The sequence below is a fragment of the Phascolarctos cinereus genome, unplaced genomic scaffold, assembly GCF_003287225.1.
Source record: "Phascolarctos cinereus isolate Bilbo 61053 unplaced genomic scaffold, phaCin_HiC Scaffold_9;HRSCAF=440, whole genome shotgun sequence".
In the NCBI taxonomy this organism is placed as follows: Eukaryota; Metazoa; Chordata; class Mammalia; order Diprotodontia; family Phascolarctidae; genus Phascolarctos; species Phascolarctos cinereus.
This window is the reverse complement of record NW_027556402.1, coordinates 223,354,667-223,426,755: the sequence shown is the minus strand read 5'-3', so window position 1 is coordinate 223,426,755 and position 72,089 is coordinate 223,354,667. Positions and strand designations below refer to the sequence as shown.

The following is a 72,089-nucleotide window of genomic DNA, read 5'->3' as shown; positions in this document are numbered from 1 at the left end:
GGCAGAGGAGCACAGATGTGAGGGCAGATGCCATTTCAGAGGCCATCTCATTCCAATGCTCTCATTTCTCAGAGTGGAAGACTGAACCCCAGTGAGGTGAAGTGACTTTTCTAAAGCACACATGTCGTGACAGGGATAGCATTTGAACAAGCTTCCTCCAACTCCAAATCCAACTCTCTTCTCACTCCAACCTATGGACATCACCTGGTTTCTCCCTAATGTATATAATGAGTGGTGGTGACTTTGCAGAAAGTGTCGATGACCTCAGCGAGGTTATAAAACAGGCAGAAATCAAAGATCTAGTTTCCACAGTTACCTCCAACATCATCATGGCATAGAGGACATTACTTTCTCCTCCTGGATAAGGCTGTGTCTTCCTCTGCCCAATACTCTCAGGGATATATGGTTGCAGGGAGACCTAAGGACGGAGCAGCTGAAAGAAAATTTAAGGTGTACTTTCTTATTTATACACCCGGTAATAATGTTCCCAAGAACAACAAAAAAGTCTGCTATTGGAAAGCATCCTCCTCAGTGTATCTCCAAATATCAACCCATCTTTACAAACATAAACTTCCCTAAATATATATTCATAAAGTTCCCAATTTCTGGCAAAGATCAGATAATTCCTGTCTTTTAAATGAAATCCAACAGCCAAGAAGCATTGCCCATGGCTGCCATCTAACAGTAGCCATTGGGGGCTTCTTATCCAGCACAGCATATTCTCCTGTAATTTCTTTGAGGCTCCTTTCTAAGAAGATAAGACATCTTAGGCACCTTGGGAATGAATGCTGCTACTATTTAACTTTATGCATTAAAAGTTTTAAATTGGGTTGGCCTGTGGCCAGTTGTTAAACAGCAGACTTCTGTCCTTGGCTTACATTCCAAAAGGGAATTGGCAGCAAGCTATTTGGGGCCAAATTTCTGTCAGCCATAGAGTTGGCCGATGAAAAGAATATCTTCCCAAAACACAATTTGGCTTTACCTGAGAAAACAATGGGACTTTGGATGTCATCCAGTCACAGGATGATAAGAACAAGAGAAGTGACTTCTGAGGTCATCTAGTCTTCATTCTACAGATGAGGAAACTGAGGCCCAGGGTTGGAGAGGCTGGCTGAATGCCATATAGGCAGTAAGTGGAAGGACCAGAATTTGAAGCCAAGTCTTTCAATGCCCAACCCAATACTGATTCCATTGTATAAACTCATATGTTTAGAGATGAAGCTAATTCTCTTCAGCTTTTTTGGGCCTCAGACTCCACATCTATAAGATAAGTGTGTCGGACTAAATGATCTTTGAGGTCCTCCGAGTCCTAAATACTATGTTGATAATAAGGGTTGATATTTGCAAAGCATTTGAGTTTATAAAGCAGTTTAGATATATTATCTCATTTGGTCTTTAAACCAACCGGGGGGGGGAGTTCAATGCTATAGACATAGCTATCATCCATAATTTACCTATGAGGGAACAGAGAATTATAAAGCTTCATGGATTGCCCATGAGAACACAACTATTGATTGTTGCAAGCAGGAGTTGAATGCAATTCAATTCAGTAACTGTTTTTTTTTTTAAGTGTCTACTATGTTTGAAAAAAAAATAAACGGTCTGGAGTAATGAATATAGCCTTGGATCTTTGGCAGTTAGGAAGTCAACATTAAAATACACACATATTGCTGTGTTATATACATGCATATATACATGTCATATGTACATATATGAGTTACACGTGTATATATAAATATGTATATATGTGTATGTGTGCATACACACATATATACGATTTAAATGATACATATATACACACATATATAGGATATATATAGAATAGATAGAAGATACACATATTTAGGATATATATGTATATATATATGAACATATGAGATATATAATTATCATGTATGTGCATACAGGATATATATGTGTCTGTTCATAGGAAATATATATACATACACACACACACACACATATATATATGAGATACAGACAGATATATAGACAGATTGATGGATAGATAGGAGATATATATGTATATAGGATATGTTTGTGTGTGTCTGTGTGTGTGTGCGCATGTGTGCGTGTTTGTGTGTGTATATCTCCTACTCTGTGCCAGAACTGCTGCGAGGAAGATTTCAATTTATGTCCTGCCTTTGCTATCTACTAGGCATGTGATTATGTACAAGTCACATGAACTTTAAGGCCATTATCTACTAGGTAATAGATAAGCTACAAATTGCCCTAATGGTCCACTGATGAATCTCAGCTCTACAGTTGCACACATCTGTGACATCCTGACCTGTGATATGTCGAGTACTATGCTAGACACCGGGAATACAGAGACAAGAGGCTCAAGAAGCCTACATTGTTCCAAGAAAACAGAGTAGGCAAATGGATGAATGATTGCAAGATATTTTGAAGAGGGAGAGGGTATAGACATCAAAGGGGATCTGGATAACTTTCCTATAGGAGTCAAAATCTGAACGACTCCTTGAAAGAAGCTAATAATTCTAAGAAGGAGAGGGGAAAGGAAGCCTTTTTTGACTCCATGTCCAGTAACTGCATGTGGCTTCCAAGCCTGGTCAGACACAAACCTATAGTAGAATTGGCAGAATATTGATTCTAGGTTTAGAAAATCTGCATGTAAGTCCTACCTTGCATCCTAACTACCTGTGTAATATTGTGGCTCAGTTTCCTCATCCTTAAAAGGAAGTGGTTGGATTAGCGGGCTTTTGACAACCCTTCCAGATTGAGATCTATGATCCTTTGATTCAATCCACTGATTTAAAACCATTTTACTATTTTCTTAAAAGAGAATCCAAATTTTAAGATAGCATCAAGAACAATGGCTGTGTGTGCATGTGTGCGTGTGCATGTGTTTGCACATGTACATGTGCATGTGTTTTCTGGGAGAGGAGTGATAGAATTGATAGAGATTTCAACTTGGAATCAAAACTATGTGGGTTCAACTCCCACCCCAGACGCTTTCAAGCTGTTTGAACCAAGTAAGCTGCTTAGCTGTCCTGGGCCTTGGTTTCCTCAGCTATAAAATGAGGGCACTGGACTAGATGGACACCGAGTGGTCTCTTCCAGCTTGAAAATCAACAATCCTGGTAAATGACAGAAGTATGAGAGGCCTATTACTGACACCTGAAGCAATCCATCTTGAGTCACAACTCACCTAACAGCAATAGCTCACATTTGTGTCATGAGTCCAGGTTCACTTTGACAGTGCTTTTCTAACAACCCAGTGGGCTACTTGGGCCAGTGTCATTATCCCCATTTTACAAATGGAGAAACCAAGGCTCAGAAAGTCTAAGGGACTTCCTCAAAAGAGCAGAGTATTAGTGTCAGAGATTAGGTCTTCTGGCTTCCACTCCAAAGCTGTAGAGTATTTCTGTGCATGTGACATAAAATGCCATTGTATTAGCGTTTGTCAATTCTTCCCTCCCCTTCCTTTTCCTTCAAATACATGGCTGCATTTTCCCCTTCTCTATTTCCAAATCCTCTCATTTATCAACAAGAGGGACAACTGGAGAATGACTTACAGCAATGACAGGCTGAAAAGAGAAATGGATCATCACAGAGTTATGCTAGTTAGAATCTTTCTTGGGATTCTAACGGCTGGTGGCTATAGAATAATTACAAAGAAAATGAAAAAAGAAAAGAGTACAGAGATGGTGAGCTTCCTATATTAATCTTGGCAATGTTTTCTCAAAGGAAGTGACTATCTTCTTCAGCATGGCACAGTTGATTGTCACAAGTACAAAGAAAACACACATTTTGCTTGAAGAGACAAAAAGCAAATGTCAGTAGCTTAGAGCAAATGTGGTACTGCAGGAAATTGCTGAAGCCCTTTCCTTCTTTTCTGTCTTTTTACACTTCAATCTCCTCCATGTTGTCAATGGCCCAGCCACAATGGCCCCCTAACTATTCCTTGCACAGGATAGCACTGGCTTTCCTGTGGGCCTGGAATGCTCTCCTTCCTTACCTCTGCCACAAAAAATCCCTCTCCTCAAGACAGACCTCAATTGCTAACTTATTTTTTCCAGGAAGGGGTCTATTCCAGTCCCCCAAGCTACTAGAGACTCCCTTCTAGGGTTACCTTCTATGCCATATATACGTATGCATGTATATGTGTATGTATGTGTGCATATACACACACATACATATATGCATGTACATCTTTGTGTATATATGTATGCATAAATGTACATATGTATGTGTATATGCATATTTATATGTATACACACATATGTATACATACATACATACACACACACACACACACACACACACATACACACACTTATTTATATGTTGCCTCTCCCGATTCTTTGTGACTCCCCTTTGGAGGGTTTTCTTGGCAAAGCATCTCATGTCTTTGAACTCTAGTCTTCCTGACTCCGGGCCTGGCACTCTATCCACAGTGCCACCTAGCTGTCCAAATGTTAATTGAATGGAAATGAATCACATGCTAGGGCAATGGATAGAGCACTGGACTCAGAATCAGGAAGACTCATCTTCCTAAGTTCAAATCTGGCCTCAGATATATTACCAAGCTGTCTGACTTGGTGCATGCCATTTAATTCTATTTGCCTCAGTTCCTCACCTATAAAATGAGCTGGAGAAAGAAACGGCAAACTACTCCAGTATCTTTGCCAAGAAAATCCCAGATGAAGTCAGGAAGAGTCAGACACAGACACAACTGGAATGACTGGACAACAACAACAACATGTATGCTACTATAAAAGAGTAAGAATGCATTAACTAATGAGAATCCTTTCTGACTTTTTAGGTCCCAAACCCTTTGTCTGGCTGATATTTCTCCATAACTCCTTCACCAACATCATTTTGTTTCATGGACCATGGTTTATTTAAGATTCACCTTAGTTATAAAACTCCAAGCTTTCTGTATACTGGGAGGGGCACGGTGGAGGAGAGGTGTGTGTCAGGAAACGTTGACATAATAGCATCATATTTTGTTTTCCTATTATGCATCATTATTTTCTTCAATTTTAAATGGACTGATTTTGTCTGATGTTTGCAACACTGTCATGTTTAATTGCTGTATGGATCCTGGCAAATTAAATGTGGCAGGTACAAAGCTGAAACACTACCAAGCATCAGAAGACTTTTGTTGTGATTTTATTCCTTTTATGATCTCATTGTAATGGAAGGCAATTAATCCTTCAGTTACTGGGCTATAAAATAGAAGGATGGGGGCTTCAACATATAAATCTAGACTATAATGCCTTAGCTATATATCTTATTTAACATATGGATATTCTTAGTTTTACATAGTTGGACCACAATTAAATCCTGTCTGTAAAAATAAAGTGCTTTGGCTATAGCATGGCAAAGTTAGTTTCCTTTTTCAAAGACTTCTAAAAATCTTTTTTAGGCTAATTTAGTATTTGTCGAGAAGGGAAAATTTTAAATGTTAAAACATTTGTAAAACTACTCATAGTTCAGGCATAATCATCAAGCCTTGCTCCATCTGTTAGCTTAGGAAAAGAGTAAATTTGAGCCAAGGTTTTGCCATTTTCTACATGTGTGACCTTGGTAATTTTATCCTTCAAATCCTAATTTATTTTTTTCTGTAAAATGGTGATATAGATACTTTAAAAGTTAATTTCCAAATTGACAAAGTAATATTTGTGAAAATGTCTTATAACTGTAAAACAAATAAAAATAAAGTTCTTATTACTGTAAAGCTGTAAAAATAAATGGAGTTGGGAATATTTTAAAAATATAATATTGTTTTTCATTTTTAGCCCATAATGCTAATATACTAGCAAAGAGCTCTGATCAAGTTCAAAAGAAGGTCTTTCTAGTGATCAGCTCAAGAAAGCACAAAGGGAAAGCCAAGAAACATTTGCAACCACTGACAGAGGTTACCAATGGGTCTGCTAATTAGTAGCCAGCCAATGAAGAAAAATAAATTAATTGGCTTGTTCCAGATTATATAGCAAATCATGATAAATTGGAAAAATGAGCTTAGGTTTCAAGGCTTGTGCTAGAGCTAATAGAAAAATGAATTCTTGCTTTTCCCCCCTGGAACATGAGAATAAATGGCTGATATAGGAAAATAGAGGTTGACAGCAAGATTTGATTCATCCTTTGGGCGGGAAATGAAACCATATTTCCTCTGGGTTCAGATGTCAATCATTGTAAAAATATTCTTGTAAATAAATGGAGTCTTGTTATCTCATCTATCTCTTTATCTGTTTCTCAAGAAGACTTGTCACAAATATGGTTGAGAACAGCAACCTTTATACAAGGCAATGTCTGAGGAGGGCAAGATGGTCTGTCAAAAGCAGATTTTTAGCAGAAACGATTTAGGTTCCAAATAGCTGGGAAAATCAAGTTTCTGCACAGCCCTTTGGAAAGAAATTGGACTTGAATTTGGATTTGGGCAGAATCTAAAATAGAACAAGCTGCCAACTGTCAGGGGGCATTTGGGATACTTAAATCTTAACTAGTCATATGATTCTCTATTTTTATTCAGTGGAATAGCCATTGTCCCGGGCCCCTAAATCACTGTGGATGGGCTAGAGAGCCCACTCAGGTGGTATAGAGGTGCTCAAGAATAGATGTTTATGCATGCTAATGTCAGGAAAAAAAAAGAGCAATATGGGCTTATGCTTAGGGGTGATAAGAAATTAAGTAATTTGCCCAGGCCTTTTGAGGGAGTCCAAGGTTGACAGAACAAATCCTTTTATTAAGGAGATCTGTTCTGTAAAGTTTGGCTTCAGTCAAAGGGCTGCACTTGAAGACCTAGAGGGCCACATGTGACCTTGAGGCCACAGCTTCTCCACTCATGCAAATCAATAATGATTTATAGCACTGGAGTGATATCCAAGGGAAAGATGAATTTTTATGTGGATGGCTATGAATGATGAAGCTGGAAATGGGAAATTAACTGGGGAATTCCATCAGATACGACATTTACACAATAGTTCGTTCATTCAACAACACATAGACAACCTCTTTGTTCCTGGCTTTGTCTTTTTTTTTTTTTTTATTTTGTTTGCTTAAGTAAAAAAACTGCTTATCCATATTTTTGAAAATATAGCACATTTTCCCCTTTTTTATTTGATATCTCTGACTGATTGTGGTATTATTGGATCCTTCTTGAATGTTTGAAGGGACACTTCCATATTATCTAATAAGGGGCAGTAACTTGTGATATCAGGAGTTGGCCAACAGATAATTTGCCACCTTGACTCAGGTGGTGAGTAGTTCTTGGTAGCGAAGGCCAACAAACAGTTTGAACTGAATGATCAGCGCCACCTATGATATCCTCTTCTACTCCTCTGAAACAATCCTTTGGATGCTTGGCTTCTGGTTATGTGTATACACACCTCTTGTGAATTCCAAAAGCATATAGAGCATAGCTAGGTCTACAGAGATTTGTTGCAAATACTCTCAGAGTATCTCCATCTAGACTCACGAATCCAGTACTTCACATAAAATGCCAATAGGGCAACAAGGAGCTCAGACATAGCCTGAGCTATTAATTGAGGAAGGAAGTTGCTTTTGTTTCATTGGGAGAGAAGATCCTTGGTCTTTCTGGGATGCAGCCAACAAGTGTTGGTGATTAGCAGTTATTAACAAGACCTGTGGTATCCTACAGGTTAGAGCACACATACTCTAAAAATGTACATCAAACGTCTTTGTGACACCCCAGTCAAAAGAAGGATTCCCCTGAAGGATGGACCAAGAGCCTAGAGCAATAGGCCAAAGAAGAATTCACTACAGAAGAAGACATACAAGTGACAGTAAATAAGAGCTTGTTTCACGAAACTTCTCTACAAAAGCCAGCAATCTTTTACGTTGGTGACATAACTATGTGTCCTCTTAATTCCTTTGCACTGATATCATTGGTATCGGCTGCCATCCTAGATAAATCCTTCCTAAAGATTTCTGAGAAGAGCTAGTCATCAGTGTTTGTAAAACTCCAACGAAACTGAAATGATATTAACAAAACTTTTATAGAGTGAGTTATTAAATGAGCTTCCCCATTTTACAAATGAGGAAAATGAGACTTACAGTAGTGGTTAAGGAACATGTCCACTGAGCTTGTATGTGGCAGAGCCAAGAATGAAGGCCAAGCTTTCTAGCATCAGACAGAACATTTCCTATAGCTTTCTGGTGAGTAAAGTTCTATCTCCTATCCCCACAAACAACAAACAAAATACAAACAAAAGATCTAAAATGCTGTATAGCTGTAGCTAAGTGTTTTAATGTTACTTAATTTTATATCCTTTAAGTTATAGTATTCTAATTCAATCCTCTTCAGAAATGCATAGAATTAGTGCAAAGGGCCCTAACTAATGTTGATTTCCAAGTTGTTGGACAGAATGTGAGCTGTCTCAACAATGACTAGTTAACAAAAAAACACCTATTTGAGCCCAATGATGTCATCATGCAGAGGACCTCAAATATGAAAGTGAGAGCAGCCAGTTGGCTCCTGGGTTGTTAGAATAACTTACCTGGAGGGTTCTGTGTTATTACATGCTGTTCTTTATCTTTGCTTCCACTTCCTCAGTCCCTGTCATAGGCTGGGGGCCCTCCCCCACCCCAACACTGGGCATACTATTCAACGATGGGAAGTAAGCTTAGTAAGCATAGTCAGATATGTAACTCAGGTGAACCTGAGACAAATGTTATGTCTTCATAAATCAACTCCCTTATTGAGATCAGTCTCCATTATTTGTAATGGCTCTAAAACACATTTGCAGACTGAAGAGCACAGACTCCTCTCAGGGCCTTTGGTGTCTGGTATCCAGTTGCAGACATGTATGCAGAGACAATGTTCCTTTGGGAAGTTGGAGGGATATTTTTAGCCTTGAACATTTATTTCACTATGGTTATCTTCAACAATATTCTATAAAGGCTCAGGATGTCTGGGTGAGATAGAGATACATGTAAAATATGTATCTTTGCTGAACATGCATCTGACTTGGATTAATGATGGGAGAAGACAGTGTCTTCAGCCCCCAAATCCAACTTAACTTTCCAGACATCTTTCAAAGCTCCTGTCCATTCTTCTTCTCAACATATTTTTCTCAGTAACTGTCCTCTTTTGTTCTCTGAGAGTCTTGGGGGTCCTCTATTAAGCATTTATGACTGCTTCACAATTACACATTTTTAGCTTGAAAGAACCTCAGATGCCATCAAATGCAACTCTCTAATTTTACAAATTGGGAAAATGAGGTCAAAAAAGGTATTTATGAAGAGCCTACTATCTGCCGGGTACTATGCTGGACAATGGGAATAAATGAAAGGCAAATGCAATTCTTGTCCTCAAAGCACTCCAAATCCAATGGGTGGAGGGGGAAGGACACCTACAAATATTTACAAACTACTTATAGAGATAAATATAGATCTAAAATATAAATTGGAGATATTCGTAGAGGGAAGGCACCAGCATCAAGGAAGATCACTTAATTACTAATCATTTAGGTTGGAATTTGAATCCAGGTGAGCTGAAACAAAACCTGGCACCCTTTTCATTGTATCATACTTTCCATGATCCATTTTGGTTTTGGACAATAACCCACAATAATCATTAGAAGCCATCATCAAGGGATTGGAGAATGAATTTTTAACAGTCAATTTGCTGCCATGACCTTTTTGCATGCTTTCAGTGGTCTCATGAGGACTGGAATATTCCTTTTACAATTATTTCTTGTTTTCGTGGTCATTGCTTCTTTTCTTCATCTGAACAGTCACAGTCTAGGGCTGGGCCCAAATTATGTTTTCACCTGTATCCTTGAAATGGCATGTATACAAACAGTATAGTCTTAAATAAAACAAATCTAACAAGGCTGGTGCAGATACCATTAATGTGCTCTTTACTTTATTTCCTTCTTGAAGTGGCCTACAGCAGCCTAACAAAAATGCTCAGGAATCCCTTAACATAGCTATTATGCAATAGCATTGCTCCCAAACATCTTATCCATTTCTCATTCTTCACTTTATTCCTCTAAAGCTCTCTCTACAATGGCAGGAGCATATTGGCTAATTTGAGATAACTAATAAGAAAGCTCAGAATTATCTATTGGACATAAGGAGAATAAGTGTGGAATAAAAGATTTGAAATCCCCAGGACTCATGTCTGTGGCAGTTCCCTTTCTACCACTACAGTGAACACCTGACTGTTTTTCATATTAATACCAGGCTAAATGTCTCTACTTTAGGAATGAGGTACAGTTAGTGAAAATGCAAGGAGCTGGGAGATGGAATGTCTTGTTAGAGGAACAGTTACATTGGATTCAGGAGAGTAAGGTGTAAGGAGGATAGAAATGTAGAAAGGGGCCAGGTAATAAAGAGCTTCAACAGTCAAACACAGGATTTTCTATTTATCCTTTAGATAACAGAGACTCACTGGAGTGGGATGCTGTCACAGATCTGGCCCTGAGAGTATGTGGTCAATGCATCCTTCTTTACAGAAGTAACTCTTTAACCCAAACAAGTGAATTTCAGGGCAGAAATGTCCAAGATGGTGTGTATATTTGAGGTGTGCATGGACCTCATAAATCACAGGTCAAAGAAACTATCTACAATTTTTTTTTTAATTTATGACCTGGTCTAGGACAACAGTGATCCACAGAGTGATTCTTTTTCTTGAGCTCTATTTATAGCAATTAAGGACTGACCAGTGCATTGTGTGGTTACCTGATTACTAGGGTCACACAAATAGCACATGTAAGAGAAAGGACTTGAATCTATGTTTTCTTGGCTCTGACCCCAGCTCGACATGCTGCCTCTTAATGGGAAGCTGGGTAAGATTAATTTAAGTTTAATGTCTATAAGTTCAAAGTCCCACAAAAGCACAAAAGTGAGAGATGGAATGTTGGATATGGGCACCATCTATTAGGCCAGCTTGTTTGCATCACGGAGTGAATGAGAGTTAGGCACCATTTTCCTATAGAGGTAGGCTAATGCTATACTAGAAAGGACCACCTTGGACAAATTGCCCCGCCTACTTGGGCCACATTTTCCTCAAGTATAAAATACATGGTAAGGATGTCACTTCGATAAATTCTAATGTATTTTCCATCTCTAAATTCTACGATGATGAAAGGGATGAGTCAAATTCCTGAAGTCCTCATCAGTATCACAAACACCCCTGGAGCCACTTGGCTCCAAAGTAGACTATATTCCAGGAATCTCCCAGGATATCTGTCTATTGAATATGAGCTATTAAAACTTACAATAAACAATGGAGTACACCTGTTCTCCTTGAATTAATGTAACTCTACTCCAAATGGGAAGGGGAAAGAGTTATTTCATAATCTGGGATAGAGCCATCCCTTTGGAGATCAAACTCAGACTAAACCCTGAGGAATTCGGCATCCAAAACTCCAGTCCAAGTAAGTTGGTAAGGATTGCCAACTTGTCACCAGTGTTGACAGTCATTCCCATGCCTAAATTAGAATTTGAGCCAAAGATCCAGAAAGCAGATCTGAGAGGAGCTGTGTTTTTTGACGAGCACAAATTGCCACTGACATCAAGAAAGAAAAACTCAGGGTATTGCCTTCTTCAGAATGCTACCAACAGGGACTCACTGGCTGTCGAGTCATAGATGTTGCCACATATATTTCAACTAAATCAGGAGCATGCATTCATAATCTACTGTGGACAGGTAGCACATTTGTTTTCCAGAGTCTAGAAACCTCTAAAAGGATCACCAGGACTCATCAATTTTGTATGATGACTTGTCAACAACAGATGCAAAATTGATGCTACCCTTCATTATAATTCTCTGAATCAGAACCTTGCAGGTGATAGGAATCAGTCTATGTCTGGAAAATGTTCACAGCAAATCAAGGATAGCAGCATGGCATAGTGCAAAGAATGCCAGGTTTGGAGTCAGGGGCACAGATCTGCCACTATTTTACTTGAATGAACTTTTTTATTGTTTAGTCATTTCAGTCATGTCTGACTCTTTCTGACCCCATTTGGGGATTTCTTAGCAGAGATACTGGAGTAGTTTGTCCTTTCCTTCCCCAGCTCCTTTTACAGGTGAGGAACTGAGGTAAACAGTGTTAAATGACTTCCCAGGGACACACAGCTAATGAGTGTCTGAGGTCGGATTTTAATGCAGGTCTTCCTGACTCCAGGCCCCACACTTTATCCACTGTGCCACCGAGCTGCCCTGAGTGAACTTAGGTAAGTCATTTAATAGCTATGCAGCAAATGTCCTTCTTCTACGCATTCCCTTTCTGGGGAACCACCTACATTCCAAGAGGGTAGCAAAGAAGGAAGAGAAATATGATTTGTTACTTCTTGGATGAACTGGAAATCATCTATTCTAAACACTCTCAGACAGTCAGATAATATCACTCTGATGGCAGAAAGTGAAGAAGAATTAAGAAGCCTCTTGAAGGGAGTAAAAAAAAAACAACAATGTAAAATATGGCTTGAAGTTATACATCAAAAAAAACAAGACAAAACTAAAATCTTGGCAACTGGTCCCATCACTTCTTGGCAAACAGAAGGAGAAGAAATGGAGGCAGTATCACATTTTATATTCTTGGGCTCTAAGATCATTGCAGATGGTGATTGCAGCCATGAAATTAAAAGGTACTACCTCCTTTGAAGGGAAGCTACAGCAAGTCTGGACAGTATACTAAAAAGGAGAGACATCATACTGCTAACAAAGGTCTGTCTAGTCAAAGATATGGTTTTTCCCGTAGCAATTGGCTATGAGAGATGGACAATAAGGAAAGCAGAGCACCACAGAAATGATGCTTTTAAATTGTCTTGCTGGAGAAGACTTTTGAGGGTCCCTTGGACAGTAAGGAGACCAAATCAGTCAATACTTCAAGAAATTAATTCAAGATATTCATTGGAAAGTCAAATACTGAAGCTGAGGCTTAAACACTTCAGCCACATAATGAGAAGATGAGATTCACTGGAAAAGACCCTGATGTCAGGAAAGATTGAAGGCAAAAGGAAAAAGGAACAAAGGATGAGATGGATAGATACTGTCATGGAAACAAAGAACACGAACTTGGAAAGACTTTGGGAGATAGTGGAGGATAGAAGGGGCTAGCATTCTATAGTCCTTGTGGTCATGAAGAATTATATATGACAGAATGACTGAATAACAACAAAACTTTCTGGGAGATGAAGTACTATCAGTCCTTACTGACTCCCTTCCCAATGTTTCTTAAAGTCACTTATACTATACCATATTATGTGTTGGGTTTTTTTCCACCATCAACAACCCTGCACATTGATACAGGACTTAATGTTGCACCTTTAAGACCCAAAGGCCTTGACAGATGTCCTTTTGCTGCACCTTTAGGCATTTCTGGCCTTTCTGTCCTCCTAGAACTCTTATGTACTATCTTTCTAAATAAACAAATGAGCTCTTTGAGAATAAGGATTGCATTATCTATTTGCATTCTCAACTCTTAGCATGATGTTTGGAATAGGGTAAGTACTTAACAAATGCTTTTAATTCATTCATATGGTGTCACATAATTCATTATTTCATTTGATCTTCACAATAGCCTTGTAAAGTAGTTACTGATATTCTTCTCATATAGACAAAGAAACTGAGTCTCAGGCCAATGACTTGGCCATTGTTCCACAGTTCCAAGAACCAGAGGAAGGACTGGAATTTTGGTAAGCCCTGACTCCATGTTTACTGTTCTTTCCACCACCATAAAATGCCTCTCCATGCTTTAGTTTCCTCTCCTACACAAGGGAGGGGATGGATATGTAACTTTGGATAAGTAACTCAATGCCTTGGGGCCTCAGTTTCCTCATATATGAAAAGAAAAGGTTTCCCCTATCATCTCTGAAGGCTCTTCTTGCTGTCATTCTATGATCCTTTTTCTTCCCTCAAAAGACCCTCTCAAGGCTAACAGGCTAATAGTCTGAATAATTCTAGGTGAGAAATAGTGGAGATGTCCATCGTAGCATTCATAAAGAAATAAAGGGTTTGAGCACTTCCCTAAAAAAGGCCAAATGACTACTCATCATGTACATTCTAAATGGGCTTTTATTTCAGGTATGCATTGCCCCAGATTTACCTCCAAGCTTCTTTCCAACTGTAAATTTCTGTGCTTGTGAAATTTGGTGAAAATGTGTCATGTATCCATTGAAAACTGATATTGCCACAACCTTGGTAATAGCCCCTTGTCTATCATTTGAGGCAAACAAACTATGGAGATGAAACCTGAGGGAGAGAAAGATTGCTGGGCTAACTCATTTGTCTCCTTCCTGGATGAGGGGAAATTATGGGGAAAATAACACTGTAAAAATAATGATTGAGTAGCTTGGGCGATTGATACAGCTTACTTGGAAGATGGATTTCAAAGGGTTTTAAGGAATCAAATTCAATTCAGTTATAAAATTTGCACGAATGGGAATTCCTAAGCAAACCATTTCAATGCATAAGGACATTGGCTGCTAGGTCTTGGGAAGGCCACAGTCAACAGGTTTGTATTAGGCACTGAGGTCAGGCATGTGTAATTGGTGTGTGATGGAGGATCCAGGCTGTGCTACAGATACAATGAAAAACTTTTGCAAAAATCATCTTATTCCCCCTGATTTAAGTTGATCTTCAATCTATCTGCTTAAATTTCAATGATAATATATGAATTTTTATGATCCTGTCACTGCCAGGGAACAATTAAGGGTAGCACTAGCTATATTCTACTTGAGAAGTGCTTGCAATAGCACTAGCTATATTCTACTTGAGAAGTGCTTGCAATTCTATGTAAAAATAATGAGCCTGAGCAATGATATATGTCATTAGGTATATGCATTCATATTTGCTTATACACATATATAGAAATATGTATATTTAAATTTATAGCTATATACATATATATGTGTACATACACACAAATACTTTTTTTCTCCACAGTGAAATATCTTAAAAATATGATCAATTCATCATATTAACTGGGCCTATATTTGTATTGTCAACGTAAAGCACACACATACCTTCCATCTTTTTTCAACCAGTGCTCTAACTGTGAAATTGGGCCAATCTGAGCTATTTTATTTAATCTCACATCATACAAAAATCACACAGTTGCTTTCATTTATTTTCATAGTGGTCTGCCTTGTCTTAGCAAATTTGCAGAAATGAAATTATCTTGGAGGACCTGAATATTTTCTAAAGAGGAAAAAGATCAACATTGGACAAAAGAGAGTCTTCCTACTGACTCTTCCATGTTTGATTTCTTTTAATATCACAGCCTATTTTTTTTGTCACTTTCCTCTTGTCCCCAGTGAACCATCTCTATAAACAAAGAAAAAGATAAGCAAAACAGATTAAACCACAGCACTGGTGGTATAAGTAACATTCCTTCCATTGTTTGTATAACCAGTGGGGTAGAATGCTTCCTTAGGTTCTCATAAAAGACTACCCCACCTGAATCCCACCCTTAGACCTATTATATCACTGATATTGGGATCTTTTAATTCAGATTGGCAGATAATCTGCAATTTACATACTCATAGAGTTTTCCACATCATGGAAAACATCACAAAGATAATAATGGTTCTAAGGATAATACTAAAAAAGGCAAATTCTGGCATAATAGGACCCCTATTTAACTTCTTGAATCAGGGATGATATTGCCTATTTCCTCATTTGTAAAATAAGGCAATTGGATGAGAGGTCTATATCTATTATCTGTGTCTATATCTATGTTCCAAAGAGTTCATCTGACAACCAAATTAGTCCTGGGTGAGTAGCTATGAGTGCTGCAGATGGAAGGGGACATAAGAATGTGGCAGCAGGATTTATCTGAAGATCAACTGATTTCCTCCCTTATTAGTGACAGTCTGTTTGCTAACAAATAGTCCTGACCATTAAACCCTTTGGATAGCTTGAAGATATTCTCTAGACACTAATATAAAATCAAACTCTACTTAGGACTAAGAAAGGATTAGAATAAAATGCCCCTAGCAAAATTATACTTAAGAAGGAAAAGGCAAACTACTCCAAACTACTCCAGTATCTTTGCCAAAACAACTCCAAATGGGATCACGAAGAGTTAAACATTACTGAAACAAATGAACAATACCAACAGCAAAATTATGTGACAGCTTGTAATTCATAGTTTAGGAATAGCCTCACCAGGTATCTCTTCTTTCTTTTCCTTACTTCCTTCTGGTCCTTGAAGAAGATACCTAATTTTTCTATAACTATCTTCTGAGACACTAGCTCACATATTTACGAAGAAAAGACACAAATATTTGCAAGTACAAAATATGATAATGTGAATAACATTTCCTCTACTTACATATCGTGAAAAAGTAGAGAGCACCAACAGATTCTGCAGTCAGAAAAAAAGACTGGGCTTAGTGAGAGTGACCCAATTCACAAGACTGTCTAAGGTGGAGAAGTTCTCAGTAGGTATTTACTTTGTTATTTCCACTGAAGGTGAGCTTGATTGTGGTCTCTTGGGAACTTACTCTCCTGAGCTTTTCTTGGAAGAGATATTTTCTGTCTCTTTTTTGCTAGATTTTTCTTTTTCTGATAATAGGAGGGCTCAGAGATTCTCTTAATCTCTCTGTTGAAGCTGTAATTTTGGTGAATTCCAGAAACAGTGGTGCAGTGGAATTCTGGAAAAGATATCTTTATTGCTTTCTGCTAACTTTTTGAAGGTGTTTTGTTTACTCTCTCTTGTAAGCTTCAGCTTTCACTTCTTTCCTTAATTTTCTTTTCTGTGCTTGAGTACTGCTGATGAACTTTAGTTCTGGTCCCTCTTATAGGCATCCATATTCTCTTTCTTTCTCTCTCTCTCTTTCTCTCTCTCTGTACACACACACACACACACACACACATACATATACACATATATACATATATGCATAATTTTAAATAAATGAAAATAACATTATGTTCACTATATTAACTCCTGTTACCAGTGGGGAGGGGAAATAGAAAATAAAACAACTAGTAAAAAATACAGGTATAAAGAATATTACAGGAATTATTTATAAAAATCAAGATTTTTTTTATTATAAAATAAGAAAAAACATCAGTACAACAAAGCTTTAACTCCCTATTATTTAACACTGAGTCTAGGATAAATGATAAATAGAATATATGAGCAGCAAAAAACTATTTTCTTCCATTTAGAGTTATAGCACTTAGAGCTGGAGGGGACATCAGAGATCATAGAATCAAACCTCACTTTTTATAGAAGAGGAAGTCAAAGTACAGAGGGGTAAAGGGATTTGTCTATGGTAAAAGAGGTTTTTATGCTGGGCTAATTCCCATTTGGATGAACAATGATTCACATATCTGGCTTTATTTCCGTCTTTCTGTTTTATAAAGTTACAGTACTACTGTCAAAAAAAAAAAAGAAGAAGAATTTTTTAGGTGCAAATTGCTAGGTATAATTGGCCCAGTAGCATTTATGACAAAGATAAAATATTCTATGTTCATAATACACAAAAACAAAAACAAGCATTTATAAAGTGCTTCTAATTACACATACATATAATATGAAAGAGATAGTTCACACACATGAATATGTATGCCCACAATGCAACATATACATATATGCATATATTTATGTGGGTGTACAGTCATATAAATCTGCATATGTTTAAATGCACAATATGTATTTGTGTAAATTTAAGTAAATGCATGTGTATAAATCAAATGAGCACAATATTCATGCACAGGTATATATTTATATATGCGCACATACCACACATGTGTATGTTCACTATGTCACAATACACATATCACTACATATGTATATTATGTAAAGCCACATATGTATGCATATCCATGTTTGCATGCCTATGTTTATATTGTACCCATGCATATATTTAAACTAAATATATTTAAATTATTGAATAAGATATACAAACTCTAGTTTGTTTAAAGTATTTAGTATAATACTAAAGCTGTTAAAATTTAATACTCTACTAAGATTTTTTGCTGTATGTATATGTTAACACAAACATTTGTACATATTCAGATATATACATGCATACACATACATATGGACACACACACACACACACACACACACACACACATATATATATATATATATATATGCTGTTTATGTTTATACATTCACGTCAATACATGCATGCATATACATAGATAATACCTGTCATAGCTACACGGACAGTGCTGATGAGGTTCTTAAATATGTGTGTATGTCCATGTGTATACATTCATTCACACATATACACATGCACGCACACATATGTGCCCACACACATTTTGGAACCTCATCAGCATTGTTTTTCCTGTTTTGCAACAAGGGAAGTGAGACTAAGACAGTTGCCAAAGGTTCTTGAACTACTGAATGGGTGTTGCCTCAGACAAACTAAGACTTCAGAAAGATCTTAGCTTAAAAAGGCGAAGGTTTTCCACTGCATCCTGGGCCACTGTCAGTCATCCTGACCTAGGTCTTGCCACTGGGCTCCAATGACTCTAGAGGACAGAGTGAGGCTGATGACTTTGCACAACTCTGCCTCACTTAGATCCAATTCACTTGCAAGTCAAGACACCACCCTCCCAATGTCACTGGTCCTCTTCAAGAATGAAGGATGAACAATAACAACTAAGCTCCTGCAGTCAGTCCTGGGGGAAGCAAGCCTTCTTGATATGCAGGACTAGGGGCCTTCCAGCATCAAAATGAATTATTGACAAATAGCTACTGAGAAGCAGGTATGCCCCAAACTCTGGAAACAGCAGTATCTCTAGACCCCCTCAGCCATAGTTCAGGGAAGCAACCCTTACATAGATGAGACCCGACAACTTTCTCTGTAGGTGCTGTGGTCCCTGAGTCCTCAATAGCCACACCTACTGAAGATGTAAAAAATGCAGCCATTCACACTAAAATCCTTGGAACTGTCATAGCTGCATCAGAAACCAATACAGTTCTATAAATGGCAACATTAATGAAGATGCATTAGTCACCAGCTGCTTTGCTATGCTCCCTAAGGACCATCTGACTTGAAGCTGAAACCCCCTTGTGTGTTTTCTCCCTTCATTCAAATAAGGGCTTCTTGAGTTTAAAGACTGTCTTTGCTTTTTTTTGTTTCTCTACCACACTTAACACAGAGCTTTGTGAGTAATAAGTGCTTAATAACTGCTCATTCATTCATTCATTCATTCATTCATTCATCATTCATTCATTCTCTCCTGACTTTGAGGTCAGCATTCTACCTCCTATGCCTCAATCCCTCCCATACTCTTGTACCATTTAACAAATCCCCCCGTGGCAGAAGATGACTTGCTAACATCTGATCATATTCTTAGATTTTTCATTAACATTCAAGGGAGACATGAATGTGTGCATCAAGGGAAAAAGACAAAGTAACCAGAAATCTCAGTAAATTCCACTGCTTAACAATATGAGGAAAGGCAGAAGAGAGGCTTTTTTCCTTATGTAAAATTTGTTTCATTTAGAAAGAAAATCAATTATTACTTAGAACCAAAGAATCAGAGAATCTTAGAGTTGAAAGGGATTGGAAACCCATATGGGTGATATGACTTGCTCAAGGTTATTCAGGTCATTATTGGCTAAGCTGAGACTTAAATCATAATAGCTTCAGATCAAATAGTGCATCCTCACCAAAGTCTTCAAAGTGTTTCATGTCAACTGGCATGCATCTTATTGACTAAGTGTAGTTGAGCACATTGAGATATTCATTAATTCTTTCAGATCATTAGGGAACATTTATACTTCCCTATTTTGCTGCACTAAGTGGCTCCCCAGAGATGAAAGAAGTTAATTATGTGCTAACATCCCTTAAACAGGACAAGAGTCAATGAATAAATAAGAAATGTATAACTTTAAGAACAGAGGTGTCAGAAAAAGAGCTACCTACCAATTTGTTATTCTTATGTCTAGGTAAGTTACACCTATATCTTAGACATAAGATGAACATATATACATGTATATGGTTTGAATATGTATGGCTATATACCTAAACACATATACATATGCACATACACATGCATATGTAATACACACACCAAATATACATATATAGCCCATATTTCACCATGTATATTATATATACACACATATACTATGCATATACGCTATGCTATATAAAGCTATATTAAACATACCATATATTCAATTAAATAAATACTTTTTAAATTTATATTTGAGTCAGTGCTGTGCTAAGTTCTAGTAATAAAAAAGATAAAAATGAGTTCCTTCTCAAGAAATCTACATCTTGGGGCAGCTAGGTGGCACAGTGGATAGAGCACCAGCCGTGGATTCAGGAGGACATAAGTCCAAATCCGGCCTTAGACATATAACACTTACTAGCTGTGTGACCCTGGGCAAGTTACTTAACCCCATTGCCTAGCCAAAAAAAAAGAGAAATCTACATCTTACTGCTAGTAACACAACATGTAAAATAAAGACTTTTTTTTTGGGGGGGTAGGTGTTTCTGGATTTATGATTTCATTAGTTTAACAAGCTTCCATTTACCAGTGGAGAATGGTGACTTCTGCGTTCTAAGATTAGAGGACAGTGTAGGGCACTTATAAATTAAGTGATTTTCCCAGGGCCATGTGGTCAAAAATTTATCAGAGGCAGGATTTAAAATGAAGCCTTCCTGACTCTGAGGTCATTTCCCTATCCATTCTGCCCCAACTGCATCTCTTACAGATAAAAGGAAATTGAGGAAGGGGAGCACTAATAATTGTGAGAATTAGGGACAGTTTCATAATGGAAATGACTCCTAAGTTACGCCAGGAAGGAAAACTAAGATTCTCAAAGGAGAAGAGAGAGAAGATTCCAGGTAGAGGGATATCATTTATGTAAATACAGGAGATGGATGAGAAAGTGTCAAATTCAAGGGATATGAGGTTATCCAGCTTAGGTATATCTATATATTTACATCTAGGACATAGAATTCCTGAAGGGGAGTGATATGAAATGACTAGAAAGACTACTAGAAGAAATATGGAGTTAAATATGATGGATGACTGATTCAATATATTACATTTTGTCCTTTAGACACTGGAGCCCAGCTACTTATTTTGAAGGTAGGGAGTGACATGACCCAACATACACATTTAAACCAATGATTCTCATAACTCCAAGTCCAGTGAGCTTTCTACATTGCCATCACTAGAGACCCAGACTCTTGCCACTGAAAAAAATAATTTGACAGATGTTTTTGATAAGAGATTAGAGAGAGAGCAGACTAGAAGCAGGGTGACTAATTAGAAAAATATTGCAGTTATCTAGACTGTGGGTGATGAGGGAATAAAGACTAACAACTGACATTTATATAGTATTTTCAATTTTGCAAAACACTTAATAAACATTGTTCCATTTGGCCCAAACATACAACAGCATTTTAAGGCACGTTCTATAGGTAGTCTCATTTCAAAGATTATGAAACCAAAGTTCAGAAAGGTTAACTGTTTTTCCCATGATCAAATGAAATAATACTTGCAAAGCACTTAAGACAGGGCCTGATAAGAGGAGGCACTTAATAAATGTTTATTGCCTTCCTCCCCTCCTGCCATGATCACATGTTATTAAGTATTGGAGGAAGGGTTTGAACCCATGTTTCCTTTGACTCCAAGTTCACTGCTGTGCCTACACTGCCAATTATATCTGTGAACTGCAGTGACAGATTTATGCTGAGAAAAGGGAAGTAATGTCAGAAAGGTTATAAAGTCAGAACTGATCAGGTCTGGCAGCTCATTAATGATGAGAGTTGGGTGAGGGAGAAGAAAGAGTAAAGGGTGACTCTGAGTGTGTGGGATCCTGGGGCACCCCTACAGAAATAGGGAAGACTAGTTAAAGGAAATGTATAGAGAAAGAAGATAAGATCCCATTCCCTAGGCTAAACTTGAAAAGCTGATGCTGATGGGGTCTCAAGGAGATATACAAGTGGCGCTTAACTATTCAGGGCTAGAGTTCAGGACAGAGATGAGCTGGATGTAGAGAATTCAAAGTTACCTCCATAGAGGGATAACTGAACCCATGAGAGTAGATGAAATCAATGGAGTGAGTTTTACAAGAGAAAAGAGGGGACAGGGATTGGATGATCCAGCAATGGTAACAGAGAAAAAGCAGTATTCTAGTCAACTGACAAGCAATTAATTAAACACTTACTACATGCCAGGCACTGTGCAAAATGTTGGAAGTATGAAGGGTCAAAGAAAGCCCTTGTTCTCAAGGAACTTACAGTCCAACGGCAGAGACATTATGAAAACAATGATTTATCTTTTACATTTGTACAGGATAAAGCAGAGATAATCAACAGGGAAATCAGTAGCATTAGGAAGGATCAGAAAAAGTTTTTTTATAGAGGTCAGAAGACAGGAAAATTGGGAGAAAGCACTGCCATCGAAGCTAAAGGAAGAATGAGTCTCCAGGTGGATAGGATGGTCATCTGTGCCAAAAACTATAGAGAGGTCAAGAAGGATGAGAGTAAGAAAGACTTCAAACCTTTAAGGTGAGAAATTTCTGGTAATGTTGGAGGGAAAAATTTTAGTCAAATGCTGGGTTGCTAAGTCTGACTGTGAGAGAATTAAGAAGAGGGAGATCATGCATGAGGATATGTAGACAATTTTTTCTAGAGTCTGGAGAGGAAGTAGATGTATGACGATAACTTGAGGAGATGGAAAAGCTACATATCATTATTGTTTTAAAGACTGGGCTGATACAAGCAAGTTCATAAGACTGTGGAAGGAGTCTATAACTAGACAATAATCAAAAATTCAGTCCATCTCACTTCAGTTTAGCAATCATGATTAAGTGCCCACTATCTGCTAGACATTTTGCTAGGTTCTTAGGATATGAAGACAGAATGAGAATCCCTGATGTGAAGCTTAGGTTCTATTAGATGCAATAATATTCATCGCTGTCCCCTGCCCCCGATACTTCTTAGGAAGTAATCATGTGATCTCATTCATACAGGGAACACTCTGACGAGAAAACCTCATATTCCTTTGAAGGACAACACTTTCTCTGTATTTTTTTTTTATTTTTGAAAGTTTTATATGGCACTGAAAGGTCAATTAATTTGTCCAGGATCACGGAGTGACTGTGTCAGATGTGGGACTTGAATCAATATTTTCTTGGCTTTGAGGCCAGTTCTCTATCATTGAAATATCTGTGTTGTAGTGTCTACATGAATACATAGAAATATGCGTAGAGACACATTTACATATGTTCAAACGTGTGTGTGTTTCTTAGGTGACAGTCTGTTATCAAATCTGAACTGAAATTCTTCCTACCTTAAAGAGGATGCACTCCTATGGGTACATCCCTGACAGGATAAGCACTGGAGTAAGACTTCAGTGTAGGTTAAGTGACATATTGAAATTAAAACTCATTCAACCTTCAGGTCAGTGAAAGCAAAACTGGAGGTGGGCCAGTGAGCTTCCTGATCTCACTCAACAGCAGCTGCTGATGTAATGCCTTGCTGCTTGTTAAGAGGGAAGAGCATTTTCTGAAGACAAGTAGATAGTGATCATGAGGCATCTTGAAAATTAATTGCCCTTAGCATCCTCTGCAGATCCTGTCTTTGTGGTTCAGATGAGTTCCTACCTAGAAGACTGAAACTGACACCAACAATTCTAATCCCATATTGAGCAGCTCCAGAACACAGGAGGAAGAACTCACTGGCTAATATAAAGAATCTTCTAATGCATGTCCTCATCTGAATACAGCTGTGTTACATGACAAATATTTCCAAGGCAAAATTGTGAAATCTAGTGAATCTGTCCTATATTCACTCTCAGGTTCATAACTCATCTTTCACTTTAGAATTGGAGTTATTACTATCTATCTATCTGTGGTGCAGAGTGTGTTCATGGAAGACTAGTACCTCTGGTGTGAGGGCTTCCAAGCCCTGTTCAGGGCTACTTTCCACCTGTGGTGTCCACCTGATCCACCTTCACCTGTGGCTCCAAGAAACTGTAGCATGCACAGGTCTACAGAGCCATTGTGCTGACCTGATTGCTGCATGCCTGTGAAACCTGGCCAGTATAGCAGTGCCATGCCAGGAGACTGAATCATTTCCATTTGAATTGTCTTAGGAAGATTCTAAAGATCACCTGCCAAGATAAGATACCAGACACTGCCAAGCATTCAAACTCTACTGCAGAGTGTGCAACTACAATGGGCTGGGCACATTATTCAAATGGCAAACATATGCTTGCCAAAAAGACTATTTTATGGAGAAGTCATACAGTGTCCCTGTGAACTCATTTCTATCTGAGTTCTTTGCAATAGGGTAGCACTCAATTTCCTCACTGATCCCCAACTTGAACAACAGGTCTAGCATAACAACCTTCTTTGAAAGAACAATACTTACTCTAAAAGAATAAGTATGGTGATCAGTCGAGATTAATGTCTCCCTTTAAAGCAAAGAGAAGACAATTCCCAAGATGGTGAGTGGAGTTGTTGCTTTGGAATGAACTAGGTGAATGGACTATGATTTCCTACATGGTGGTCAGAAAAAGTGATACAAGGATATCCTCAAGGTCCTCCCATGTGACATGGGAGACACTGGCACAGGACCACTCAGTACAGCGTACCCTCATTGGAGAAGGTACTGCACTCTACGAGCAAAACAGAATTGAAGATGTGAGATGCACAAATTTAGAGAATCCACCCCAAATGTCCACATGGACTATCTGTGCCCGACCTGTGGTAGAGTACTCTGAGCTCTTTTTTGTCTCATCAGCCACAGCTGGACACAGTGTAACTTGACTTTAACATAGAGATGTCATTCTGGTCCTCTTGGAGAACAAAGGACAATAACCAATCAACCATCTATCCATCCATCTAGCTAGCTAGCTATCCCTAAATGTACCCCTCAACTTTTGTCTATATATAAGTATTCCATTACAATTTGTTTGCTTTTTAATTCTACGTATTTTATTTTAAGCACTTTAAAACCATTTTCCTGAGAAGGGGTCCATATGCTTCACCAGACTGACACAAGGGTCCGTGACACAAAACAGCTAAAATTTCTTGCTGCAGAAGAAAATAATCAACCATGCTAGGTGGTTCTATGCCAGTGTCTCCCATGTCTCACAATTGATGCTAAAGTTCTTCAGAGATATCTTGAGAATGTCCTTCATGTGAGTTCCTGCCTTGTGTGAGTTCCAGTAAAATAGTCTTTCAGGCAAATGTAAGTTTAGCATTCAAACAAAATGCAGTATTGCAAAGCTCTACAATATGCTTGGCAGTTCAGCTTGAGAAAGCACCTCAGTGTCTGGCACCCTATCTTGCCAGGTGATCTTCAGATTCTTCCTAAGATAATTCAAATAGAAGTGGTGTAATTTTCTGGCATGGCACTGGTAGACTGTCCAGGTTTCACAGGTATACAGGAACAAGGTCAGCACAAATGTCTCTGCAGACCTTCGGTTTGGAAGGCGGTCTAATACATCTTCCCTCTCACACATTCTTTCAGAGCCTCACAAATGCTGAACTAGCTCTGGCAATATGTACATCAACCTCATAACCTATGTGTATATCCCTGGAAAATACACTGCCAGTGTAAGTGAACATATCCACAACATTCACATTTTCTCCATTTGCTACAACCAATGGATCATTGATGGATGATGTGGTATTGGCTGGTGGTGAATAGCCAGTGCAGAGACTGGAAATGAAACTCTATACACAAGGAACAGCAAGTAAACCCGGATGACTGGGTCAGATGTATGGGGATGGGAGGAAAAAAATGGAAAGGTAGGAAGGAACCAGATTGTAAGGAGCTCTACAAGCCAAAGGGAGGCCATTATTTGATCCTGAAGGTCATAGGGAACCAATAGAGTTTATTGAGCAGGGGAATGACATGGTCAGATCTTTGATTTGGAAAAATCACTTTGGTAGTAACCTGAAGGATGAATTGGAGTGAGAAGAGCCTTGAGACAATGAGCCCAGTTGGAAGACTTACAATAGTAAAGGTAAGAGGTGGTTAAAGCTTGAACTACTGAATCATTTTCTCACCTACAGTTTACAGTTTTAAAATTGCCTGTACAGTGAGATCAAGTGACTCACCCAAGACACATAATATGTGTCAGAGCAGGAATTTAAATAAGGCATTTTAGATTGCAAGGGCCACCTTCCATGCACTTCAGCATGCCGGCTGTCCTATGCAATGTGACATATTTCCAGATAAATAATACAAGATAGAGGATGATGGCTATCAAAGGAGACATACAGAGAAAGCAGTCTGGTAAATCTGAAGCAGAGATCATTTTCAGCTTTAGAATTTAAGCCAGAGGACAAAGGACCATACCTAGTTTTGTATGATACCAGCCCTGTAGGAGTATTCAAGACATTTTTAAAAGTTGATGATATGAGTAGACAGGCTTTTTCTTAGTCTTCCATTTCAATGTCTTATTTTATTTTTGTTTTTAAAGTGCCTATTTCCAGGGCACTTAAGAAACAAGTGATTCCAGTACTTGGGGAGCATGTAAGCATATTTTTAACATCCCGAGTTAGGAGTGGGCCTCAGTCAGTGCCAGTGCCCCATTGCCAATACCCTGTTAGGTTAGATTTGGTTTTTAGAATAAAATGAGCAGGGTTCATTTGGAAGCGAACTAAAGGAGATCTTCTTAGCCCTACTATTGAAAGTGTATGCCATAAGTTTACAACAGTACTTAGTTCAAGGTAGACATGCCTGCTTTCTTGCCTCCTCCCCCATTACGGAAGGCCTGGTTGACAAGGTAGGGTGCAGGTAACTACATAACAATGTCTGCAAAAAAGTTAAGGGCCCAACTGCATATAATGTGCATGAGGGGTCGGGGAGGGCTCTCTACTGGGCTCCAAGTGGCTGCCCTTTCACAGTTCTGAAAGTCCTACCCATCGTTTGTTTCCATCTTGTCTCTCAGCTTCTACCGTAGGTGCTTGGGTGTTCTGCACCCACTACTGCTCTGGGTACATTGCTACTGAAGCAGTGGTATGGGAAGTCCAGATTTTGTGATGTTTCAAAGCTCCAAGATCATCCTCTGGCTTCTGCCTTTGTTAAATTAACTGACTGGCTCAATAGATACCTCTAGGTCTCTGCAAGTACTTAAAATGAAGTGGGGAAATTGAACACCTCCTTCTTCCCTCCCCCATAAAACAGGTGGACTCTCAGTCTCTTCCAGCTCTACACCTATGGTCTGATTTACTGCCATGTTTGTATATGTATGTGTGCACTACAGGGCTAAAATCTACAAGAAAAGCAGTGGGGTGAGTAAGTATTGCCATTATTATTATTGTTATAGAATCATCATGGAGTAGGTGGTAGAGTGCTGGGTCTGTATTTCTGACAGCTAGTACCTCTGAGACCCTGGGAAAGTAAGTTAACCTCTGAGTTTCATGAAAATCTCTAGGGGTCATCTTTTAAATTGGAGAGGGATTTGAAACCAGTCTAGTTCTCTGTTTGCTCCACTCACCACCGCAGTAACTTTCCAAAACAAAATCCTCTCCTCTTATTTGTCCTCACAAATCAATCTCCACATAGAGTTCTCTATGCTGATTATATCATTGATTCGTCTTGTATTTGGGATTATCGTTTTACTAGAGTAACAATACTACTCATAGTATGAACAATGAAGGATCAAAATCTACTTTATATAGTATGATTGACCAAGAGGTGTGGAGACGGTGGGTATTATCTGGTCCCAGCATTCTTCTTTTACGCAAGAAGAGTCTGAGAAATAAGAAACTTGTCTACTGTTACATGGGTAGCAGGTAGTGAAATCAGGATTTAAACTCAGATCTGATGACTAAGTTCAATACTCTTTCCACTGAATAGCACTACCTGCACCTCAAGAGGAATGGTTTAGTATGAATAATGAAAACACCTGATTTTTAAAATTTCGGCATTGATAGGAAGCTTCCTTTAGTAAATAAAAGCAAAACCAATACTTCTATACGGAAAGAGACAGTCAATCCTTTACACAAAGTGATCAAGAAAGAAAAAAAAAGAAATATTCTTATGCTTATTTCTGTAGCTTGCATTTATTTGAAAACTTTTCAAAACGTATTTTTAAAAGAGGGACTATCTCATTTAAAAACATGAAACTAATGCCGCAGTCTAATAATTACTTTGAACTGTTCAGGTAGTTCTCTGTTTCTAAAGATGCTGCTCTTAGCAATGATTACCTTGACATGCCGTGCTTACTGCAAGTGAAGAGCATAAAATGATATCACAAATGTAAAGGAAGCTTGCAAAATTAAAGGTGCAGTACATATTTGTTAACAATGTTGCTAGGATATGCAGCATAATGGGAATTCTAAATATCTTTGATCGCAAATTCAGCAGTGTTCTTCATGGATCCCAAGAAGTGTGTAGTGCGCACTCTCACACACCGAAGGTCCAGATTATTTGTAGACTTTGTGACATAGAGGCTGAGACGAATGTGAAGAGGGGAAAGATCAGGAGGAAAAGAGGGAAGGAGAATTAGAGAGACTGAGAGACACAGAGAGGGAGTAAGAAACAAAGAGGCAGAGGGACACAGACAGAGACAAAAGAGGGAGAGAGAGGGACACAAAACAGACAGAGAAAGATAGACAGAAACAGTAAGAATGGACAGAAATAAATACACTGTTTTAATGACTGCCTGAAATGTTATGTGGAGACTTTTTTTTTCTTTGACTTTGATCATAGCTTTAAGGTGGTCCAGTAATTCTTAAAACATCCTTCTCAGTATGTTTTCCAGGTCATTTATTTTTATGTTGGATGGCTTTCATTTTCTTCCATTTTCAGTCTTTTGATCTTATTTTACTATTCCTTTTTGTCTCTCAGAAACATTAATTTTATTTGGTCAATTTTGATGTTCACAAAGTGTGAGCTAATTGAGGCAAACAGAGGTGAAGTGACTTGCCCAGGGTCACACAATTAGTAAATCTATGAAGCTACATTTGAACTCAGGTCTTTCTGACTCTAAGCCCAATGCTCTATGTACTGCCTAGCTACCTATCTACTGTTTAGATAAAGTTTTGTGTATCTTGTCCCAAGCTTTTTATTCTTACTTCACGTTTTTCATAAATCATTCTTTTTTTCCTCTAGTCATATCATATAAAAATCATTTTTATTTTTATATTTTGTTCTTGCTTCCACCTCTTCAAGCAATTATAATTTAAGTTGTCTCCATGCTGTGTTTATCTTTGAAGTTTTGTTTTAGATGTTTTGGATTCATTCTCTTATGCTAGGTTTATGTCTTTAGCTTCCTTGTCATCTAGTGTGTGTGTGTACATGTGTGTGTGTATGTGTGTGTGTGTGTGTATACACACACACACACACACACACATATATATATATATATATATATATATATATATATATATATATATATATATATATATATACACACATATATACATATCTCCTTTTTCTTTTATTTGTTCATTCTTTAATTTCCTGACTTGCTTCTTCATATTTCCTAAGGAAAGCCTAGGATGGTCCTGTTGCTGTTTTATTGAAGATACCGAGTGTGGTGTATCAGTCCAGGATTAAATCAGATAATATTTAGAAAATGGTTAGCATGTAGTAGACACTTAATAAATGCTCGTCCCCTTCCCTTTTTCTTCTAAGATCTTAGGGACAGCTCAGGCTGCAGACCTGAAAGCTTTCAGTGTTCTCAAAGTAGTTTGATCCAAAGTTTAATCCAACATTGCCTTTGTGTTCTGAACTCTTCAAATTCCTGACCTAGGTTTCCATCTTAGCAATACACCTGTGCACCTGACCCTGGTTAAAGTTCCAGTCAATTGTCTTTAGTATCAGTCACTATATCTAAAGGTTTTTAGGCTAAAAGTGACAGAGCTACAGTCTCTCTTTTGGTCTGGGATTCCTGCCTTGATTATTTCTCTTCAGGCTTCAGGTTAGACTGGGATGTGGAACCAAGAACCTTGCTCTACTCCTGGGTTAGAGCCACACAACTGCCACTTGTTTCTGTACTCGTTCACGACTTCACATAAAGCCTGTGGTCACTCATTACCTTGTCCTATCACTCCGATGCTCAGGTCCTCTCATTATTTTATTCTGTATCTGTGCCTCAAAACTGGGTAGTGAGAAACAGAGCATCCAGTTAGCACCTCTTCCTACTCCCTACGTATTGAAAGGTCCCTCTGTGTGTGTCTTTGACCTTCTCTTGCACTGAGGCAAACCTGGTTCAGTCCCTGTACTAGAAAGGGACCACTTACTCTTGGCTACAACCATCCCCAGTGTTAGCGGATCTAAACTATCTTCCTCTGCCAAACTGACTGGAAAAAAATGTTTCTGGGGATTGTTTTTCTTGAATTGTCCAGTCAAAACTTAGTGTTGCACATTGTTGAGATCTAGAAGTAGTTTGGGTGAATATGGATTTACATCATCCTGGTACTTCACCATCTTCTGCAAGAAGTATTTTTCCACCCTATTTCCAACACTTGCTTGGTAAGGATTATGGCAACAAACAAGGTTGGTCCCTAATTGTCTGGTGTTAGGACAGACTGGTGATAAAAGGTTTCCCATGATAGAAAAATGAAGCCTTTGAAAAGGTCGATAGTTGATCAGTTGCCAAGTTTTATAGAATTTATCTCTGAATACCTCTAAAACATGACCCATTTCTCAATATATCCAGCCACAACTTGCCCAGTTCAAGTATTCATTATATTTTGCCTAACTTTTTCCAATAGTCAGTTCAATTAATCTCTCTTTCTTGAATCTTTCTCTTACCAGTCTATCTTATACAAATCTACCAATTTGATATTCTTGTAGCACTGATCTAACCCTGTTGCTGCCCTGTTCAAGGAAATTCAAAGGCTATACGCTGTCTCTAGGATAAAATACAATCTTCTCTGTTTGGCATTTAAAGCTTTCAATGTATTTTTATATGTCATTGGTTCAAGAATTCTCAGTGAGGAAACATCCATTACCAATGCAAATCAGTAACTACTCCACAACTTAGAGTGATACAAATTTGTCAGGAGCCCTGCAAGATCAAATGATTTGCCCAGGGTTACAAAGCCAATATGTGTCAGAAGTAAAACCTGAATCCTGTCTCTGAGGACAGCAGCTCTCTCTCCATTGGATCCTTCTGCCTGTCAGTATTTTAGGGTTAGAAAACTATTTATAACTCCTATTTACTCCCTATAAGCATCCTATAGCCCTAAATCCCATTTCAGGGGCCCTGATCCTCCAAAAGGAAAAATCCACATTTGCATGGAGTTTGGACCTTCTACCAGAATGAAGAAGGCTTTGGAAGAAGGAGATTGGATGTAGAGTAAACACCAGACCTAGGGGATAACATAAGCAAAGGCAGAGATTGGGAGAGAGAGAAGAGGAAAGCTTAGGCATGTTACTAATAGAATCTTCCTGCAACATATAGGAAAGATTGTAGAATGATCTAAGTCTGGAAAGATAGACATAAGCCAGACTTTTCAGGGCACTGAATGACAGCCTAGGGAGTTTATACTTTATTCAACAGGCAGTGGGTTTTCAGATGAGAAGAATTGTTGTCCGCAACCAGATTGTATACCAAATGGAGAGGCATGAAATAAACTTGAGACATGGGCCAGGAGGAGCAGCAGAACTGACTCAGTTTATTCATCTGAGGGTACAGGATATATAGAGAAAATCTAGCCTCCCCATGAGATACTCCCCAAAACATCTGGTGAGGACATGACAACATATATTTCCTCACTATCAGGGTTCCTAGATTGGGTTGTAAATTCCAAGGTTTTCCTAGGCGCCGTGGCACCACCTGCATAGAGGAGTGAATGTGTAAATCTAAGGTTCAAAGAGTGAGAAGGAATGTCTCAGGAACCTCCTAATCAGGAAGGGATTGGAGAGCCGTACCTCTTAATCACTGAGCCCTTTCGGGTAAAAGCCTGGGCAGAGGTCAAACTCTGACTTGGATCTTAAACCCTCATCAGACTCTTAAGATCGGCCCTCAACAAAGAATGACATGATCATGGTAATATAGAAAAAAATATTATTAAAAAAACCAACCTTGGCTACAATAGCTTCTTGACTGCCATGCAAATAAAACTGAACAATAACAAAATCTAAGGGATGAAGTCAAGGTCATTGTCCTATATACTACTAATTCATATACCAGGCTTTATTATATATAACTCTAAGCAAAAATAATAACAACAGAGCAATGGTTTTGAGCTACATTTTGCATACCCCAATATCCCCCTATATCCTTCCATGAACAATTCAGAAGGATTTCACCAAAGGTCAAACTGTTTTCAGCATAGTTATGACACAGCCAAGGTGGACTTTCACAGCACAGAAAAACACTACTTACTTTTCCTTTTTATATGGCTTTTCCTTTTTTTTAAACCAATTTCAGTGCATCCTCTATCACATTCTTTTCATCAGCCAGGACTATTCCATCTGCACAGCTGGTGGCAGAAACATGCCTGCCATTCCCCTGGGCAGGCTTTGAAATTACAGGTGGGAACATTTATCTATTCAGAGTTACGTAAAAAGCAAGATCCCTGTGGCTTAGAAGGAGGGAAATATTTTTCCCTTGTTTAAAAAAATAGGGTTAGAAACTGACCCTGGCTCACTTCATAAGAATGTCCAAAAGATACTGTTTTGTGTGTGTGTGAATAAATGTTTGATGAACTAAATGGGACTGAAAGCACTTGGAGCTTTTAGCACAGACATTATGCAAATATCTGGTCTCTAGCTACTTATTCTATTTCCCCTCCTTGTAGGAAATCCTGAATCATTAAGTTCATTCCTGTTGTAAGCTGTCTCCCAGAATTTTTTGAACCATTATTGCCTCTAGCTCTATAACATTTGTGAGGAGACAAAGCAAAAAATACAGATTGCTAGGACTTTTTAAATTAATCTATAATTCAGTAACTACCTTTGATCAACCCCTACTATGTATCTATACTATGCTTGTAACTGGGTTAAAAAGAAATAAATGAATATTCCTTGTCTCACATTATATTGCGGAAAAACATAAATATACAGAAAACATATAAAATTAAAGCAAATATCCTTTTTGGGGGAAGAAACGGTGGAAGCCACTAGATGCTGGGGGAGGAGCAGAAAAGGTTTCACGTAGAGCACAAATTTCTAAGTCAAACAGAAATGGGGAGGGGGCACTAAACTGAATAAAAATCCTCCCTGTAGGTCATAGAATGACAGTTTTTTAAAGCGTAATGTTTCTTTGTTTTATCCCGTTTAATATAGTTTGCTAAATATCTCCCAATTATGTTTTAATCTGGTTTGGGCCACACTTGACTTTTACACCTCTGATGTAGAAGATGGTACCTGAAACCTTTCCTGATGGTTCATAATATGTGAGGGGGTATTTGGGGGTCACCTTGATTCCCCAATTGAATCAAATCATTCAGAGTTATGAATCAGGTGTGAATAGAGACTAGCCATCTGGATAGAATCCATAAACCACCACACCCCACTTAAAGAAACTACTTTAACTAGAACTCCTCTACTGGATCAATGGAGGTCATTAGGTTTGACAAATCAGTAAAAGCTGCTGAATGGAACAGAAGTTTCCTAAGACCTGTGCTGCTGAAGAAACTACTTAGTCACACCCTTCCATAAAATAGCAAACCAGTTCAGAGCCCAAGCATTCAGCACTCAAGTGCCTGGCAGTATCACTCAGGGAGGGGAAAGTAGCAGTAATTAGTGGAGATGGGGAGTGGTGAGCCTGGTTCTGATCAACCCCCCCCCCCCCCGCCCCTTCACCAGAGGAGCTAGTGAAGTTTGCAAGATCAGAGGAATTAGACTTCTCATCAGTAGTCTCAGAACACCTAAAATGAATGGATGATGGCAAAGATAATGAAATGAAATGATAATAAATGAGAAAAATCAGCCTCTAGCAGGGGTGGGGAACCTGTGGCCTCGAGGCCACATGTGGTCCCCTAGGTCCTCAAATGCATAAGGGCCACATTCAAGGACCTAGAAAACCACATGCAGCCTTGAGGCCACAGGTTCCCCATTTCTGCTCCAGACTTTACAAGAATTCCAACAGAGAATTAAGCCATGGCTATAGGAAACTCCAAGTACCCCCTAAACAGAGGGCATATGACTTCTAACAATCAGAAATGTCAGTTGGTTCTTGGCCAAATGCTTTCAAAGCTTGAAGCCCACTTTTCTTTGAGTGTCTCTGTATTGGTAGGAAAGTATGTCACAGACTATTTGGGTCATGTTGTTCATACTATATTACTACAGTAAACATAAATATTATTCTCACTAATAATATTATTAATGATATATACAACAATACTTACATATAAAATTATGGACAATAATAATAATAGCCTTTATATAGTACTTACCATGTGCCAGGCAGGGCAGCTAGGTAGCACAGCTGATAAATTGTGCTTGGTCCGGAGTCAGGAAAACCTGAGCTCAAATCTGACCTCAAACACTTCCTACCTGTGTGACCATGGGCAAGTCATTTAACCCTGTTTGCCTCAGTTTTCTCATCTGTAAAGTGAGCTGGAGAAGCAGATGGCAAACCACTCTAGTATCTTTGCCAAAAAACACTCCAAATGTGGTCACAAAGAACTGTACATGACTGAAAATGACTAAACAACATTATGTGCCAGGCATTGTGCCAAGTACTTCACAAATATTATCACATTTGATCCTCACAATGACCCTGGGAACTAGATGCTATTATTATCCCTATTTTACAGATGAGGAAACAAGCTTACAGAGCGTAAGTGATTTATCCAAAGGCACAGAGCTTGTATCAGCTTTTCTAAAGACTTTTCTACCTTCTGTCTTTTGACCTCTTTTTAAAAAAAAAACTAATTTACTATTATAAATAATTGATATCAACTAATAATCACCAGTACAAAGCACACAAATGGGGACTTGCGAGATAGAGCATTAGAAAGATACCTTCCCCTAACTCTTCAAACTTATTTCTTGAACTCAGAAGGGTAACATAGACATGCCCATGCAAACGAGGGTTAGAAGAATAGCTCTAGTGCCTAAACTTCACTGTGCACGGGAAATGTACGTATGGTCCAATGCCATGTTTACAACAACGTGGTGAGCTTTTGCTGAGGAAGCATCTTCTCCTAATACAGAATGGCAACTTCTCTGGAGTTTTGGAGAGCAGTCTGGGACAGAAAGAGATCAAATGACTTCCTCAAGATCACATAGCTAGGATTTAACAAAGGCAATACTTGAACTGAGGTCTTCATGACCTCAGTCTTCTCTCCACTCCCCAATTCACTCTCTCTTTTTCTCTCTCTCTCTCTCTGTATATGTATATGTGTGTACGTATGTATATACACACATATGTATGTATGTGTCTCTGCATTTACACACATGTAATCATACATATAATTGTGTATGCATGTACCATACAAGATTTTATTTGAAAGAAATTAGACAAGTCATAGATGTCGGATTTGAAGAAAGCATTTCTCATAGAGTGAAATATGAATTTGATAACTAATAATAAGAGAATGATAGATTTTTAGATCTCAATTCTCTCAGATACACTATATAAATATAAATCTCAGCTGACTAAGATAAAACTCTTAGAAGTTTTACATTTATCTGACTGAACTCCTCAAGAAAGACTAATGTTCATTAAATCAAACTGACATATTCAATTCAGAAAGTAGATTCAGAAACACTCAATTGAAAATGGAAAATAGAGACACTGACTGCTTCTCTGGCTTTTAAATCAAAATAGGTTAAATTAGCTTTTTTGAGTACAACATTACAAGCAGCTTTTAGCAATCAAAGAATTTCTCATTATAAGTATGAAAAACCTTATAAAAATGGGAATCTTTTAAATATTTTAAAACAGAAACTTAAAGAATAGATACAATCTATTGGTCATGGTCTCTAACAGAGAAATTCTCCCTATTAGAGCCCTGAAATCATTTCCATTTCATAAATGTGGTTAAGTAAGGAATGTTCCATTCATATGAGAACATTTGGGGAGAAAGGGATACTTTCTTAAATAAAATGTAAATTTTAAGTTGTTGGAGCATTACAATATTTTACAGAATTATAAAATAAGTCATATACCAGGTTTGTTTATGATTTTGTCTAATAAATCAATTCATAACAAGGTAGATTTACAGCTGGAAGGGAACTTTGAGGTTGTCAAGCCAAATCCCCTCATTTTATAGAAAAGTCATATAAGGCTCAGAAGGTTGAGTGACTTGTCCAATGTTACACAAGTAATGAGGAGCAGAGTCAGAATTTGAATCCAGGTCCTATCATTCCAAAATTAGTATTTTCCCTCAATCTCAGCCTTATTCAAATCAATTTAGTATGCATTTATTAAGTGCCCATGATTACAAACAGTGTACTAGGCTTTGAAATAGAGGGATAGATGTGTCAAGAAGTCTGCTCTTAAGAAGCTGACAGTAGGGGGTGGGGTAGAAGAAGAGGAGATAAAATATATAAAGCCATATTAAACAAAAATATTATAAAAGAACAAAATAGAGGTCCAGAGAAAATGCTTTAAAAACATGAACAGGAAGAGCTTCGTTCCATTAGGTTATTCAGAGAAGGTTCCATAGATGAGGTGGAATCTGGGTTGGGTTTTGACAGAAAGACTACGAAAGATGGAGATGAGATGTGGGATAATGCCAGTCACAGGGAAGGGCATGAGCAAAGGCATAGAGATGGGAGAGGGAAAACTGAGAATTGGGGATGTCAAGAAACCAGTTTTCCTGGAATATATAGGAAATACAGTAGAATGAGATGTTTGAATGGTAGACTTAAGCCAGACTTTTCAAGGCATTGAATGACAAGATCAGGCATTTATACTTTAACAGGCAGTCAGTCATGATCATAGTAATACTAGGAAGTGGAAGAAGACAGCTGGTGGAGAACAGGATATCTTCTGCTATGAAGGATCAACATCCGTCTTCAACTTCAACCTTTTCCTGGATAATCTCTAGACTTTGGAATGAAGAGGACTTGTGATTTTGAGTTTCCCATATCATACTGCACCTATGTCCAGCCTGAACTTCAAGCTCTTTAGGGAAGGGGAGCGGTACCTTCCACTCAATGATGAACATTCTCACACAAGGTTATTCCCGTGACACTCAACTCCTGAAGATAACCATCCAAAGCACATTCCACACCTCTCACCATCTGATTCTTCATTCCAATCCCCCTCATTCCTCCCAACCAAAGTTTCAAACACAGTGCTCTCTGGAATGCCTGGTCCATAGGCAACAAAATTTCTTTCATCTTAAATCTTTTTCTCTCTCACTCCTTTCATCTACTTGTTGTTCAGTCATTTTCAGTCACTTCTGCCTCTTTGTGACCACATTTGAACTCAGGAAGATGAGTCTTCCTGATTCTAGGGCTGGCTTTCTATTAACTGTGCCACCTAGCTATGCCTCCTCCCTCAAACTGGGGAAACAGAGATAGGTTAAGTTACTTGCTCAGGGTTACACAGCTAATAAGTGCCTGAGGTTGGATTTGAATTCAGGTCTCCCTGACTCTAGGCACAGCATTCTACCCACTGTGCCACCTAACTGCCATCTACTAGCTCTTGCTTAAACTTGGCTTCCCCACTTATCCCCACAACATAGCCTCCTCACTGGCTTCCAGTAAGCACCTTAGTTCATTCTCTTCTCTATCCATACTACTTCACTTGGTGATATCACCAGTGCCATGGAGTCAATCCCCATTTCTATACTGAAATCACTAAAATGTACCCTTCCTACTTGAAACTCTCTGCTCAACTCCAATTTTGTATCTTCCACTGTCTTTCAGAAGTCTTGAACTATGGACATCTTAAACTCAACATTTCCAAAACAGAACTGATTATCCTTCACCCTACACTCTACTTGCCTCCTACTTTCCCTATTACTGTAGAGGACATTATTATTCTCTCAGTCCTTCAGGCTCAAAACTTAGGTGTCATCACCTAATCACCATCATCACTCCTCACCCTCTCTTTCCCCACCCATATCTAAGCTGTTGCCAAGGCCTTCTATACCCTGACATGGCCACCACTCTGGCCAGACCCTCAATCCCTCACACCTGGGATACTGCAATAGCTCCTATTGGGTCTGCCTTCCTCAAGTCTCTTCCCACTCCAATCCATCCTCCATTCAGCCACTAAAGAGATTTTCCCAAAGGTCACATACTGTCATGTTACTCTTTCCACTCAAAATCTAGTGGCTCCTTGTCTCCAGAAGACAATATAAAGTTCTCTTTTTGGCATTCAACACCCTTCACAACCTAACCTCTTCCTACTTTCCAGTCTTCTTATACTTTGCTCTCTCATACCTACTCTTCAATCCAATGACATTGGTCTCCCGGACATTCCATGGATAACACACTCCATCTCACTACAGGCATTTTCTTTCTGGCTATTCCCCATGTCTGGAGTGCTTGCCCTTCTCCCCTGTGCCTGTTGACCCCACTAGCTTCCTTCAAGTCTCAATTCATTCACCAAATGCCTTTTAATCCTAATAGCCTTTGCCCTGTTAATGACTTCCTTCCTTTTTTTTTTTAAGGCAATTGGGGTTAAGTGACTTGACTAGGGTCACACAGCTAGTAAGTGTCACTTGTTTGGTCTGAGGCCAGATTTGAACTCAGGTCCTCCTGACTTCAGGGCCAGTGCACTATCCACTGTAATAACTTCCTTTTTAATCTATATACAGTTTGCTTTGTATATGTATAAGCTCCTTGAGAGCAAAAGCTATCTTTTGCCTCTTTTTGTATCCTCAGTGCTTAACACACTGTCAGGCACATAGTAAGAATTTATTGATTGATTATTACTTGGTCAATGATGTGAAGGCTGATTGAGAGAAGGGATAGACTAGAGACGTAACCATCAACTATAGGATTGTTGCAATAGCTCAGGCCTGAACTAGGTTGGCTGCCATGGGAGAGCAGAGGAGGAAGCTAGATTCAATGATCTCTAAGAGGAGAGGTTAGATGTGAGATCCCTTTTGGGGGATGAGAGGCAGCATAGTCCAATAAAAGGAACAGTGGATACGGAGTAAGAAGACCTGGGTTCAAATCCTACTTTGGTCACTTTCCACCTTTGCCAGCTTCAACTTCTCTTGTGAAAAAAGAAAGGGTTAGCCTCACTGATCTCTAGGGTCCCTTCCATCTTTAACCCAGGAGCCTGGTGCATAAAAGGCTTAGGGAGAAGGAAGATTTTACAGGTGATTTGAAGACCTGGCCATTCTGGCTTAATTCACTATGTTCCCAGCCCTAAGATAGGGGACTTTCTAATAACTGATATCCGCACAAATGTTGTCCACCATCTAGTATCCCTGACAGTTTTGCGTAATTTGAAAAGTTAGGGGTTTTTTTAATATATATTTGTCCCTCTTTATACCAATCCTATAGAATTTGGTTGGGTCCAAAGTACCCAACCAAAAAAAGTTATTTTTAGGAAAATAGCAAAAAGGACTAGTGGGCTGTATTCCTTGGGAATTTTAAAGATTATAAAAAAAAACCCCGTCAAGAGGGCCAGATTTGCAGGAAAAGGGCCAAATTCTAAAGTTTCCCACTTATTGTCTATGTGTATTTCCATGAGTCACTTAAACCATGTGGACTACATTCATCTCATTCATAAAATGAGGAAACGGGATTCAATGATCCCAAAGATCCCTTCCAACTCTCAATCTCTGGTCATATGATTTTCTGGATCTATGACAGCTTCCATGGTGTGACTCCTATTTCATCCCAAATTTCATAGCATTCCTATTTCTATTCATTTGCATTCAGAGATCAAGCCTACTGTCACAGAGTCAAGATATCATCATTATTCACATCTCAATTCACAATTCATTATTCATTATTCACATATCCCTCACTCATGTGGCACTAAGGATGAGGATGGAACACTGAAAATACTGGTGGTGCTCTAAACCAAGTCACCAGCTTGAGCAACTGTGTATATATGGGCAAAACTTCTACTCCTCCTCAGCCCTGAGCTTCTGGAACAGTCACTGCACACAAATAAGAGACTCCTGGTCACCCTCAGCCTTCTCAATGGTTTTATCTCCCTACTTGCTCCCATTCAGAGACTGATATCAAGGGGCCAAACCTTCATGGTAATTCCTAACTCACTTGCTTGGTTTTCTTTTTTCCCCATCTTCCTGGTTCCTAATCTCTTCCTCATATTCAGAATGTCCTCAAATGAGACTACTCCCACAAAAAAAAATTAAAAAAAAGATTAAATGGAATTTCAGTTCAATGAAAATTAAAATAACACCCCAAGTTTTAGAGTCCCAAGTGGTGAGCCACTATTCTGGTTAAAATCTACACTACCAATCCTTCCCACCTTTCATCTTCTTACTAGACGTTTCTGTCTCTGAGGTAGCCTCCTCTGATTTATAAATCCTTCCCTAGAACCTACAATTGAAGAGGCCACCACACCAGTCATGCTCACTCGTAGTGCAAGTCAGCTATTGGTTCTTCAAAAACTTTTCCATCTCCTACCCACGCTTTTCAACCCCTTTTTGGGTGTTGTCTTCTTCACATCACAATTTAAGTTCATGAGTGTTGTGCCTTTTTGGTTTTATTTGTATTTCCAGCTCTTAGAACAGCACAATATCTAGCACACAGTAAGGGCTTAATTAATGTTTTATCTAATCTTATCATCTACCTAGCCTCCTGCTATGTATTTCACTGCTGCCCCAGAAACAGACTTCAAGCATATCCAAAAGCCAAAATGGGAGATCTATGATGTGTGTATATATGCATATATGTTATACACATATATGTTATACATGTTGCTTATATACATGTATACATACATGCTTATAATATAAATTTATAACACAAATATTTGTATTATAAGATGTATTTATATAATAAATACATATTATATTAATTACATTAATGTGCAACATAATTATATGGTTATTGCATATTACAAATACAATAGATATGTCTTTCATATGTATTTTATATGTATAGCATTGATAATATAATATACATTGATATTATCTATGTAAACATGTATATATGTGTGTTGTGTATATTTACATACACGCCTATAAATGTAGTGTGTCCCAAGAACCTTGTTTCAGTTTTAAGCTTTAATGGATTAAATTATAAAATATATACATATACACATGTGTGTATACATGTGTATGTATGTATATATACCCTCACGTATATATCACATCAGTACATGTATGCTTATAAAGGTGCGTGTGTATACATGCACACATGTGTATTATATAAATGTATGCAAACGTATATAAAGAGAACAGAGTGGACCATCTCAGTTCACCATATGCATCTTCCACTCTTATTCTACTATTGAAATTTCCTTTTAAAAATCTGTTGGGAGAGTTCATGGTTTGATGTTTTCTTGTCATCTTCTGTCAGGGCTGATGATGATCAGACTGCCACAACAATAATGTGACAAGTACACACAGCCAGTTCAAACTTGAGGCAAATATGAAAGAGTCCCCAACATAGCCAATAAAGAACACATGAACTCACACTATCAATGATCCTGCTAAATCTAGCTCTCACCCTCCAGGGACCCTCTGGTCACTTCTCTTTACATTATCCTTTAGCCTTTTCCTAGCATCTTCTATCCTCTTTGGGACCTAGAGATATGGAAATGGATGGAAACGTAAGCACTTCCCCTGTGAGGCCATGACAACACACACAACATACAGATAAAGAAATCAAAGCTCAGAGAATAAAGTGGCTTATCCAAAACAACATGCTTGGCAAATGGCAAAGCAGGATCCTGTGATTTCTACTTTACCATTTTTTCCTACCACACTATGCTGCTTTATTCATCTTTATCTTTTGCACTGGGCATGGTGTTTTGAATTATAAACTGTCGAGTTAGAAAAGAACCACTGAGGACATCTAGCCCAACCCACACTTGTTTGGAAATTTATTCTATAATATCCCCAACAGGTGGTTACCTAGATTTCACATTACTACTTAGTAAGGATTTCTATACCTTTGCTTGAAATTCTTAATTGCTATTACATTTCCTTATAATGAGTCAAAATGTACTTCCCTTGATGATCACCAGTAGATCATAGTTTTGCTTTCTGGTCCCAAGGAAAATAAGTCTAACCTCTTTTCCATATTACTAATATTCATTTATTGGAAAACTACAATTATATTCTCCTATAAGAATTCTCTTCTCTAGACTAAATATCTCCAATATATGAGACATCCCATCCAGCCTTTTCTGCTTCTTCAGGCTATATTCTAGCTTTAATTCAATTCCTTTAAGGCATCTAGGTGAGTGAGCGCTAAACTTGAAGCCCGAGACATCCAAGCTTGAAATCAACCTCAGACACTTACAAGTTGTGTCACCCCAGACACATCACTTAACCTCTGTCAACCTCAACTTCCTCTTCTGTAAATTGCTAATAAAAATTACACTTACTACCCAGGGTTGTCATAAGGATCAAATGAGATAATAAATGCAAAACACTTTGCAAATTTTAAAGCATTATGTAAATATTAGATGTTACTTATGTAGTTAACATTTTTATAGCACTTACCACATTAGGAAGGCACTGTGCTAATCACTTCACAATTACTATCTCATTGGATCCTCAGAACAGCCCTGGGAGATAGGTGTTGTTATTATCCCCATTTTACAGATGAAGGAATGAGGAAAACAGAAGCTAAGTGAGTTGCCTCGAGTCACACATCTAGTAAGTTTCTGAGGTCATATTTGCAGGACCTCCTCACTCTAGACCCAGCACTGACAACAAAAATAATAAAATAATATATAAATACTTATTAAGTACCTGCTACATGCAAGCTAGGGATTGAGAATAAAAAGACAGATAGAAACAGCCCCAAGATGCTCACATTTTACTAGAGGAAATAATAGGTACATGAATAAGTAAATGTAAGGTAAACTGGAGAGGATTTTCACACATATACAGAAATGAGGACAGGAAAAGATCCACAAAGAACTTCAATAAAGAAATAACATCTATCATGAAACTTGGAGAGAGCAAGGAATCAATAAAAATTCATTATGCACCTACTATGCACAAAGCACTTAGAACAGTGCCAGCACATTGTGGGCACTAAATAAACACTTACTTCCTTCTCTCACACAAGGCAGTGGCAATACAAAACAAATTGAATCAGATTCTGTTTTTAAAGAAATTTTACTTGGGGCTGTAGTTTCAGAGCCCTCAGAGAAGGAAGTTTATGCCAAAATTTATGACATTGTGGAGAGACTGATAGCTGTCCCTGTAAGAGGCTGGTGAACTCTTGAGATTAGTTAATTATTCCAAATAATTTAGCTAAAAATGTTGAAGCACTCAAGTTTCAAGGGAATGGCACAGTCAAATAAAGAATCGAATCAAAGACGGCCATAAAAAACTGCCAAATGTGATTGTGAATTCACAGATATATTTTCGTGACTTTTATGGCTGCTCCTGGGACATGGTTGGTGCTCAATAAATATCTGTTGATGAATGAGTGAATCGACAAGCATTTCTTAAGTGCCTACTATATGCCAGGCACAGTACTAAGTACCTGAAATATGACAAAGGCAAACAACGGCTGTTATTAGGTAGCTCACATTCCACCAGGGCAGCAGCAACAAGTACATCTATATCTATATCTATATCTATATCTTATCTATATCTATATCTATATCTATATCTATATCTATATATATCTATAAAAAGAGATACAAGATAGCCCTGAAGAAGCAGGAAACCAGAGAAATAATGAGACTAAGAGACTTAGGTGGTACAGTGAATCTAGAACCGCTCTCGGAGGCAGGAAGGTCCGATTTCAAATCCTGCCTTAGACATTATGTGATCCTAAGCAAGCAAAACCCCTCTGAGCCTGTGTGTCTCATTCAAAATGAATGGGGTTGAACTGAGTAGACTCCAGGGTCCTTTTGTTGTTGTTGTTTAATTGTTTTTAATTGTGTTCAATTCTTTGCAACACCTATTTGGGGTTTTCTTATAGAAGATATTGGAGTGGTTTGCCATTTTTTTCTCCAACTCATTTTACAGATGAGTAAACTGAGGTAAACAGGGTTAAGTGACTTGTGGAGCATCACACAGAAGTGTTATCTCCTTCCCTCTAAATCAGGCATTCTTGATCTGGAGTTCTTGAACTTTAGGTGATGGGGGACTATGGACGAATGGATAAATGAATAGATAGAGGTATAAATAGCATACTAGATTTTAATATAATTATTCTGTTGGCATTTTTAATACTTTGTTGAATTTTAAAAATCCTTCTTGTATAATAGATTTTGTGCATTTAAAAACTTGTTTTTCTTTAGTAGTTCATAGGCTTCACTAGACTGCCAATGGAGTGAGCCCAGGTCACATACAAAAATTGTTAAAGTCCTTTGTTCCAAACTCTCCCAATGCTTTGTAACTCTCCTATGCACTAGCCACATTCTAATTTGAGAGGCAGCTTGGTGCCCTGTAGAGAACACTGACTTGGGGGAAAGAAAAGCTTAGTTTCAGCTCCTGCCTCCAAAATACATATAGCTTAGGCTAACTGTGTCTCAGTTCTCTCATCTGTAAAACAGAAATAGTAACGGCAGTCAATCAATAAACATTTATTGAATGCCTACTATGTGTCAGGCACTGGGCTAGACAACTAGCTCACAGGTTCATTGGAAAGAGTAAAAGAGGTAACAGATATAAAGCATTTTGCCAACTTTAAAAGCACTATATGTTTGAGTTCATATTATAGTTCAGATGACCAAGAAAATAAAAGAACACACACTGCAAAAAAATGGATATAGGAAATGGTAGGAAATATAGCTAATTAGTCAGCATAGTATAGTGAAAAGATAGCTTGCCTCAAGGCCTGGAAAATCTGAATTTGAATCTTGAGTCTCATATATACTAGCTACTTGACCCTAGGAAAGTTATTTAAATTTTCAATGCTTTAGAATTATTCTCTGTTGCTCTGAGTTACAAAGAACTTTCAAAACTGTATTGCTGGATGGAATTTGCTAATCTAGAAGTTCTTCAAACTAATTAAATTACAGGCCTTATTCCTGCCTCTAGTGATAATTACTCAACTGTCAGGAATACTCTTCTCCAAATGCCCTATAAACAGGCTCCAACAAATTTTGAGGACTTTTTTTTTTACTTCCCTTTTTCCTCCAATATCATAGCCTCCATTCTTACCATTTCTGATTAAGGTTGGAAAAAACATCATTGCACACATGCCATCCTGGGGGCTGTAATCTTCAAAAAAACGGCTTCTAAGAAAATTGTCCTAAGGCTGCACGCTGTAATTCTTTAACAAATTGGTCTAGATAGAGTTTTTAAAACTATAGCATTAAGTCATTATATCCCTTTTCATGGATTTGTACTTGGAATGACATTTATAAGCCTTAGTTTCCCTCAAGGAGCCTCTCCTGCTTGTTAAACCTTCATTTTTAAGCAATTTTAGCCTTCTCTTTAGAGGATTATGGTGATTAAAAACCCTCATTTTGACACAACCTTCAATCACCTAGTTGCAAAGTTCATTAGCCTAAAGATTCTGAACCATGTCTTAAAAAATAAAGTTGTGAATAGACCTGTAGTGTCTTTTGATAAAGTTTTTATTTGCATTTGAAGTTTCACTACTCACTACATAATTTATTTACAGAATGAGCAGCCAGTTGTAAAGCCTAGATTGAAATGTGATAGTCCTAAAAATGTTGCAGGGGTAGGACTGACACATTAGTACACCTGGCTAAGAGGAGTCTGTCTGTTAAAAAGCACTCATTATGTACTAAGTACAAGGCATCCAGTCAAACACTGGGGATATATAGAAAACAAAATATTTAAAAATAAAAACAAATAAAACAAAATAAAACCCAAACCAAAAACATCTCTGCCCTCAAAGAGGTCACCTTTTATTAGGTGAGAACTTGTATGTGACTGCACATGCAATATATGTGTATGCATGTATATATAGACATATATACTTATACATATGCATATACACACAAACATATATACATACACACTATATATGTATATAGTATATATATGCATATCTGTGTACATATACATATATAAATGCATACTATATAAGCACATACTTCTGTATATATGTACTTATATATGCATACACATGTGTATATATTTGTGCGTGCACAGGTGTATATATGTGCACATGCCTGTGTATATGTACGTGTATATGTGTGTGCATACATATATACATATACACATGTGTGTATGTGAGTGTAAGGTGTGTGTGCATATGAGTATATGCATATATGTGTATATGCATGTACATGTGTGTGTACATATATGCAAACTATGTATGTGTATATATAAACTATATCTATATAAAAAAGAATACTAATGTAATTCTGTGCGATTTTGACCCAGGATCTCATCAGCAACTGCTTTTCTGCTTTCCTCTGCCTTTCTTGAATCAGCTGTCTTTATTTTGTAGGATGAATTGATCTGACTGCATTAAAATCTTTGTTTTTGGGGGGAAGAGTACCTTCACAGAGATTATCATTACAGCAACAATGTTGTTCAGTCAGTCACGTCCAACTCTTCATGACCCAGTGGACCATAATATGCCAATATTGTCCATGAGGTTTTCCTGACAAAGATACTAGAGTGGTTTGCCATTTCCTTCTCTAGTGGTGTAAAGCAGAGGTTAAGTGACTTGCCCTGGGTCACAAAGGCCAGACTTAAACTCGGGTCCTCCTGACTCCAGGCACAGCACTCTACCCATGGAGCCATGTAGATGCCTCCATAACGATGGTAGCTAAAATCAATGCAGCTTTTTGCAGTATGTGAACCACTTTATACATATTATCTTATTTTGTCCTCTGACCAATCACAGTTGATATTTCAGTTCCCTGTCTTCTCTGAATTTGGACAAGGATCTACAAAAAAATAGAATTTTACCAAGAAAGAAATGGTTCCTATACTGGAAATTATGGTAAACTTAAGAGGAATGGATCACATCATCTTAGATTGTGTGACAGAGGAGGGGAAATCCAGAAACTTTAACTTAGGATACCAGGGAGCTGGATTCAGAGCACTGTTTTAATTAAGATGCTCAGGAACAGCTTGCTGGGCAACATTGTAGTATGAATACTTAAAGTTAGTGGTCATGGTCTTCAAATGCATACAGATGGTGGCACTGTTAAGTTGCTGTCAAGGTCAGCAGCCTAAGTTCTTGATCATAGACCTAAATAAGGTAGTATTATCCTAAGAAGAAACTCAAAACCAAGAATAAATGTGGAGGGACTAGTAGGATTTAGGGATTTGGTTTAAAGAAACCTTTGGGGTGATGCAGCCAAGAGACTTAAGAGTTAAACATCAAACATATTCAATCTGTTAAACACTTTTGAGTGAGCTTTATTTTAGTTTTCTCAAATGTTCTCTTCATTCTGCCCCTTCCCCAATTCTGATCAGCTGCCTTACTCATTAAATGCCTCCTTAATAACAAAATACCATGCAGCAGGGATGCTTAATGCTCCTTAGAACCGTGATTTATTTTAAGGTTTTAGGAAAAGCTACAGTTATGACCTGTGCCATTCATATTTTGTCAAACTTTGAGGGTGGGGAAATCAACAGAAAAATGCAGTGTCACAGTCACGGAATCTCAGGCACCACACAGGCCACCACTTTTATACTAAACCTAAATGAGAATCTCTCCCACCCCCAGAAATTTACCCCACCAATAAATCTGTCCAACCAGCTCTTTCAGCTTTTGTTTGAAGATCTCAAGAAGGGAAATGTATACCCCAGGAGATAGCCCTTTCCACTTCTGGAGAGCTCTCATTGTTAAGTTTTTTCCTCACTTTAAGCCTTAAAAGCATTTGTTGGTATCTTTAACTCACTGCTCTTGGCTCTGCCCAAAGAGAAGAAGTCCATTTTCTCTTCTATGTGATACCCCTTCAAATACTTGTGGAAATTTCAAGGCTATGGCTTGTCCTATCTGATATAACTATACATATAAATGGCTTTATCAGTGAAATAATATTCCCCCATTTCTTCCTCTTAAATTCTACTTAATAATAAGATTGTTTAGACTTTAAACCAGATTTTACTTTCTGGTCTACTATACAGACTGAAAGTCTAAGAAAATAAGAGCAATTCCATTAATTCAGAGCATGAGTACAAAATGCTTTCCCCTTCAACTCCACAACAACCTTTCTCCAGGCAAAAAAAAAGTTTTCTCTGAGACCAGTTGGACACTTCCTGGCTTTCTTTCTCTCCTGAAAACAGATTCTCCCCAAGACAAAGAGGATGCCATGCCCACTAAGATCTATATCGTTGATCCTCTTTATTCTCCCTCATGCTTGCAGCTATCAGCACCGATAGCAAGAGGTCTGAGACTTGCCTCCCTTTCCCATCAAACTCTGAATACATATTCCACTTATGACCTCCTGCTACCACTTCTTTAGTTAGTTAACCTTGTAAGGTATTAGAATGATAATAAATTTCTGAAAGTACATATCAGGAACTTTAGCATCTCACATGATTCAGCTGACTTGTAGCAAGAGAAGTTGCTGTATGGTGAGAGGTCATACCTAATCACTTATTCCTTTCTTTCCTATGATACATATAATTGTCATCCCATCTTATCCCTCCTTTTCAGTTCCTCTGTCCACTAGATGCCCCCTGACTGATGACCTCTACCATCATGTACACATAACCCCATTACTATATATGCATATTAGGACTTAAGTTTACTTTAACAAATTTCTATATTTTAAAGTCAGTTTCTTCAAATTCTTTCCCTACAGTATTCCAAACTCTCACCTTCCCTTTATTTCTTAAGAGATAATAGCGTTTTTCATTATGGCATACACATACATACATGTGTATGTATGTATATGTATACAAATATATATATATATATATATATATAAATACACATACATAGAAGCACATATACAAACACACAACAGTCATTCCCCCAATAGATCCATCCCCCAAAGAATATGAACAATTTTCAACAGGAGAACTGCAAAATATTCACAACCACATGATAAAAAGCTTCAAATTACTAATAAGAGAAATGCAAATAAAAACAATCCTTGAGATTTCACCCCATACCCAGGAAATTGTCAATAGTCAGTGTTAGGGTATTGTAGAAAGATAGCAACATTGCATTGTTGTTGAAGCTGTGAAATGGTACAAACGTTTTAGAAAGCAATTTGGAATTATTCAAATAATGTGACTATAATGTCCAGGCTTTTTAGACTAGAGATTTCATTATTGAACTTACATCCCAAGGAAGCCATTGATAAGAAAAAGAGCTCCCATACATGCCAAAATACTTTCTGTGATAGCACTGTTTTTGTGGTAGCTAAGAATCAGAAACATAGTAGCTACCTACCAATTGGGGAACAGCTAAATTGTGGGACATGAATGCAATGGATTATTACATTCCAATGTTGTAAGAAATGATGTGTGTGATGAATACAGAGAAGTGTGGAAAGATTTATACAAACTTATGCACAATGAAGTAAATGGAGCCAAGAAAACAACATCCAAAGTAACTACAACAATGCAAACGTAAAGAGCAATACACAAAAAACAAAATCGAAAGTGAAGGTAATAAAATCATAAAAACTCAAATGAAAAGACATGAGAAGACACATCCAACCTACAGGTGTTACATACTGCAAGTGTTGCTGTACTTTTTCAATGGATCCAATAGTCATGTTAAAATCTTTTTTCCTATAAAAAATCTTATGTCTTATTTACTATTTCCCAAAGATGACTCTCTGGGATTGACTGTGATGTAAGAAACAGAAAATATCAAGAAAATATCAATAAAGCTTACAAGGTGAAAAATGAGCTCATACACTATTGTATATTTCCCAATATATTCTAATCTGAATAATTTCTACAATTTCTCTTTATTATTAGCTTATGTAAATTGGTTTACTTACTATTTGCCCTTTATAATGGCTTTTTGTGTAATGAATATTTGGTGGGAAGAGACAACAAGCCAGTTGGTCTAAGCTTGGGCTACTTTCCTTCTTAAGAGCGAACAGAGGTAAAGTTTGATTTCTCTAGCTATAATCTAGAAAATTTTATTTTAAAAGTCAACACACACATATACATATGTATATATGTATATGTGTGTATATATATGTATATATGTATGTGTACACACATATTCATACATATCCCAACAGAATACAGCAAAAGCATTGATCAGAGGAAAATGTATCTCTCTAAATGCTTACATCAAATAGAGAAAGAACAGACTAATGAACTGGTTATGCAATTTTAAAAAAAATAGAAAAAGAACAAATTAAAAATCCCAACTAAACACTAAATTTTAAGTCCTAAAAATGAAAAATGAGATTAATAAAATTGATAGTAAGAATGGAGAAGTGGCTTTTATTTTAAATCTCTAAAATTGCTCTCCTAGCAATATTTAAAGAAGGCAGAGAGATAGAATTCTAACCAATATTCCTTTTGGAGGTACATGAGGAAAGTAGTTAACCTCAAACAACAGCCTTTTCCCTGCTCTCTTTAAGGTAGAAATCAATGTATGCTCTGGAAAGGGGTGGGTCAGATTTCAATATCTATCTAGCTGTGCCACCCAAAAACCTCATGCATATATTTAAACAATCCATGTATATATACTCATTTTATAAATGCCACTTCATTCCCTATTTTAAGCTATCAGGTATACTATCTACATACCTAGGATTTTTTTTCACATGGAATAAAAACAAGTTGAGGAGAGAAGTCTTAAAGAGTTTTCTGTAAGACAAAAATTAAGTGACATTAATATTGTCACATAGCTAGTACGTAGTCAGACACAGTATTTAAACTCATGTCATCCTGATTCTAAATCTAGCTTTCTATCCACCACTCTCAGCTTGCTAAATTAACAGACTAATTACATTGATGCCCTTCACTGTTACCAATTCTGGAGGTACATGTGGTTTGGTCTAGGCTTCGAGCATTCGATTCACAGAGGCAGAGCCACAAAGGAACTTAGAAGGATCTAATCCAACCCATTCATTTTACAGATGAGGAAACTGCAGCCCAGAAAGGTTAAATGATTGGGCAATCATCATTTGGCCACATGATCATTTGGCTAAGTCATTAAATGGCAGAGTTGGCATTTGAACACAGGCCCTTTGTCTCTAAATACAGTGCTCTCCCCCCAACCTCCCACATCATAGGTCTATGGTAATAAGGGAGAAGATTGGAGACTCACATGGTCAAAAATTTTATAGCTGGAAGAAACCTTTGAAATCATCTAGGCCAGGGATGCCAGATGCAAACAGAAACAGGGTCACTAAACAGTACATAAAGATCTTCATGGGCTGTATATGGAATTAGAAAACTACATGTCAGCATTATGTCCTATTGTATTTTCACTTCTTTTGTTAAACATTAACCAGTCACATTTCATCTGATTCCATGGCCATTCAACCCCTCTCATCTAGGCCAATCCTTGATCTTTCAGATGAGGATAAGAGATGTTTGAGTCAAGTCACACAGACATTGGGACTTGAATATCCCGACTAAAACAAATGCATAGTTATTTTCATTATGCCACACTACAGAAAGTCAGCTTAAGGCAGAAGATCAAGGTAAATTTGGGCCTCTAGTCTTATTATTCTACCTGCAAAACTTAGATATTCACTAGATGACGTGAAATAGCCTTTCTAGCCATATAATTTAGAGTCAGTAGTAAATACATGTTCCCCCCTCCCTTTTAAAGATTTTCTTCATGCTTCCCAACTTCCGGCAACCCAACTTTTCCTCATATTTTGCTCTCCTACTCAAGTCATGACACTTCATCACAATGTCGAAAATAAACCATAAAAAGTCATAAACAGTATGCAAATCTGTGTGTATGTGTGCATGTACATAATGGGGGCAGGGGGAAAGAGGAAGGAAAATGACACACTGATTATTTTCTCCCAAACAGGGACATTAGGGGAGTGAACACTACGGCTTCGTTACCTTGGGGATGCAATTTCCCGGTCTGACGACAAATTATACCAGGAATAGGAGCAAGATTCTGAAAAGATATGAGTTCTCGGGTTCTGGGACAGTTCCGAGGGCTTAGCAGTGTACCCGCTGGGCAGTTTTAGGACAGAGTGTAGACAGGGGTACGAACCTCAGAGCCACCTGCCTGTTCATGGAGAGGGGATTTTTTTTCAGGGACGTGGGTTCTCCAGGAAGGAGACAGCTTTGTCTACACCTCAAACTGCCCAGGTGGGAGGCAGGCTGGGTCCTCCAGGGCTAGAAGTCAAGGTGCAAACTTCCCTAGACAGATCTTAGCCTCGAGGGGTGTGCTTTGTCCTTAGTTCTCCAATAGGCCCAGGACATCAGCTGGGGGATGCCACGACTTGCAAGTCAATCGGATTTAAGTGAGGCAGGGCTGGGCAAGGTCACCAGCCTTACTTGCTCCTCCGCAGCCATCTGGGTCCTGTAGCCGGATAAAGATCAGGATGTCTGGAGATGGCCCAGGATGCCGTGGGAGGCCCCGGCCTTTTTAAGCTAGGTCTTTCCCGGGTCTCAGTTTGAGTGAGGCAGCGGCCATTCAGTGACTCGGGCCCTCAATAGCGCGCCAAGAAGAAGGGGATCTTCTAGGCCTTCCCCCGCCCCCTGGCCCCTTCCCCAATGAGAGTGAGGGGCCCCCTCAGACTGAGGCTTCAGCCCCACTTCCGACCTGCAGATCTCTGTTTCCTCCTCAGTGAAAAGAGGGTGGGGGTTAACCACTCCCTGCTGAGGCCTTCCGGTGTCCAGCTGTGCTGCCCCTTCTGATTGGATGGAGGCCGCACAGTTCTCAGCCAATGATCGTGGAACCAGGGGCGGGGTTTCGCACAGTGACAGGCAGCTGCTGTGGAATCCCGGGAGGCAGTGATGATCCTAGGACGTGGAGGACTGATCATCACCTCCCACCTGACCCCCTGGGGGATGAGCGCCTCCACGCCCAGTGCCTGACTCCCATGCTTCAGAGGCTGGTAGACCCGGAGCTGGCTCACAGACTCACCATTCCCTACATCTCCGTGGCACTCCTCCCCCGCTCAGCCCTCCAGATTCCAGCATACCTGAAGTTTGGGTGCCGGGCGTTAGACTGCGAAAGCCCCAGGGAATGGCTGCAGGTTAGGGCACTGAAGCAAGAGCAGGCTGAGGTCACCCAAGATGGGATGCTGCTAGGAATAAACTTGGTAAAGAATAAGAGCTCCTCGGATGCTGCGGCCGATTACGCAGAAGGAGTCCGAGTGATGCGGCTACGGACAGACTACCTGGTGGCGAATGCTTCCAGCCCCGATACTCCTGGCCTGAGGAATCTGCAGGGAAAGAATTGCACCAGCTGCTAGAGGGTCCTGAAGGAGAGGGACGCCTTACAGGGTGGACACCAGCTAGTGAAAATTGCCCCGAATTCCACAGCCCAGGACAAGACGGAGATAGCCGGTGTGGTCAAGCAGCGTCCTGCCAGCCTGCAGGTTGCATTTAGATCTGAAGTGGGAGGACTGAGTCGCTAAGACCTAGCGACCTGGACAGTGAGTGAGATGTGCTCACTCACCAAAGGCAAAATTCCTATAATTGGAGTAGGTGGGATCAGCAGTAGGCAGGATGCGCTGGAGAAGATCTGCGCCGGTGCCTCCTTGGTGCAGATATATATGGAGTTTACTGCGGTCTGGAAAATCAAGCGGGAGCTAGAGGCCCTTCTGGAAGGGCAGGTTTTCAGCCAACTCACAGATGCAATTGGAGCAGATCATCGGAGGTGAGCAAATTGTTCTTTGTGGAGCACCAAGTCGTGACCTTCGTGGATGGAAGGAATCCACCTTGAAGCTGATCCCATATCCCAGGAGACTTGGCTGGCTGACTTGGCAGGATTGTAAAGGACAAGGACGTGCCGCTCGAGTCCTCAGACGACTCTCCTTTGTGGTCTGCTCTATCTATAAACCGCCATCATGATTCTTTTCACATTCAGGCCCCAAGATCTTTCATTATAGTGAACATTCTGTACATAAGAAAACTATTGTGGAGTTTAAAAAAAAAAAGAAAGAAAGAAATGGACCCTCAAGAGGTAGGGAAGGGCAGAGCGCTTCCCCAAATACAGGTTTTTCATGAAACATAGACATAGTTCCCCCAATTCTCTTAGGAAAGGGGATGGGCTTCTATGAGAAAGGTTTTCCAACCACATACATTTAGGGGAGATAGAGAAGATGCAACTATTACTGAGAATTCTGGGACAGATGTTATGCTAAGAAATTTTTACCTGGACTCCAATTCCTCTCTGACAACTGGATCTGACCCAGATTCCAACAATACTAACTAGTAACTTGTAAAGGTGACTTAAGCACTTTCAAGGCTATACCAGTGTAGAAAAACCTTCAGAAAGGTTCCTAATCAAAGGACCACTGACTGGAAGGGCCCAAAGTGACCATCTAGTCCAACCATCTCATGTTACAGCTGACAAAACTAAGAATGAAAAGGTTAAGGCTCTGAGAATATGAGCCTGGTAACACACTATGTTTGTTCTAGGATTCGCCTAACTATATTTGGTCACAAGGAGATGAATGTTTCAGCCACCACAACACTCAGAGACCATCTCTTGAGGAAAGGGTCATGATCTCCATCATTGCAGAGTCCCCCTCAAGACAAAAAAATCACAGATCCTTGAAGCATAAGCACTTTGCTCACATGTTTCAATTTCATATCCTTTATTCACAGCAAGCAGTGGTTGTTCCTAGTTTTACAGGATTTGTCTTTATCTGCCATGAATAGAATGATGGAAAAAAATCCAGTTATACCCAGTTCTATTAAATGAGATGCATTATGAGTTATCGCCATCACTGAGAACAATTATTGCGGCCATGCTTCCCCATCCTGCCACATATACCCTCAGACATTACTTTGGGACCCCTAACATTCCCATTCTCATGCAAGGTGGAAGACTAAACCCTGAGGTTAACATAAAGCCTTGGCAGCCCACAGGGGAGAAGAAACTAAGGTACAAATTGTCATTTCACCATCTCATCATTAGACAAGACAGCTTCCAGTTCCCATTGGAGCTGCCACATCACGGAATATTCTGACTTACATGCAACATGTCATGTCAATAGGGGAAGTGACATGTTTTTAAATCATCTTCATTCTCGCTCTTTAAAAAACACACATATTCACGTGCTCCCTTCTTTTCTTCCTACAACTTTTGACAAGTCCTCAGTCACTATTTTCAGGAGGATATAATTAACAATGAAAGACCTTGCTTGCTCCGGAGGCCTCTCTTTTGATTTCTATTTTGAGGCCCATCTTGTCATTTGCTGTGAAAGGCCTCAGGTAAAAACATGGGCAGAGCTAGCAAAGTCAACGTCAATTCTCTGCTTCATCCTGGGAAGGGAACAATAGAAAGAGCAGGAGTGTTCTTATTTCTGTCTATTTTCACAGCTGCTACTCTAGTGCTAGGCTTTTTCCAATTCAGAAGAGGCAAGATGTATAGTGGATGGGGCACTGGACCTGGAGTTAGGAAAACCTGGATAAAAATTCTGCCATAGGCAGAGAAACTTATTAGCTGCCTGGGCAAGTTGCATAATTTGTTTGCCTCAGTTTCCCCATCTGTAAAGCAGGGATAATAATAACATCACAGGGATTGTTGGGAGCCTTAAATGAAATAAAACATGTAAATCATTCTGTAAACTTTGATGTGGATTGTAAAAGGTAACAATTATTATTAACTTTCAGGGTTGTCTTGGGCTACTCCACATGAATAAATCATCTTTTGTTTCAGAACAGTTTACTTTAAATTAATTGAATTGAATTGACACCCTTTGTTTTTTATATTTCATATTCACTCTTAGACACTTTCCACTTACTCTAGCAATGAACTAAAAACATAATGAAAAGAACCAATAAAGAGGCCCTATCTAACAGTATGGTGCATTTTGGTCCAGTATAGCTTGTTCTCTCTTTGTGATGAGGAGGGAAGTCTGTTTCTTTATCTCTTCTCTAAGGCTAATAATTGTTTCCTCTGGTTCCCACAAATCTGTCTACTGTCTCCTAAACATGTCTTTCACCATCTCACTTCCATACATTTGCTCACATAGCTTTCCCATTTGGAATGCCCTTCATACTCCTTTCTTCTCATCAAGAAGTTTTATAAAACTCCATCTTTCGAGTCTCAGCAGTCATGGCTAAATAGTTATGGTAGTAGACTCAAAATGTATTAGTTACAACATTCAAGTTTCAGTATTGATGACTAGGGATGCTTCTCATTTTGAAAGGCAGAATGGTGAAATGAAAGTAGTCTTACTTCTGGAGATGAAAGGGCACAGGTTTCAATCATGACACTGAGCTCTTCTAGTAAATGCTATATAAATATTATTCCTATTATTACCACAACATAGATTCCCCATGAAATAAGAAATGCAATAGCACAGATGGGGAAATAGCCTTGGAGAAATGAAGTGACCTATCCAGGACCACACTTGCAGTTGGTCCCTTTATACCATGCACAAGTTCCTGGACACCAACTGTCACGTTCTTCGCACAATTACCAGCTATGAGGCACTGGCCACATACCAATGCTTGATTCCCATAGTAACACCATCAAGTTCAAAGTATGAGAATTAGTCATACTTTACAGACAAGAAAACAGAGGCCCAAAGAACTTAGGATTCTGGGTATACAAAAATGGCTGAAAATTCAAAGCCCTTAGTGACCTCCTAGGGATAAGGATTCAAGCAACACCAGCCCCCTCTCTCTGAACTCCCCACCCCAAAAACCTTGTTTCATACTTTATTGAGAAAATTGAGCCCATTCTCCTATGATTCTAACATTACATCCAAATGTCTCTTCTCCTTCTTCACTCCATTCTGCAGTGACAAGATGACTTCCCCTCACCATGATTAATCCTTCTATACAAACTCTTGATCTCACATCTTCCCTTCTCCATCAGATTACCCCACCATCATCCCTTCTATTGCCCTTATCTTCAATCATTCTCCATCCACTGATTCATTCTGTTTTTTTTAAAAACCATGCCCAAGTCTAATTTACCCTAAAAACAAAATACAAATTCACTAGATTTTCATTCTGCTTACTTTTTAAAAAACAAATTCCTTGAAAAAGCTATCTCAGTTTTTTGTCCCCACTTCTCCTCTCACTCCCTTCTTAACTTTTTACCTTATGGCTTCTGATCTTATCACTCAATTTAAACTGCTGCTTTCTCCTAAGTCACCAATGCTCTCTTAATTGCCAAATATATCATTGGGTTTTTTTCCCTAAACATTCATTTCTCTTGACTTTTAGGGTCAGCATATAGCTGGGACAGCTAGGTGGCATAATTGGATAAGATGCCATGCCTGGACTCCAGAAAGCCAAGTTCAAATTCTATCTCAGACACTTACTAGACATGTGACCCTAAGGAAGTCACTTAACTTTCATTTGCCTCAATCTTCTCATCTGTAAAATGGGGATAATAAATAGTGCTTACCCCAAAGGGTTGTCATGAGGACCAGATGAGCTAATAATTGTAAAGTACTTAGCATAGTGCCTGGAACATAACAAGTGCTCTATAAATGTTAACCATCATATTTTATGGCTTGCGTGACTGCCCTTTCCTCATTGAAACACATTACTTTCTAGGATTTGGTGTCACCACCATTCCTTGGTTTTAACTATCAGACTACCCTTTCTCAGTTCCTTATACTGGGTTATCATTACGTTACAACTTTTAACTATGGATGTACCCCCAGAGGACTATCCTGGGCCCTATCCTATTTTCTTTGCACTGTCTTTTAAGGACCTTATGAGCCCCACAGGCTCAGTGATCATCTTGTAAGGGATTCTCAAAACATCCAACTCTCATCAGTCCCTTAAGCTCCAGAACCGCGTCACAGACTGCTTGGTTCACACCCTTACCATCTCTCACCTGGACTACCGTAACAGCCTATTTTTGCCTCCTTGTCACAAACTCTTCCTCACTCCAAGCTGCCAACACACTTACTCCAACGGAGTTACCAAAGCGATTTTCCTAAAGCATAAGTATGACCAGTTCATCGCACTTCTCCTAAACTTTCTTGTTGTTCAATAGTTTCAGTCATGTCTGACTCTTAATGACCCCTTTTGGGGTTTTCTTGGCAAAGATACTGGGGTAGTTTGCCATTTCCACCTCCAGCTCATTTTACAGATAAGGAAACTGAGGCAAACAGTATTAAGTGACTTGCCCAGAGTCACATAGCTAGTAAATGTCTGAGGCTAGATATGAACTCATGGAGAGTAGTCTTCCTAATTCCCGGCCTGGTGCTCTATCCATTATGTAGCTATCTACCCTACTCAAATTCTAGTGAATGCATATTACTTTTAGAATCAAATATGTAACTTTTTCTGTTTGACATGAAAATTCTTCTACCTGGCCCATTCCTACCTCTTCCATTTTCTTCTACAGAAAGACCTCCCAGCCTTGTGGGTCTACTTGCTGTTTAACAATGCTTTATCTCCCATTTCTATACCTTTGTACTGTCTGTCCTCCATGCTTGTAATATTCTCCCTCTTGACTTAGCTTCCCTGGGCATCCATTTTCTCAAATGAAAAATGGAAGAGTTGGACTAAATAAGTTCCCATTAAATTCTTAATCTTTGATCCCATGACTTTGTGATCCCTAACATCTCTTCCAGATCTGACATCCTATAAAATGACATTTTAAATGAGAGAAGAATAACTATAAAATTTAGAAAAGACAGACATCTGAAGGATACATACAGTGTGTAAATAGGGCAGCCAGGAGATGGAAAAAAAATGAAAGAGATGTAGAGATAGACACACAAACAGGCAGAGACACACAAGCAGAGACAGACACCCATCAGGCACACAGAGAAATGCCCAAATGCACAGAATCACTCAGATGTGCAGAGACACTCACTCAGAGGATGGGAGGGGGAGGAAAGATAAACTTTACCTGTTTGCTTCAGGCAAGTCCTGCTAGAGAATAAAAAAAAAAAGTAGTACCCACTTGAAGGAATGAAGACATACACACACATAGCTTTTTCTGATGGAACAATCTCCTGACTAATAAAGTGATGGGTTTTAGGGGAAGGCCCTAAAAACTAAATAGAGCAGGGAGAGATGGGAATCATGTTTTGGGTTGTGGCATGAAAGGAAAAACAAACTTGGAGGGTCCATCTGTGTCCTTCTATCAATTCTAAAGAAACTGTAAGTAGGCCCAGCTACCCTCCCCTCCAATGGGCATGCTGTTTTTGCCAGCCTTCACTGGAGTAACCTGGTCAGGGGAAGGAAACATTATGAATGGCCTGAGTAGGATGACAGCTCATTAATTTCATTTTTTTTCTCCAGGAGATCCTGGGCTGAGGTGAGGAAACGTGGAGACAACACAGCTGTCTTTACAAGACCACACTCCGTACGTGTTATTAAAAAAAAAAAGTAAGTGAGAGATTTGACCAACTATGGCAGCTGCATTGAAAGCAGGCAGGTTAGAGGTAATGTACCTAGAAACACACACACACACACCAGGCAATGCAGAAGGATAATCACAGAAGGGGAAAGAGCAAAGGAGGCCAAGTGTGCCTCCCAGTCTGCCTTTGAGGAGAAAGAAGCTATAGAGGAGAACCTTGAAGTATCTGTACATTTTAATAATATAACCCCCCCTCATAACATAATAGATCACATTCAGAAGGGATTTGAGAAGCCAGTAATTCAAAGTAATACCTTAGGTATAGCTGGAGTAAAAAAATACTGTAGAAGACATTCTAAAGTTACTTCAAATTTTGCCTGGGCTCATCAGGATCACTTCCTTTAGAAGTCAATTGTCATCCACTATAGGGCTTCAGATAGATCATTTAAGCATTTCCAGGTTGGGACCTTTTTGAAGAAAGGCTATTTATGTGTACCCAAGCCTCTATTCAAGCTTATTTAGTCCTTCAAAGCCTAGACCCCAAGATATCACCTTGGAGGACAGTCTAGTAATGATTTTGCATCTAGTGCAATCTATCACTCAGAGCCTTTTTGTTTTACTAAAATATATCCCTCAAGTAAAAATGGGTAACAGCAGAGCCATGATGGTGGAGTAAAAGCAGTGACTTTCTTGAGCTCTCCCCCAAACCCCTCCAAATACCTGTAAAAAATGGCTCTAAACAAATTCTAAAGCAGCAGAACCCACAAACAGACAGAGTGAAACAAATTTCCAGCCTAAGACAACCTGGATGGTTGATTGGAAAGGTATATCATGCCAGGCAGGGAGAGGAATGCAGTGCGGCATGGGTGCATAGGCAAAATGGGGCTCAGCAAAACTGAAGCAGTCTTCAGAGGACTGAATCACAGGCAGCTATGGCAGTTTCCAGACTTCTCAACCCACAAATGCCAAAGAAAACTTAGAAGGTCAGTAGAGAATGTCTGTTGACTACAGTAAGGGAGAAGCTCTATCCCAGCCATAGTTCCCACTCCCGGTCCCAGGCCACAGCTGCTTCCAGAGCTTCTGGCCCACAGACTGAGGGGAATTTGAGTAGGTGATCAGAGGGGCATTGCAGGAATTTCTTTGCTGGTGCTGAGGTAGGATTCTCTTGCTTAACCCGTCCTTAGATCTGGGTCACAGTTCTGGGTGGCAGTCCTGGGGTGAGGAGGAGTGCTGGCATGGTGGAGCTTGTAGTGGTGGTGGACAGGAAATCCTCCTCACAGTTCCAAGGCAGAAAAGAATGCTTGTGGTCACTTATAGACCAGAACATAGGCCAGGAAAGGAGTGAATACCTCTCCCTTGATCATATCACCTTGGAAGAACTGAATAGGTCCCTAGAAGTATCTCTAAAAACAGCTGAACAAAACCCCCAAAGCTTGGGACAGTACATTCTCCACACTAGAAGCAGACCCTATCTTAACAAAGAGTTTATAACTCAAGTAATTGGCTGGGATCATGAGCAAACCTTGCAAAAAAGTCAGACCATAGAATCTTACTTTGGTGACAAAGAAGATGCAAACATACAACCAGAAGAAGACAACAAAATCAAAGCTCCTATATCTGAAGGCTCTAAGAAAAATATGAATTGGTCCTAGGCTATGGCTCAAAAAGGATTTTGAGAAACAAGTAAGAGAAGTAGAGGAAAAACTGGGAAGAGAAATGACAGTGATGCAAGAAATTCATGAAAAACAAGTCAACAGCTTGCTAAAGGAGACCCAAGAAAATACTGAAGGAAATAATATCTTAAAAAAATAGCCTAACCAAATGGCAAAAGAGTTCCAAAAAGCCAATGAGGAGAAGAATAATGCCTTAAAAAGCAGAATTGAGCAAATGGAAAAGGAATTCAAAAGCTTACTGAAGAAAATACTTCCTTAAAAATTATAATGGAGCAATTGGAAGCTAGTGACTTTATGAGAAATCAAGACACTGTAAAACAAATCCAAAAGAATGAAAAATTAGAAAACAATGTGAAATATCTGATTGGAAAAACAACTAACCTGGAAAATAGATCCAGGAGAGAGAATTTAAAAGTTATTGTACTATCTGAAAGCCATGATCAAAAAAAGAGCCTAGACACCATCTTTCAAGAAATTATCAAGGAAAACTGCCCTGATATTTTAGAACCAGAGGGTAAAATAGATGTTGAAAGAATCCATCGATCTCCTCCTGAAGGAAAGGAAAACTCCCAGGAATATTGTAGCCAAATCCCAGAGTTCCCAGGTCAAAGAGAAAATATTACAAGCAGGCAGAAAGAAACAATTCAAGTATTGTGGAAACACAATCAGGATACCACAAGATTTAGCAGCTTCTACATTAAGGGACCAGTGGGCTTGGAATATAATATTCCAGAGGGCAAGGGAGATAGGTTTACAACCAAGAATCCCATACCCAGCAAAACTGAGTATAAACCTTCAGGGTAAAAAATGGATATGCAGTGAAATAGAGGACTTTCAGTCATTCTTGATGAAAAGACCACAGCTAAATACAATATTTGACTTTCAAATGCAAGACTCAAGTGAAACATGAAGAGGTAAACAGGAAAGAGAAATCCTAAGGTACTTATTAAGATTGAACTGTTTATATTCCTGCATGGAAAAATGATATTTGTAACTCATGAGACCTTTGTCAGTATTGGGGTAGTTGGAGGGAAAAAATATGTATGTATAGATAAATATATATATGTATGTATATATAGATATAGACATAGATATAGATATAGATATAGATATAGATAGATAGATAGATAGATAGATAGATAGATAGATAGATAGATAGATAGATAGATAGATAGATAGATAGAGGGGGATAGGTCGAGTTGAAGATGAAGGGGAGATATCTGGAGAATACAATTAAGGGGTAAGAGAGGATTATACTGGGAGAAGGAGAAAGGAAGAGGTAGAATGGGGTAAATTATCTCACATTAAACAGACAAGAAAAGGCTTTTACAGTGGAGGGGAAATGGGGGAAGGTGAGAGGGAATAAGTGAATCTTATTCTCATCAGATTTGGCTTAAGGAGGGAATAACATACACATTAATATGGAAATCTATCTTACCATACAGAAAATAGGAGGGGAAGGGAACAAGAGAGTGGGAGGATGATAGAGGTGAGGGCAGATTGGAGGAGGGGGTAATCAGAAGCAAACACTTCTAAGGAGGGACAGGGTCAAAAGACAGAATAGAATAAATTGGGGGCAGGATAGGATTAAGGGAAATATACTTAGTTTTTCACAACATGACTACTATGGAAATGTTTTTCATGACTACACATATATAATCTGTATTGAGTTGCTTGCCTTCTCAATGGGGGTGGATGGGGAGGAAGGAAAGGAGAAAATTTGGAACCCAAAGTTTTAAAAACAAATGTTAAAAAATTGTTTTCACATGCAACTGGGAAATAAGATATACAGGAAATAGGGTATAGAAATCTATCCTGCCCTACAGGAAAATTGAAGGGGAAGGGGATAAGAGAAGGCAAGGAGAGATAGAAGGGAGGGCAGATTAGGGGAAGGGGTATTCAGGATGCATGCCATCTTGGGGTGGGGGAAAGGATGAGATGGGGAGAAAATTTGGAACTCAAAATCTTATGGAAAAAATGTTGAAAACTAAAAATAATAAAGTTTTAAAAAATGAATTTGGAACCATACTTTGAATAGCTATGTCTCAAAATATTAAACCAAGATTTAATTTTTAAAAATCATATTGCTTTCATAAAAATATTATAATTATTACTATTAAGCAAATGAATGGATATTTCATTAATAAATAAAATAAAACATGATACAAAAAATAAAAGTGGGTCCCACGGTAGTTAAAAAGCAGTTCAGAAAGACCATATCAAACAAAAGCTAGGGAGCAAGAAAGTTAAAAGCAACTGACTAGGAGGTTCCCTGTGGATTTCAGGAGCTCCTCCTTAAATGTCTAAGCCATGCTTAAATTGTCTTGTTACCTAAAGGGTCCACAGCTGGCTTCACATCAAACCACCTGGGGGCAAAGTTAACTGAAGCTGCCAGAGGTCTGCACCATAGTACACTAATGATAATGAAAGTCGGGATAAGGACTGGTGTTCTTCTAATAGCTACATAAATATGAATTGTTGCTCTTATGTCATCATCACCATTCTCATCTGCACATTTCCATAGATCCATGACCCTTATAAAGAGGTACTTCTGTGTAGTGGTAGGTTAATATGGTCATTACCTTTAAAGAAAATGGCCCTTTTCATATTTCATTCAGATAGGTAAAGACAATATCAGGAAAGAAATCCGACTTCTTATCCTTGCACTTCCTGACAGCAGGACAGTGTCAAAGCTTCTTTTTTTTTTTTTAATTCAAAACAATTTAAAACAAAATGAATAAGCCAAAATAAAGTACAAGTAGTAGTCCAGGCACCAGGAACAGTCCAAGACCTTAAAGAGCTTACCTCTTACAGAAGCTTACATGGAGCTTGAGGTATAGATAGAAGGAAAGACAAGGAAAGATATATCCTGGGAGCAAGTAAGGAATAATTAAGTGCTGAACATTAATAGCTAATATTTATGTCAGCTTTAAGATTCGTAATGTACTTTATGTACATCATTGAATTTAATGCTCACACTAAAAGTACTATTATTTCTCCCCCCCCTCCATTTTGCAAAAGTGGAAAGTTCATAGAGATCAAAAAATGAGTCAGCATCAGAGGTATAGTTCAAATTCATTTCTTGCATTACTTCAAGTCCTTTGCTGTTTCCTTTATACTTTAATGCTTGGGACAGCTAGGTGGCACATTGCATAGAGCTCCAGCCTTGGAATCAGGAGGACCTGAGTTCAAATCTGGCCTCAGACACTTGACATTTAACTAGCTGTGTGACCCTGAGCAAGTCACTTAACCCCAATTGCCTCACCAAAAAAGCAAAAAAAAAAAAATTAGGGTGGCTCACTCTACATACTCTGACACACTAAGGAGGGGGGGGATTAGACTACCTTTCCTCTGAAATTCCTCTTCACTTTGCATCTGCTGCTCTTTCTGATTTTAACTCTGGACAACAAAATGCCCATGCTGGTTACCCCCTTTTATGTTTTGCTATACTCCTTGAGCGAAGGGATTGATTGTATCCCAGATGCTTAGCTCACTACCTGACAAGTAATAGGTGCTTAATTAATGTTTATTGTATTAGATTGAAATTTCTCTCATTCTGTAATTACTCTAAGTCTCACACTTATAGTAAGCAAGAGCATCAGAATACAAAATCAAATAACAGAACATAGAATGTCGGAGCTGGAAGAGACCTTGAAATATAGGACATAGAATGTCATCTACGGTTGGGTCATGGAACACACTACCTCAAAGTCAGAATGGACCTTAGAACTTAGACTGTTAGAGCTTAAATTGGACTTAGAGATTATTTAGTCTACAGGTTCTTACTAATTTTGGGGTCGCAGATCCCTTTGGTGAAACTTTGGACCCCTTCTTCGAAAAAATGTTTTGTTGCCCACATTCGCAATGGAAGGAAATACTACATTCCAATGAGAATTTAGTGGAAATTAAGACATAATGTTTTTCAATCCAAGTCAGCAGATTCTTTGAAATCCATCCCTGGATACCACCATCATCTTCATAGATTTCAATTTAAATGCTCCTGACCTAGCTCAACAATGCTATGAATAAAGTGAAGCCTGAGAGGCCAAATGACTTACTAGGGCCTCCCAATAGCTAGTAGCAGAACCAGGACTAGAAACTGGGTCTCCTGAGATGAGGAGCAGATTTCTTTTCTCTTTACACCAATTGCCTTGAACACAATCACATCATTCCGGACAATGAATATGAGTTACAAAATCTTTCATGAATTTCCAAAATAAAAGACAGTGATTTATGAACTACGAGAAGGATAGAGGGAATTTCAATTAACCTAAGCTGTGATAATGGCACACTATTGGGAAATGCAGGGATGAAATGCAAAGTCTCTTTTTTTTAATTGTGTTATGTCCAGTATTAATTGTCAGTTGTAGCCAATATCTCCCTTACATCATCAATGCCCTATAGTGATTAAGGCTCCAGATTCATTTATACAATTAACAAGTAGCTTTTACAAAGGGAGAAGATATGGTGAGAAATACAAACAATTTTCCCTCAAACCTAAAAGCACACAATCTCCTTTACTGTCTCAGTTAATGGTAGGGAAAAGGAATAAGCATTTCTATAGAGGCTACTCTGTACTAGGCACTGTGTTAAGTGCTTTACAAATATCTTCTTACTTGGTCCTCACAGCAACCATTCAAGTAGAGGTGGATGATATTATTTTCTTCATTTCACAGTTGAGAAAACAGGTGTAAACAGAGGTCAAATAATTTTCCTAGGTCATGTAACTAGTAACTGTTTGAAATTGGATTCAAACACAGGTCTTCTTGACCCTATATGAAGTGCCCTGCTCTATCCACTAAGTCACCTAGCTGCTTCAATAGAGATAGTGGGCTCGATCTTAAAGCAGTATCTACAAAGCATTTGCCACAAGTTCACTTTTAAATATTCCATAGATAATGAACAAGTGCCTCATTTGGATCACTGCCTTGTTCTGGCAGAGGTGCTTGTAGCTTAATGAAATTATGAGCTATCCTGTGCAAGGTTACCCAAGACAGACAGGTCATAGTGCACAGTTCTGACAAAAGGTGATCTGCTGAAGAAGGAAATTGCAAACCACTTCAATATCTTTGCCAAAAACAAACCCATGGACAGTACTAAAATGATAAAAGAGATGACATCAGAAGATGAATTCCTCAAGTTGGAAGGTGTCCAGTACTCTACTGGGGAAGAGTGGGGGATGACTACAAGCAGCTCCAGTACTAATGAAGCCACTAGGTCAAAGCTGAAAGGAATCTCAGCTGCAGATGTGTCTGGTGACAAAAGGAGAAAGTCCAATTTTGTGAAGATCAACATTGCATAGGAACCTGGAATGTAAGATCTATGAACCAAGGTAAGCTGGATGCGGTCAAATGGTAGATGGAAAGAATAAACATCTTGGGTGTGAGTGAACTTAAATGGACAGGAGTGGGTGAATTTAATTTAATTTAATTTAATTCAGGTGATTACTGCATATGGTACTGTGGACAAGAATCCCTTAGAAGAAATGGAGTACTCCCTTCATTGTCAAAAAATAAAAACATGAAAAAAAAAAGTCACTGGGATATGATCTTAAAAATGACAGAATGGTATCTACTTGAATCCAAGGCAAACTATTCAACATCACAGTAATACAAGCCCATGTTCTAAATACTGATGCTGAAGAGACCAAAGTTGATCATTTCTATGAAGACCTACAACATCTTCTAGAAATAATACCCCAAAAAAAGTTACATCCATCTTGGTGATTGGAATGCTGAAGTAGAAAATCAAAAGATCATTGGAATCACAGGTAAATTTGGCCTTGAAGTACAAAAGAAAATTCAAGATATTAAGGAAACATTTCATGCAAAAACAAGTGTGATAAAAGGCAAAAATGGTAGGGACTGAGCAGAAGAGATTAAGAAGAGGTGGCAAGAATACACAGAAAAACTATACAAGAAACATCTTAATATCACAGAAAACTGTAATGGTACAGTTATTGATCCAGAACTACACATCCTGGAGAATGAAATCAAGTGGGCCCTAGGAAGCATTGCTAGCAATAAGGCAGGTAGAGGTGATAGAATTCCAGCTGAGCTGTTTAAAATCCTAAAAATGATTCTGTTAAAGTGTTGTACTCAATATGCCAACAAATTTGGAAAACTCAGCTGTAGCCACTGGATTGGAAAGTTCAGTTTATGCCCCAATCCTGAAGAAGGCCAATGCCTTCTTTATTGAACCATTGTGCTCATTCCACATGCCAGTAAGGTTATTCTAAGATTCTGCCAGCGAGACTTCAGCAATATGCAAACTGAGAATTATTAGAAGAGCAGAGTGGTTTTCAAAGAGGCAGATGAACTAGAGACCAAATTGCCAATATCTGCTGTATTATGGAGAATGCAAGGGAGTTCCAGGAAAAAAAAAAAATCTACTTCTGTTTCATTAACTACAGTAAAGCCTTCCTGTGGATCAAAACAAAATGTGGCAACTCCTCAGAATGGAGTACCAGATCACATCACTTGTCTCCTGGGGAACCTGTATGTGGGCCAAGAAGCAAAAATTGGAACTGAATAAAGAACAACTGGTTGGTTTAAGATTGGAAAATGAGTACAACAAGGCCGTATATTGTCACCTTATTTACTTAACTATATGCAGAGTACATCATGCAAAATGCCAGGCTGGATGAATCAAAAGTTAGAATTAAGGCTGCTGGAAAGATACCAAAAGATTCAGATATGCAGATGGAAGAAAATGGAGAAGAATTAAGCAGCTTCTTGATGAGGGTGAAAGAGGAGAGTGTAAAAGCTGGCTTGAAGCTTAACATAAAAAAGCTAAGATCTTGGCAACTGGCTCCATCACTTCTTGGCAAACAGAGGGAGAAGAAATGGAAGCAGTGTCAGATGTAATATTCTTACTCTTGAAGATCACTGCAGATGGTGAGTATAGCCATGAAATTAAAAGATTCTTGCTCCTTTGAAGAAAACCTATGACAAATCTGGATTGCATACAAAAAAGCAGAGACATCACCTTGCCAGCAAAAATCTGTATAGTTAAAGCTGTGGTTTTTCCAACAGTAATGTGTGGCTGTGAGTTGGACTGTAAGGAAAGCTGAACGCCACAGAATTGATCGTTTTCAAATTGTAGGGCCAAAGAAGACTTTTGGAGTCTCTTGAATGGCAAGGAGATCAAAGCAGTCAATACTTCAAGAAATTAATTCAAGCTATTTACTCAAAAGTCAAATACTGAATCTGAAGCTTAAATATTTTGACTGCATGAGAAGATGGGACTCATTGAAAAAGACCTTGATGTTGAGAAGATTGAAAGCAAAAGGGAAAAGGGACAGTAAGAGCATGAGGTGTCATGGAAGCAACAAATATGGACTTCGATAGACTTTGGGACATTAGCAGAGGACAGAAGTACTTAGTGTGCTATGATGAATAAACAACAACAGCAATGAACAGGTGACTCCCAACAAAGGGTGCTGGCTCTCCTTCCTGCTACGCTGGACCCCTCAGGTTACCCCCTCCCCGAGGATACTCTGGTGGGAAACTTCGGCATAACCTCAGTCCCTAACCTCTGCTGAGTCTACTCACATTTCACATTGCCCAAGGTCATAGCCTAGTTCCATCTAAATACTCCTTTTCACTTAAAGCAGATGCCTCTCCATTCTGCTAAACGAAGAAACACTGGAGCAGATCAAAACCCTTGAATCAATACCTCTCAAAGTAAGGCAGGAGATAATAGCACAAAGCCCCTTTCTCACTTTGGGGGTTTTGAATATCAACCAGCCCTCATTTCCCCTTGGCATGAATCTACAGTTCCAGGCTCTTTATTCACTCCCCCATACCAGGTTCAGCTTAAGCAAAGATAAAAAACCTAAAAAATCCCATCAGCTTTTACCATCTTTAACATGCCCAATTCTACCCAGGAAACCTTTTTTTCCACAGTCTCTGCCTATACCTTCTTTTGAATACTTCCTGTGAGTAAAAGTACTTTCTTTTGCATTCTTCTGCTAATTGTTTAGTTATACACTGTGTTTCCTTGTACTAGACATTGGAATCCCAAACTCCACTCATATTCCATTAATTTGAAAGCATAGACACAGAAGGATAGGAGCAACAACAGTAATCAGGAGAGTAGGACATTAGAGACAGTTTTCTATTATTATCTAGAAGCTTACCAAGGCATGGTCTTTGCCTCTTTGAAAGAACATCTCTTAAAAAAAGGAAAAAAAAAAGCATCTCTGGCCAAGAAAAAGACCTGCTTCTTGTACATACACCCATTTCTGTCTCAGCTGCCAGTTGAAAAGGCACACAGGAAGTGGATGAGAAGTAGAAATAGAATTCCCCTATATACTCTAGAGTAGAGAGTAGGTGAGCCCCTTCACTCCAAGTCACTGGGCATTTCCAGAAGCAGACTCACTAAGCATGCATGTACTACATTACAGTAAACACTTACGAATTACCTACTATGTCAGTCACCTAGTGTTGGGAAAATAAATAAGAGAATTCCTGCCCTCGAGGAGCTTACAATCTAATAGGAAGATAACACAAAAAAGCAACTGGAAAAGGTAGATGGAGGGAGTGACCACCAGAGGTACCCAACATGAGGCAGTGGAGTTGAAACCAGCAGAGCTGCATATGAAATGTGGTGAGCAAGCGTACTCCAACAACTCATGGCTAGGCCTCCAGTTTCATTAATATAATTCTTGAAGGTTTAAAAAGTGTTTTCCTTTTTTATCAATTTATTTTGATTTATCAACAATCACTTTCATAAGCTTTTGAGTTTTTATATTTTTCTCCCCATCCCTCTCCACCTCCCTCTCCAAGACAGCACACAATCTGATATAGGCTATACATATATACATTCCTATTAAACACATTTTCACATTAGTCATGTTGTAAGGGAAAATTAGAACCAATAGAAGGAAACACAAAAAAAGAGGAAACAAAACAAAACAGAAGATAAAAAAAAGCAAATAGTATGCTTCGATCTGCATTCAAACTCCATAGTTCTTTCTTTGGATACGGATAGCATTTTCCATCACGGGGCCTTTGGAGTGCCTTAGACCCTTGCATTGCTGAGAAGGGCTAAGTCTATCAACATTAGTTAGTGCACAACATGGCTAATACTATTTACAACGTTCTCTTGGTTCTGCTCACTTCACTCAGCATCAGTCCATACAAGTTTTTCCAGGTTTGTCTGAAGTCTGCCTGTTCATCATTTCTTATGGTACAATAGTATTCCATTACATTCATATACCACAACTTGTTCAGCCATTCCTTAGTTGCTGATCTCAATTTCCAATTCTTTGCTACCACAAAAAGAGCTGCTATAAATATTTTTGTACCTGTGGGTCCTTTTCCCAATTGTATGATTTCTTTAGGATACAGCCCTAGAAGTTCTGTTGCTGGGTCAAAGAGTATGCACATTTTTATAGACCTTTGGGCATAGTTCCAAATTGCTCTCCAAAATGGCAGGATCATTTCACAACTCCACCAACAATGCATTAGTGTTCCAATTTTCCCACATCTTCTCCAACATTCATCATTTTCCTGTTTTGTCATTTGACCAATTTGACAGGTGTGATGTGGTACCTCAGAGTTGTTTTGATTTGCATTTTTCTAATCAATAGTGATTTAGAGCATTTTTTTCATATGACTATAGATGGCTTTAATTTCTTCATCTGAGAAGTGCCTGTTCATATCCTTTGGTCATTTATAAATTGGGGACTGACTTGTATTCTTATGAATTTGACTTAATTCTCTATATATTTTAGAAATGAGGCCCTTATCAGAGACACTGGTTGTAAAAATTATTTCCCAATTTTCTATTTTCCTTTTAATCTTGGTTACATTGGCTTTGTTTGTGCAGCAACTTCAATTTAATGCAATTAAAATTATCCATTTTGCTTTTCATAATGTTCTCTATCTCCTGTTTGGTCATGAATTCTTCTGTTCTCCATAAATCTGATAGGTAAACTGTTCCTAGCTCTCCCAGTTTGCTTACAGTATCAGCCTTTATACCTAAATCATGAACCCATTTTGACTTTACTTTGGCATATGGTGTGAGATTTTGGTCTATGCCTAGTGTCTGCCATACTCTTTTCAAGTTTTCCCAGCAGTTTTTGTCAGAGTGAGTTCTTATCCCAGAAACTGGGATCTTTAGATTTATCAAATAATAGATCAGTATAGTCATTGACTACTGTGTCTTGCATACTAACCTATTCCACTGATCCACCACTCTATTTCTTAGCCAGTACCAAGTAGTTTTGATGATTGCTGCTTTACAATACAATTTAAAATCTGGAATGGCTATCTTGAATTTCTTTTCATTAGTTTCCTTGATATTCCAGAACTTTTCTTATTCCAAATGAATCTTATTATTTTTTCTAGCTCTATAAATAATTGGTATGGCACTGAATAAGTACATTAGTTTAGGTAGTACAAAGTGTTTTCTATGCCATTTCCTTTGATCCTCAGCAAGAGGATCAAAGTTAGATGGCACAGTGGAGAAAGCACCAGGTCTACGGTCAGGAAGACCTACATTTAAATATGGCCTCAGACACTGGCTCTCTGACCTTATCCACTTATCCCATATTTGGCTCAGTTTCCTCATCTGTAAAATTGGAACAATTACCTATCTCACGGGGTTGTTGCGAGGATCAAATGAGAGAATCATAAAGCACTTAGCATGTACCTGGCACATAGTCAGCACTATATAAATGATAGCTATTGTTGCTATTTTTTTCTTCATGATTGGGAAACTGAGGTTCAGAGAAGTTAATTTGCCCTGTGACACATAGATAATAGTTGACTGAGGAGGAATTTCAGCTCATGCCTTCCTGTGTTTTAGTTGCAGGTGATGAAGAAGAAAGGGAGACAGAAAAGACCACAAATGCATTGAGGACCCATTGGAATCACTTCACACCTGGGCTCTCAACGGTTATTTGAGGCCATTTAAAGAGAAGACTTGAATTAATTGACCTCTTTGATTCTGCTGCTTTCTTCTCAACAGATGAATCCTTTCCTGCCTATTTCAGGCAAAGAAGGAGTCAACTCTCCTGCATTATTCATGAAGTAAACCTTAAGGAGAAACTCCTCTCCTGCTCAGCTTATTGCAACATTCCAGTTCTGGTTCAAAGGGTAAATCACTTTGTACCAACAATTAATAAACAGTACCCATAATCCTACACTTTGTTGGGGTAAATTGGTGTGCGAT

The 72,089-nt window shown here is 38.6% G+C and overlaps 1 pseudogene; it reads left to right on the top strand.

Annotated features, from left to right (window-relative positions):
• Nucleotides 1-24,443: 24,443 nt before the first annotated feature.
• Nucleotides 24,444-53,786, top strand: LOC110201918 (dihydroorotate dehydrogenase (quinone), mitochondrial pseudogene; annotated as a pseudogene).
• The last annotated feature ends 18,303 nt before the right edge of the window (nt 53,787-72,089 follow it).